The 71587-nt window shown below is 39.0% G+C and overlaps 4 protein-coding genes, 7 long non-coding RNA genes and 1 other non-coding gene across 13 annotated transcripts in view; 10 read left to right on the top strand and 2 right to left on the bottom strand.

The window, feature by feature from the left end:
* The first annotated feature begins 1473 nt into the window (after positions 1–1473).
* Positions 1474–1961, top strand: LOC112199330. Its single transcript, XR_005809788.1, has 3 exons — positions 1474–1574; positions 1662–1749; positions 1866–1961. It is a non-coding gene; the product is annotated as an uncharacterized LOC112199330 (transcript).
* Positions 1962–2533: 572 nt separating this feature from the next.
* LOC112197601 lies at positions 2534–3548 on the top strand. Its single transcript, XR_002935714.2, has 3 exons — positions 2534–2623; positions 2782–2843; positions 3338–3548. It is a non-coding gene; the product is annotated as an uncharacterized LOC112197601 (long non-coding RNA).
* A 2956-nt stretch (positions 3549–6504) lies between these two features.
* Positions 6505–9074, top strand: LOC112199331. The gene is made up of 4 exons (XM_024340362.1): positions 6505–7934; positions 8094–8163; positions 8317–8378; positions 8462–9074. The coding sequence occupies exons 1-4, from the start codon at positions 6505–6507 to the stop codon at positions 9072–9074; spliced, it is 2175 nt and encodes a 724-aa protein (XP_024196130.1).
* Positions 9075–11190: 2116 nt separating this feature from the next.
* On the top strand, positions 11191–12381 carry LOC112196183. Its single transcript, XR_002935021.2, has 3 exons — positions 11191–11306; positions 11437–11517; positions 11959–12381. It is a non-coding gene; the product is annotated as an uncharacterized LOC112196183 (long non-coding RNA).
* Positions 12382–12510: 129 nt separating this feature from the next.
* Positions 12511–14065, top strand: LOC121052678. Its single transcript, XR_005809782.1, has 2 exons — positions 12511–13074; positions 13616–14065. It is a non-coding gene; the product is annotated as an uncharacterized LOC121052678 (long non-coding RNA).
* Positions 14066–25071: 11006 nt separating this feature from the next.
* LOC112199333 (putative disease resistance protein RGA3) lies at positions 25072–28428 on the top strand. Its single transcript, XM_024340363.2, has 3 exons — positions 25072–26731; positions 26834–28292; positions 28397–28428. The coding sequence occupies exons 1-3, from the start codon at positions 25565–25567 to the stop codon at positions 28426–28428; spliced, it is 2658 nt and encodes an 885-aa protein (XP_024196131.1). The 5' UTR covers positions 25072–25564.
* A 305-nt stretch (positions 28429–28733) lies between these two features.
* Positions 28734–29402, top strand: LOC121052680. The gene is made up of 3 exons (XR_005809785.1): positions 28734–29024; positions 29113–29200; positions 29317–29402. It is a non-coding gene; the product is annotated as an uncharacterized LOC121052680 (long non-coding RNA).
* A 1431-nt stretch (positions 29403–30833) lies between these two features.
* On the bottom strand, positions 30834–31402 carry LOC121052679. The gene is made up of 3 exons (XR_005809783.1): positions 31332–31402; positions 31143–31241; positions 30834–31011 (listed from the first exon to the last, which is right to left on the bottom strand). It is a non-coding gene; the product is annotated as an uncharacterized LOC121052679 (long non-coding RNA).
* Positions 31403–36832: 5430 nt separating this feature from the next.
* On the bottom strand, positions 36833–38116 carry LOC112199334. The gene has a single exon (XM_024340364.1). It carries the CDS (start codon positions 38114–38116, stop codon positions 36833–36835), a length of 1284 nt encoding a protein of 427 aa, XP_024196132.1.
* A 4420-nt stretch (positions 38117–42536) lies between these two features.
* Positions 42537–43523, top strand: LOC121052681. 2 transcript variants are annotated; one of them, XR_005809786.1, is made up of 3 exons: positions 42537–42548; positions 42712–42773; positions 43269–43523. It is a non-coding gene; the product is annotated as an uncharacterized LOC121052681 (long non-coding RNA). The 2 variants fall into 2 exon arrangements; XR_005809787.1 differs by having other exon boundaries at positions 42538–42548; positions 42716–42773.
* Positions 43524–59077: 15554 nt separating this feature from the next.
* On the top strand, positions 59078–61788 carry LOC112199335 (putative disease resistance protein RGA3). The gene is made up of 3 exons (XM_040518758.1): positions 59078–60244; positions 60347–61649; positions 61757–61788. The coding sequence occupies exons 1-3, from the start codon at positions 59078–59080 to the stop codon at positions 61786–61788; spliced, it is 2502 nt and encodes an 833-aa protein (XP_040374692.1).
* Positions 61789–62691: 903 nt separating this feature from the next.
* The window catches only part of LOC112200283, a 9154-nt gene continuing 258 nt past the window's right edge, over positions 62692–71587 (top strand). Inside the window, exons 1-3 of the long non-coding RNA XR_005809784.1 lie at positions 62692–62803; positions 70673–70798; positions 71518–71587. The exon at positions 71518–71587 is cut by the window's right edge and continues 79 nt beyond it. This is a non-coding gene — a long non-coding RNA (uncharacterized LOC112200283). The remainder of the gene's footprint in view (positions 62804–70672; positions 70799–71517) is intronic.

Consider the following 71587-nt stretch of genomic DNA (forward strand, 5'->3'; position numbering starts at 1 on the left):
AAGTATATCAAGACTGCGCTCATTCTTTTCAAATATCGGGGAGGTCTCTAATACCATTTTTCCAAAATTTAGAGCTTTACGTGTCTTAAGTTTTTGTGAGACTGAGAATCAGGAGTTGCCATATTCACTTAGCAAGCTGAAGCACTTGAGATATCTAGATCTCTCTGATGCAAAAATCAAAGCACTCCCAGAGTCTATTGGCAAGCTCTATAACCTCCAAACATTGAGATTACCTTGGAATCTTAAAAAGTGTCCGAAGGTGATTCAAAATTTGATCAACTTGAGGCATTTTTACTTTGGTGAGGAAATGAAATTTGAGGCTGGGATTTTGGGGCGATTAACTAATCTCCGAAGATTGCCCTTCTTTAATGTGGGTGAGTAGAGAGGTCCTGCAATTAAGGAGTTGGGTGGGTTGAACCAATTGAGAGGCCACTTGATTATTATTGGGCTAGAACATGTGAGGGATGGAGAAGAAGCAAAGAAGGCTGGCTTGGTGCACAAGAGTCACTTAAGTCGGTTAACATTTGCATGGACAGACAATGAGGTACCTAATGAAAACCAGATGGAGGTACTAGATGGCTTGGAACCTCATGGTAACTTGCAAAGCTTGAACATTTACCATTTCATGGGTGCTAGATTTCCGTCATGGATATCAGCTGAAGGAGGAGAGGTCGTGAAGGTATTTCCTTGCCTCAAACAGTTGATGATAGATGGTTGTCCCAGCCTAGAGTCGATTCGGATCACACAGGGCATGCCGTCTCTCCGGAAATTGAATATTGAAAGTTGTGACAAATTGTCAAGCCTAGGAAGTGGGCTCAACTACTGCACCTCTCTTCAGGAATTGAAGATAAAGGATTGTTACAATCTAACATCAATTCCAATCACACAGGGCATCACATCTCTCCGAGAATTGAAGATTGATAGTTGTTGGAGTTTATTAAGCCTACCGAGTGGGCTCCAATTCTGCACCTCTCTTGAGGATCTGTATATAACTGATTGCTCTAGTCTACTATCCTTGTCAGTATCTATCCTTGAGGAGGAGGAAATTTCTCATGGTGTTGATGCGTATTTGTCTGTATCGGAGGAGCATTACCGTACTATAGAATCTATTCTTGGTCGGTCGTTGAAATTAAAATATGTGCGCACAATAGGATTTCACCACCTCACTCATTTGAAGACGCTCCGAATTGGTGCGTTTTGGGAGGAGCTGGACGCCTTCCCTCATTTTCATCTTCCTCCTAATTCACAACTTGTTGAGTTATGCTTGTTTGGGTGGCCTAAGCTCGAGTCTCTGCCCCAACAAATTCAGCACTTGACTTGTTTAAAAGAACTCTGGATAAGTGATTTTAAGGGACTAGAGGCTCTTCCTGAGTGGTTGGGAAATCTTACATCTCTTGAGTCTCTAAGAATCTGGTTCTGTGAGAATCTCAAGTATCTGCCTACACAAAATGCTATGAAAGGCCTAACCAAATTAAACAAGCTCCGCAGTGACGGATGTCCCCTGCTCAAAGAAAGATGCACCAAGGAGACTAGCCCAGAATGGCCCAAGATTTGTCACATCCCAGATCTTCAGTGTAATTTTTTTACCACATTCTCTTTATTTCCTTTTTTCTACAAATCTCTTTCTTATTATGTCTCATTTTTCATCCTTCTTAACTCAGTTGGCAATTGGTGATACGCAATGCCTGCCTTACCGAACTAGAATGTCTGTACACGTTACAAGGTTAATCAATTTCCACCTAAAGCAGGGTAAGCTTTTCAAAGCACCGTCTTTTCTTCTCTTTTCACATTTTTTTTTTCACTTTAACCAGTAATGCATTAACCAATCCTACTTTTTCCTTTTGGCATAAATCATATGGTGGCAGGCTCTATCGTACCTGACGGCAAGATCAAATTATGCTGAATAGCTGATGATCACCTCTCCCATGTACGGCTTGTCTGCTGTGTTTCATTGAAGATAATGATACTGGAAAAATATACTTTAATCATTTCAATCTAATTTTATCATATTTGCTTTCTCATGGAGGTAGACATACTATTAGAAATCATTTTAGTCTGTTATAAACTTAGAATTTCACATCTTTTACATGAAATGTTGTGCTGGTTTGGATGCCATGTTCCATTCCTTAAGGAAGACCTTCAATGATATATCTATACCCTGTTTGATTAATAGTCAATTCCACGATTGCCATTTGCATTTTAATTCCCTGATGATTTAATACTAAGGAACTTTCCTTTACAAATTTTCATGGATTGGATTTCTTTTAGCTGCATACAGAGTTATCTGAAACCAGTGGTGCACTGCTTGATAAAGAAATTTCCACAACATTGTTTTCTTCTGATGTTTATGACACATAATGAACTTGGAATTTATTGATGCAACCCTACTAGGATGATTGCTTAATTACTTTGCTTCAGTTTATTCATAAGTTGTATAGTCATTGTAACCTGACGTATCGTCTTTTTGAAATCAGGTCTGCATTGAAGCTATGAGAGGCCTCCTTAAACTAGATATTCATGGGGTTCAAGTTCCAGATGAAACATGTGCCTTGAGTGCTCGAAATTTCAGTTGTGCATGATTACTTCCATTGATGTTCTAAGTTAACTAGTTCCTAAAATCATTGTAAGCTTTTCAATCCCCTACTTCTTCTTCCTTCCTAGTGTTCCTCTTTAATTTGATTCACCAGTTTTCAAATGCATTGTACTCTGTTCTATAGGCTATTTACTTACTGCAGTTCTGGCTTTATAATTGTTTTGGCATCATTTGTAATTTCTCACCAGGCAGCTCTATCCTGCTCAAATGGAAGAACAGCTTCACTTGACATGGTGCAAACCAAGTTCAGGTACTTCAGTTCTCTATCTTATGCGTGTATTTGTTTCATTGAATGTTATGCTGCTCATGTTCTGTTTTATTCTTTTTATTTTCCCTCTTTTGATGGACTTTTCTTTTTCTTCTTTCTTAGTTGTCTAGTGTTTCATAAACTTTTAAGTATCAAGCATCTTGTATACTGAACTTAGCAAAATAGAATGTAACATCAATTACCTCTTATTAGTTTCAACTATTCTCTGTATTTCCAATCTCTAAAATCATCTGCTTCCAAGTAGCACTTTGTGGTACAATAATGATTCACCTTTACATAATGATACCATTCATTTATCTGAGGTCAAACTCTGGATAAGTTTTTCCTTTGCAAACTATTTCTTTTATGTTGATTTAATGTTTTCTTCTATGTGCATTTGGATACATTTTTGATCAATTTGTTTCAGTCAGTTTGGGGAATTACATGGTTTTTATTTTCTCTAATGTCCACTCTGACTCCTATCCTCTCTTACTCAGATTGTCCCAAGGATTAAGGAATTGGACCATCAAATTCTGATCTCAGGTGGTTGCTGTTTGTTTGGCTCTCGCAAAGGCTGGTAACTTTGCCCTATATTGAGAACAAACTCCATCTGCATCTTGGATAAGCCATTTAGTCAAGCATGCATGGTTTCTAGGAAACAAACCTTCTATTATCTGCGAGCTATATGAAGAACCTCCTGTCAGATATCACATTCTTGTGCTCTCTTGGTGTCTCCATGAAAGATTAACAAATAGGCTACAAACAAGTCCTGGAGGACCTGGAGAATTTGGTACCGTAGGCTTGTTTGTGAGTTACTCTAATATGGTTGTGGAGCTTATTGTGAGCTTTGAGCTTCTCGGCACTTCTTATACTTTTTAAGTATCAAGCCGTATTTCTGAGATTCGAGCAATTATCTTTGTCTAGGTAAAAATGGCATCAGTTGTGGTAGTCTAAAATATTCTTATGTTCTTTGGGCGTTAGTATGTTGGTTGATAATTTTCATGGAGAGAACTGAGAGATCAAGTGGTTGTGAGCTTTGGGTGTAATTGGGGTTCTCAGTTGAGAATGGTTGTGAGAAAGTACGAGATTACTTAACAATGAACATTTTATTTTGACATTAGTGGACTATTGCCGTGGACAAATAGGGTGAAACACGTTAAAACCTTGCCTCTTTGTTCTGGGCCGGTCTTGAGAATTCAGAGACCTAGTGCGAAAATTTAACCGAGTCCTTATGTTTGTTGCATAATAACTTAAAGAAAATGAATGGGTATAATAAAATAGGAAAGTAAAAAAGAAAGAAAGAAAAAAAGTAGAAAAAAGAAGAAAGAAAGATTAAAAAAGAAAAGGAGAAAAGAAAAAAGAAAAAAAAAAGGGAAACGAAAAGTAAAAAAAAAAAAGGGAAGGAAAAAGAATGAAACTGAGCCCACGACTCGAAGCTGTAATAAAGGGAATGATGGCGCGTGCGCATTTGCCATCCTACCAGCTGCACTACACTTGCTTTTGTTGTCATTTTGGAAACTAAATTCAATATATTGACTTATACCTACATATCCGTATTTGAAACTCGAAGTCGGAGGCCTCAAATTTTGGGAGGCCTTATGCGGTGGCACAGCTTGCACACCCTCAAGGCCGCCCCTGTCTTTGTTGATTGTGGTGTTCTTTATGATTCTAGTTTTTCTCTTAAAAAAATGGGTACGATCTTGGGCTAGGAATACAAATTGCTGAAATTCCGAGCATGTTATAAAGGGATACGAGTATATAACTAATCTTCCCTCTATGTGATTTCACATCTGCCTTTTCTTTTAACAGTTTCTGCTGTTAACCATATATAAGGGCAAGTGAAATAAATCAGAACTGATAAAGTGAAATCTTTTTTAATGTGGTTCTAGTTATCATCAAGTTTGCTTGCTCACTCATTTTGAATTTTGTACATTGTATCTAACAATCTGCATGGTTTGTTCTTTGAAGCCAATATATGCTTAAAATTGATATCCGAATTGCTCTAGCCTTTCACTCAGATACAATGTTGGTTTAAGCTGGGCAATAATTTATGATTCTATATATAAACAAAAACCCTAGCAGAGTCGTGACGGCGCTCTGAGTATCGCCACGACAGCGGCGCACAAGGCGGTACCTGATGGCTTACCGCGTTCTCGCCTGGAATTGCAGAGGCATTGCAGGCTGCTATCGACGCAGAGGGTTGATCGATTTAATCAGGCAAGAGAAACCTCGCATTCTCTTCCTCTCCGAGACTCTCTGTGATAAGAGGCAATTGGAAACTTTGAGAATCAAGGTCGGGTTTGACCAGTGTTTGGGGTATCCCAAAGGGAATGGTTCGAGGGGTGTGGCACTGTTATGGCAGAATGATGTTCCAGTCAACGTGAGAAACTATTCCATACGGCATGTCGACGTGACTGTGGGGGTAAGAGGCTCACCTGATGAATGGAGGCTTACGGGTATATATGGTTTCGCTCAAACCGGGGACAGAAGGGCGACTTGGGCTCTGATGCGGCAGTTGGCGGCGGAGATAAATCTACCGTGGCTGCTGTGCGGTGATTTCAACGAGATTATGGATAGCAATGAGAAGTCTGGCGGCGGGGTTCGGAGGCTTGGGCAGATGCAAGCTTTCCGGGAGGCCATTACAGATTGTTCTCTGATTGATATGGGGTTTTACGGCAGCCCGTATACATGGTCTGATCATCAGACGAAGGAACGGCTAGACCGCAGTCTGTGGAATGTGGAGTTGCGCGATTTGTTCAGGCATTCACGCACTACACACCTTCACCCGAGTTCCTCTGATCATAGTCCACTCTTGATTGATATTTGTAATGACTCTGCAACGCAGACAAGTCGGAAGAGGCATAGTTTTCGATTTGAACAGTTTTGGGCACGGCATAGTGATTGTGAGGCTGTGGTTCAGAATGGATGGCAGGGGGCTACTGAAGGGGACCCTATGCAAAAGGTTTGTCAGCAAATTAAGAAAACAGGGAAGCAGTTGGCTACATGGCAGCGTAATACTTTTCTCTTTCGACAGACGGAGATGCGAACTATTAGGGCGAGGCTGGATGAACTGTTACAAGCCCCCTTTGATGCTGCGATGAATGTTGAGAAGCAGGAATTAAATGGCAGGTTACAGGAGATGTTGACAGAGGAGGAAACTATTTGGAGTCAACGATCCAAGGCAATGTGGTTGAAAGAGGGAGATAGGAATACAACTTATTTTCATAGAAGAGCATCAAACAGGAGGCAACGGAATACGACCAAGAGGTTGAAGAATGCAGATGGAGCTTGGGTAACGGAACCAGATGATATTGAGAATGTAGTGACTCAGTATTATCGTCACTTGTTCTCTACGGAAGGCACAAATGAGGCAGCTTTGGAATTGATTTTGAATATTGTCCATCCCAAAGTTACATTTGAGATGAATCAGCAATTATTGGCAGCGTATACAGATGATGAAATTCGGGCAGCATTATTTCAGATGCATCCTTCCAAGGCCCCGGGTCCGGACGACATGTCTCCTTTCTTCTTTTAGAAGTATTGGGACATTGTAGGTAGTGATGTCTGTAGGGCAGTACGTTCTTTTCTGGTGTCTGGAAATCTTATCAGAGAGGTGAACTTTACTCATGTCACCCTTATTCCCAAGGTGAAGGACCCGAAAGATATGACTGAGTTAAGGCCTATTGCACTATGTAATGTGGTATACCGAATTTGCTCTAAAGTGTTGGCCAATAGATTGAAGAAGATTTTGGGAGAGGTTATATCTCCACTACAGAGTGCATTTGTACCAGGCCGATTGATCTCTGACAATACTTTAGTGGTCACTGAGGTGGCTCATTTTCTGCATAAGAAGAGAAGCGGGGAGGAGTATTTCTCTCTAAAACTTGACATTAGTAAAGCGTATGACAGGTTGGAGTGGAATTTTTTGAGACAGATCCTTTTAAAGTTAGGGTTTGCAGCAGAGTGGGTGGATCTAGTGATGACTAGTATTCAAACAGTCAGCTATTCCTTCTTAGTGAATGGAGAAGTCCGGGGTTATGTTCGACCATCTCGGGGTATTAGACAAGGTGATCCATTGTCACCTTATCTATTTATCTTATGTGCTGAAGGGTTGTCTTCTCTGATTGAGTTTTTTGCACAGCAGCAATGGATTCAAGGTATCAAGGTTACTCCTACTGCACCGCTTTTGCATCATTTATTGTTTGCAGATGATAGTTTTTTGTTTGGCGCTGCAACTGAAGAGGAATGTCAGCAATTCAGAAATATTTTATATGCCTACGAGATAGCTTCTGGGCAGAGAGTAAATCTACAGAAAAGCAATGTCGCTTTTAGTAAGAATGTTAGTATGGACAGGCAATTGTATCTGGCAGATATCCTTGGGGTGCAAAGGGTGGATAAACATGAGAAATATCTTGGCTTGCCTACCCATGTTGGAAGATCAAAAACAGCTGCATTTGCTTACTTGAAAGAGAAACTTACAAAGAAAGTCGTCAGCTGGAGAGCCAAATTATTAAGCGGTGCAGGTAAAGAAATTCTAATTAAAGCTGTTGCTCAAACTGTTCCAATGTATGTGATGAACTGCTATATGCTCCCTTTGGGTCTCTGTGATGATATGCATCAGTTATGTGCCGGTTTCTGGTGGGGGGATTCAGAGGAGAAAAATAAAATTCACTGGAGATCTTGGGAACGGTTATGTGTTCCTAAGAAGGAGGGTGGTATGGGCTTTAAGAACTTGCATTGGTTTAATAAGGCTATGTTGGCTAAACAAAGTTGGCGGTTGCTACATAATCCAAATTCCTTGATAGCTAGATTGTATAAAGCTATTTATTTTCCTAATGGTGAGTATCTCACAGCTGGTTTAGGGGATACACCCTCATTTTCATGGAGGAGCATTGTGGAAGCTAGGCAGGTGTTAGTACAGGGCCTCAGATGGCAGGTTGGGAATGGTGAGCGTATTGAGATATGGAATCATAATTGGATTCCAGATGTGTACCCCAGAGGGCCGTCTTCACCTCCTCCGTATGATGCACCCCGTTTTGTTGAGGAGCTTATTGACCCTATTACTCGAAGTTGGGATGTAAATCTACTTGCCAGGTACTTTACCCAAACTGATATTGATTTGATATTGAGCATTCCATTGACACGGCATGCACAGAGTGATAGACAAATTTGGCATTTTCACAAGAAGGGCTTCTTTACTACGTAATAGTGCATACTTTGTTGCTCGTGATTTGGCTTTGGGTTTAATTTTAGCCCCCCACCACCTGTTGATTCTTATAAGGCAGTGTGGAAGGCAATATGGGATGCTAAAATACCTAGCAAGGTAGCTCTACATGCATGGAAGACAGCAGTTAATATTCTTCCTACACGGTTGGGTTTGAGTACTAAAGGTTATAATGGAGAGATGGGGTGTTTATTGTGTCCTCATACTTTGGAAAACAGCTTGCATGTTTTTGTTGAGTGTCCATATGCACAGGAAGTTTGGCATAGAGCTGGTTTACAGCTGCCTACTGGGCCGGGCGACAATTTTATAGATTGGTTTTTGGGTGCAATATCAATAGTTTGACAAAGGAGCAGATAGCTAGGTGTTTGATGCTCTTATGGGGGATTTGGAAAAACAGGAACAGTCAATTATGGGAACATAAGAAACAGCATGCATCTGAGGCTGTGTTGCTCACTATGGGTTGGTATGAGGAGTTCAAAAAAGTAAATGTGCAGCCAACGGATATTAGGAGACAATTGGTGAAATGGACAAGACCACAAGAGAATTGGGTGAAGGTTAATTGTGATGGTGCATTTCAGCCGGCAACAAGAAAGGGGGGTGCTGGAGTTGTGATCCGAGATGCTAATGGTGCTTTTCAAGTTGGTGCTGCTAGACTTCTCCCTTTAGTAACGTCGCCTTTCCATGCAGAATTGATGGCGTTAAAGGAAGGGATCAATTTGGCAGTGGCATTACAGCATGAGCAGGTACTGTTTGAATCTGATTGCTCTTTATTGGTTCAAGCTGTGCATTCAACTGAACCGGATTTATCTACAATGAGTATGTTGCTTGATGAGATCAGACTAGTGCTGCAAAATCATGGTGGTTATAGAATTAATTATGTATCAAGGGAAGCAAATACAGTAGCTCATGGATTTGCTTCACATGCCTTAAGAAATAGTGATAGCCAAACTTGGTTTGGCATAGCTCCCGAATTTATAAGGGATGTCATTCGAAACGATTGTAATCGTTAATTGATTCAATGAAGCTTATTTTCAAAAAAAAAAAAAAATATACAATGTTGGTTTCTTGGATGACCAGTTGCTGCAGGTGGTAAAGATGCAGTAAAAGAAAAGGGTAGAACAACAATCAGGCTAGAAAGAGATTATAATTTTAGATCCTTAAATGCAACTAGCATGTATTTGAAGGTTTTACAGCAAGTTCGATTGACGATCTCACTCTATTCCCGGAAGCTTCTTCAAAACAAGCTTAGTATAAGAACTGCTTGAACTCGTGGTAGAGAGCTTTTGCCCATGGCTAGCAGAAGTAGATTAATTCTTATTCCAGATTCTAAGAACATGGTAAAACATTCAAGTAATTGTTCACGGACACCGCTGGAAAACTGAAAGTATCTCCTACGACTAATGCAAAACCAAATCAATCAACATAATAGAATTTTCTATTCGCAAAGTATTTCCTACTCAGACCAGAAAAAAAAAAAAAAAGTTTCTCCTATGAATCGGTACACCTACCATAAATGAGAAATAAAGGTTCTTTTGATAATTTTGAACGAGTTCATGTTGCAGCTGATAGGGCCAAGATCAGACCAGTGAGTACACAAAGAACCATAATGCGCAGAGGTTAAGTCGGCATTAGGCAGGACACCCGTTTACTATGCCATGACATGTTAGCTGAAAGTTGTTCACTGCTCTAAACCCATGTACAATGTCAGCAGCTACAGCGATGCTCAGGTATTAAATGAGTCAATTTAATCAACCTCGTCCAATTCATCTTCCGTTGGAATTTCGGCCTTTACTGTCGGAGGATGAATTTGATCTCTTCTTTCTAGTAATTTTGAAAACTCCTGCATGACTTTCGTGTTTCACTATATTTGGTCCTTCAGACTTGTGTCTCTTTGAAGGTGGGGTCAAACCATATGTCTCTTCACTTCCACTGACCACCGGCAGATTTTCATTCAAAGGTACAACACTGCTCTTAGAAGGAAAAAGATTTTTCCTCTTTCCTTTACCGGAAAACATCGATACATCTTCTCCACTTTCTACAGCTTTCATAAACTGTAAATCACTAAGGCCATCAGCATAAGAACGTACCTCCTTTCTTGGCCGCTTTCCCGAGACATTGCTATAATCAAATCATTTGGAAGGCTGGAAGCTGTAACCTTATCAGGTGCTGAATATGCCCACTCAGGAACCTCATGCTCTTCCATTAGGCGAGATCTATAATTCTCCTTTTGCCTTCTCTCGGCATCCATTTTCTCAAACATCCGGAACTCGTCATCTGATCTGGCAGCAAGGCGGTTGATTTCTCTCTCGCTCGGCACAGCTGTGCCAAGTGAACTTGTACCCTTGCTCATAATTTCCTTCAACATATCTCTTCTGTCCTGAGCTGCAAAACAAGAAACACGTCTTTAGATAGGATACAGCCCTGTCATGAGAAAACAAAGTTAATTTATTCATTCTAACATGCAAGACATCCCTTGCATTGAACCTACAATGCAGCACAGTGATATTTTATTGTGGCTGAAACAAGAAATGCTTTTGATCTTATGTAGCACCCTTCTAATTTTGCTTCTATCATCCATATTGTTAAAAATGATAAGGAAAGCATGGCAATCTATTAGAAAACCACATTTATACAAAATTATATGTACGGGGAAACCATGTGCAGACAAACTAAGGCTCCCACCACCACATGATTTACAACTTGAACGCTTAGAGTTGGTGGGGTGGCCTAAGCTAAAGTCTCTGCCCCGGCAAATTCAGCACTCTACTTTTTAAAAAACTCTCTGGATAGGAAAGTTTATAGGACTAGAGGCTCTTCCTGAATGGTTGGGAAATCTTACATCTCTTGAGACTACATATCTGGCTTTGAGAGAATCTCAAGTATCTACCTACACTGAATGCTATGAAAAGCCTCACCAAATTAAAGAAGCTCTACATTGAGGGATGTCCCCTGCTCAAGGAAAGATGCACCAAGGAGACTGGCCCAAGATTTCTCACATCCCAGAACATGACTGTAATTTTTTTGACCAAGTTCTTTTATTTATTTTTTTTCCTACAAATTTCTTCTTATTATGTCTCATTTTTCATCTTTCTTAACTCAGTGTGGTGAAGCTACGTAATGGCCTGCATACTAAACTAGAATGCCTGGTCACATTTCAAGAGGAAAATGTATTATCAATTGATTTCATTCAAGTTACGAGGTTAATCAATTCCCAATTGCCAGAGATTTATCCCTAAAGCGGGGTAAGCTTTTCAAACCACCATCTTTTCTTCTCTTCTCAGATTTCTTCTTTCACTAGACTTTAACCAGATTTCCATTGCACTAACTAATCGTAATTTTTCCTACCTAATGGCATAAATTATATCTTAGCAGGTTCTATCATACTTAATGGGAAGATCAGATGAAGCTGAGTGGTTGAAGATCCAGTCACAGTAGTTCAATCACCTCTCCCATGTATGGGTTATTTGCTGTGTTTCGTTGAAGATAAAGTGATCATGATAGTGGAGAAATATACTTCAGGCTTTAAGGAAGACCTGCAGTGCAATAAAAATATAAAATAAAAATATATCAATACCCTGTTTGATTGATAGTCAATTCCTCGATTGCCATTTGCATTATAATTCCTTACTGATTTAAATTTACGTAACTTTTCTTTCTACAATTTTACGAGGATAGGATTTGTTTTAGCTGCATCTAGAGTTATCTTAAACCAGTGGTGCAGTGACTTGATAAAGAAGTTTCCCCAACATTTTTTTCTTCATTCGTTTATGACACTTAATAAACTTGGCATTTATATACAAGCCTGCTATGATGATTTCTTGATTACTTTTTTTTTTTCAATTTATATTCATAAGTTGTGTGTCATTGTAACCTTTTATACTTTCTTTGTATCAGGTGTTTTTTTTTTAGGGTTTTCTCTTAGCAAGTCACTTCTCTCTAATGGAGTTGTCCAGTCCACTCTTGCCTCCCTAAATAATTTTTTCCATAAGAACCAGCTATGAGAATGAGAAGTATCAACCTAAATTGGCAGCTATGCAAACAAACATGCACTGAGGACAACCGACAACAGTGGATGACTTCTTATTTTCCAAAGGTGGAGTGTAATTTGTGTTTGTTCTTGTTCCCTTTATCACTTCCTTCTAGTTAATTAACTTATCGGTTATCCTCATGTCTTATGCCCTATTATTTCTTTTCCTTTGTAAGTACTAGTTTTGTGATGGGGAAGTTCATCCTCTAGTATAAACAAAGAAGGCATTGATAAGGATGAACATTTTTTTTCTTATTTTGGGTTGAGGGAGAGATGTTCAATGGCAATTATTGCAGGTAAAATATCTGCCAGAACACTTTAGACTCTAAATCATTTTCAGATTTTAGACAATCGTGAATCCTCCTATAGTGATCTGAAAAACTACCTAACTCTGCTCCGTATGCCATTTACTTTGTTAAAACAACTAATGCATATTGGAGTTCTCTAAATCTTTCTCTAACTATCTAGATTAGTCTAGAACTTGTTCAAGTACTTGGTCTAGATTAATCCATAATGATCATGTAATCAAATGTCTAGAGAGTTCTAGTGTTGCTCACTAATGTGTGGTTATTAATTAACCACATGAGGAAAGTCAGTGAGCCAAGTCGGTTGACTTGGCCTATATATATGTACTAAGCTTTGTGCAATTATGAATGAATCATCAATTATCAAAACTCCTCTGTTTTATGTTCATACACCTCCTCTGTTTCTAACTCTTTAGCACCTCCTCTACTTCTAGTCCTAGCTCACCTAGCTCCTAAACATCTTTTCCTAAACACATTGTCCTAGCCCACTATTACTAAAGCTTTCGCACCAAATTCCAACAGTGGTATCAAAGCCACAAATTTTAACATACTTACTAAAATTTTTCCCGGGGCTGGCTTTATAATTGTTTTGGCATCATTTGTAATTTCTCACCAGGCCTCTCTATCCTGCTCAAATGGAAGAACAGCTTAACTAGACCTGGTGCAAACTAAGTTCAGGTGCTTCAGTTCTCCATCTTATGCATGTATTCGTTTCATTGAATGTTATGTTGTCTCATGTTCTGTTTGATTCCTTTTATTTTCCCTCTTTTGATGGGTTTTTTTTTTCTTCTCTTTCTTCATAGTCAAGTGTTTCATAAACTTTCAAGTATCAAGCATCTTGTAACTGAACTTAGCAAAATAGAATGTAACATCAGTTACCTTTTATTAGTTTCAGTTTTTCAACTATTCTCTGTATTTCCAATCTCTGCAATCATCTGCTTCCAAGTAGCACTTTGTGGTACAATATTGATTCACCTTTACATAATGATACCTTTCATTCATCTAAGGTAAATCGTTGAATAAGTTTTTCCTGTGCGAACTATTTCTTTTATGTCGACTTACTGCTTTCTTCTATGTTCGTTTGCATAAAATTTTTGATCGATCAGTTGGTTCTAGTCGGTTTGGGGAATCACATGGTTTTCTTTTTCTTTATTTTTTTATTATTTATTTTTGTTTTTCCCCTAATGGTCCACTCTGACTCCTCTTCTTTCTTACTCAGATTGTCCCAAAGATCAAGAAATTGGAGCACCGAAAGCGATCTCAGGTGGCTGCTGTTTTGTTTGGCTCTTGCAAAGGCTGGTAACTTTGCCCTATATTGAGAACAAACTCCATCTGCATCTTGGATAAGCCCATTTAGTCAAGCATGCATGGTTTCTAGCTAGAACACTGCAAGTGAATGGTCAGAAAAAGTAAAAAAGTGAGATCTCGGAATTGCCAGGAGCATAGGATAGCAAAATGTCAGTTTTGAAGTTGAGTTGATGTAGAACGAGATTTTAGCAAATTTCAACAAAAAATCTCGAAAAGAAAGAGGCGTCTGCACATTAAGAAGAATGATTTGAATATTGAAAATTGGTATTCAAATAGGCTTCTTAATGATGGAATTAATCATAAATTACTCTTTTGGATATACCGGCATTCTCGAGCGAAATCTTGGTTGAGATTCCAAATATATGTTTGTGTTGAAGGAATATCGATTTAGTGTGCCTTATCAAACTAGGAGTAGCAATAGGAGAGAAGGTTCTAGATTTCCCAATCCTACACGGATTGGTATTCCTTGTAACATTAGAACTAGCACTTTGTAATCCCTATATATAGGGCTCCTATTCTCAATAATAAGAACACATCTCTCTCATCAATCTCTCTCAAATACATTATACTTAAACACGTTATCAGCACGACTCTAACCACAAAACAGAAAACCAAAACTCATTCACAAAGCAGCCCCTAGCCCGCACGCCCGTGCGCTTGCAACCTTGCACAGCAGCCCCTGCTGCCCCCCTTCCTGCAGCCCTGCGTTCCAGCCTGCTGCCATCGAAGCATCACTGCAGCTCAAACAAGCCAACGCACACCCACTGCATCTTTTTCCCGTTCCTGTGCGTGCACATCCGTCTTCTTGCAAGCCTCGAAACGTCTAGTTCGGAAGCTCAGATCGAAAAACTTTCTTCATCAAAGTTGTTCGTCTCTGTCTCTTCCATCTAACCTCCGAATTTCAGCCTTATCGGAGTTATATTGAGATCTATACACCAATCGAAGTACAAGCTGTTCAGAACAGAATCTGCTCCGAATTTTCAACAAGTAAGTATTCAAAAGAGTAAGTTTTGAAGTTCCTATAATTCGAAATTTAAATATTTCTTCTTTTCTCGGGGACTTGAAAACCTCCCTTCTTCTACATCCCACCTTTCTTATAACGTGGGTTCGATTCTTGAAAAGCGGAATCGTGGGGATTCACGCAATTAACGAACTAAGAGCGTTCGTAAGACTTCGGACTAAGAGCGTCCGTAAGCATCGATTTAACGAACTAAGAGCGTTCGTAAGCTACGGACTAAGGGCGTTCGTGAGCATAGATTTTGACCATTTAAACATCATTGTTTCGGTCTAATCCAAATATTCTTGGAAATCGATTTCTTGGTAGCATTAAGGCTCAGAAATCTTATATTAGTTTTCGTGGAAGCATTGACTCCGAAACTAATACGTTCTTGCTTTCCTTTCAGGATGTAAGACTTGAACGAGCTCGATTTTACTCCATTGGATTCAACGGGCACGGGATATTTATTTGCCTACAATCCAAGAGCCTTGTTCTAAAGGAACCGCTCAAGACTCACAAACTGAGATAGAAAATTCCAGGGCATTTACCCTGATGAAGCGCCACATGAAGATGGCCCTCCAGTTTGAGTACATGAATGAGGATAACGCTAACAACCTTTGGGTTGCGCCTAGTGAACGTTTTAGTAACATTCACAACTTTCCGAACATAGAAGCACGATGGAATAATATCTGCTTCACTATAACTTTGAAAGAGTTATGAAATATTGTTCGGAGGCTCTCTGCATCATATTATTTATGCATGCTTGTGGAAAAACACAAAATAACAAATTGATTGAGAAAACCCTAACATGACCATAGGAGTCATGACGTTGAGGGTATAGGGTTGGACACCATGGCGCCATTTTTGGCCATGATTGCACTATTCCAACGCCATTGGTTCTAGGGACCATATGTATTGTGTCAATACACCTCAATCAAGAGAGCATCCTCTTCATGATATTTTATGGAGTACCTGATCAATGGTAATACATCGAGCTATAAAAGACTTTAAATCTGGCGATGAAGATAGAATGCCGCAGATTTTTATTTAGAATAGTCTTTTAATTTCCAAGAATTATGTAATGGCAATTATGCCTTAATCAATAAAATGACTTATTGGATTATCTCTTTTCTTCTAGGCGTACTCAATTAAGTATGATGTCTAGGAAAGTAATTGAGATTAGTGGTACTTAAGAGAGCTTTGCTCCACCGACATCTCTCTCTACTTCCCTGGTCATATTTAATTGGAATTACCGAACGAATTGAGTGACTACAATTTGTCTAATGTTTGATTTTTCTTTGGATTAGATTATGGTCACGAAACTTTGATGTAATCATTGGCTATTATTAATAAAGTATCGATTTATTTTATCTCATGTCATGGACATATTTTTCGAACTTTATTACTTCAAATATATAAGAGCCAATGGTTTTCATGCGGAAACGCAGTGTGAGAATGGACAAGAGTTCCTTTGCATCACCTCTAATGACTACGGACGTAAAAGAGTCTTAGAGAAACTTATGTGTCGATCTAGTGGGTTGTATGCAACCACTATTCGAGTCATTGAATCCAACCATGTCATGAGAGATGATTTATGGGATTCCGACACGTATAGGCTTTGGCACGACCGTTTGGGACACCCAGGTCGTGACATGATGATCCGTATATTAAAGACTTCACACGGACATCCCTTTTTCAGAACGAAAGGAAGTAAAACTCGAAATTTGGATCAAGGAGGAGCACCTGTGCCTCACGGCGCCTTTCCCCCTCAAGTCCGGCCATCCCCGGTTGGCGCCGCCGTCCCCCTGCGGCCCAAGGGTGGCTTTGACGCCACCCCTGCTCCCTTGACTCCCATTTTTACTTCTACGGTCCATTGTGACTTCATGGCTCAACCAAAATCCTCATTGGTTGTTTCCAAAGCCCATCATTCGTTCTGCAAAGCCTGCTCTTTAGCAAAATTAGGATCGAGACCATCCTATGCAAAGGACACTAAAGAAAATATACCATTCTTGCAAAGAATCCACGGTGATATTTGTGGACCTATTCAACCACCATGCGGACCATTTAGATATTTTATGGTGTTGGTTGATGCATCGACACGCTGGTCACATGTCATGCTATTGTCCACAAGGAACGCTGCATTTGCTAAACTCCTAGCACAAATAATTAAGTTAAGGGCTCACCACCCTGATCATCCTATTAAGTCTATAAGGTTAGACAATGCTGGGGAGTTTACATCAAAGACTTTTGATGATTATTGCATGTCTATTGGGATAGAAGTTGAACATCCAGTTCCTCATGTTCACACCCAAAATGGTCTCACAGAAGCCGCCATTAAACGACTACAAATGGTCGCTAGGGCATTGGTAATGCGCACCAATCTCCCTATTTCTGCTTGGGGCTATGCAATATTGCATGCAGCTGTGCTTCTTCGTCTGAGGCCCACTACCACTCAACCCTTTTCTGCGTCCCAGATGGTGACTGGGTATGAGCCTGATGTCTCACACTTACGCATATTTGGGTGTGCAGTCTATGTGCCTATTGTGCCGCCACAGCGCACCAAAATGGGTCCTCAAAGACGATTAGGCCTTTATGTTGGATATGATTCTCCAACGATTATCCGCTACATAGAACCCTTGACAGGCGATCTCTTTACCGCTAGATTTGCGGATTGTCACTTCGATGAGACAGTCTTCCCGTCGTTAGGGGGAGATAGGAACATAAATGTTCAACAGGAACGACAGGAATTGTAGTGGTCTGTCCCCACTATGTCTCATCTTGATCCCCGAACCGCACAGTCAGAAATTGAAGTGCGGAGAATTCTCGATCTTCAGAACGTAGCAGAATCGATGCCTGATGCGTTTTCTGATATCGCTAAAGTGACGAGATCACACATACCTGCTGCAAATGTGCCTGCAAGGATTGATGTCCCTAAAATTAGAGGACATGACGCCACCTCAAGGGCACTTGAGCATGGCGCCAACGTCCACAGTGGTAGTGACGTTGTGGCTAGGCCCACGGCTCCTGCCAGGAAGCGCGGGAGGCCAATAGGTTCGATGGATTCTCGCCCAAGAAAGAAAGCGAGTTTGGCACAAAATAATCCATTAATCATCGATGTAAATAATCCATCTCATGAGAACATTCCGGATTATGGTTATGTCCAAGAGACATCATTGGGGGACGCTCCAATGTCAAAACCAACTCCAGAGAATAGAGAGATCTCCATAAATTACACTAGTGTACATGAGATGATGGATAGAAATTCTATGGCGATTGATGATGCATTTGCATATCATATTGCAAAAGGAATCATAGAATATGATGATATCGAACCTCGCTCTGTTGAAGAATGTCAACGAAGAGCGGATTGGCCTAAATGGAAAGATGCGATCCAGGTTGAATTGGATTCACTAACAAAGAGACAGGTATTTGGGCCTGTAACGCAGACACCCCCAAATGTAAAGCCTGTTGGCCATAAATGGGTCTTTGTTAGAAAGCGTAATGAGAAAAATGAGGTTGTTAGATACAAAGCCCGCCTTGTGGCGCAAGGTTTCTCACAACGCCCTGGAATTGACTACGAGGAGACATATTCTCCCGTAATGGACGTTATAACGTTCCGCTACCTTGTCAGTTTGGTAGTTTCCGAAAAACTTGACATACAGCTTATGGATGTGGTTACAGCATATCTCTATGGGGATCTAGATTCAGAGATATATATGAAGGTTCCAGATGAACTTCAATTACCCAAATCAAGTGGCTCTAAACCACGGAGCACGTTTTCAATAAGATTAAAACGCTCACTATATGGATTAAAACAATCCGGACGGATGTGGTATAACCGTCTAAGTGACTACTTGATTGGGAAGGGATATATTAACAATGAAATATGCCCATGCGTGTTCATTAAAAGAACAAGTTCCGGATTTGCAATCGTAGCAGTTTATGTCGATGACATGAACCTAATTGGAACTCTAGATGAGTTGAAGGAAACTGCTAAATACTTGAAATCCGAATTTGAGATGAAAGATCTTGGGAAAACACGGTTTTGTCTCGGTTTAGAACTTGAGCACCGTAGTGATGGAATCTTGATCCATCAATCTGCATATACTCAGAAAATCCTAAGGCGCTTTAATGAAGATAAAGTAAAGCCTACGAGTACTCCCATGATCGGCCGTAGTCTTGAGCCCGGAAAAGATCCGTTTCGTCCAAGGGATGAGGACGAAGAACCATTAGAGGCCGAGGTGCCCTATTTGAGTGCAATAGGCGCATTATTGTACTTAGCTCAATGCACAAGACCGGATATCTCATTCGCAGTGAACTTGTTAGCTCGACATAGCTCTGCGCCAACACGCCGCCATTGGATTGGTATAAAGACAATCTTTCGATACCTAAGAGGTACGATTGATATGGGCCTATTCTATCCCTACAGAGAGAAAAGGAATGACGGAAAATTGGGATTGGACCCCAAAAGGCAAAACGCCCCCGTCCATGGAATGGCCGCCGGCCATGTTGCCGCCGCCGGCGCCGCCACCGCTCATGGTGGCCGGCGTTCTCCTATCTCCCTCCATCAAAACGACAATGATGTCTTGATGGGTTTTGCTGATGCAGGGTACCTCTCTGACCCTCACAAAGGTCGCTCCCAAACTGGTTATGTCTTTACCATGGGAAGCACTGCGATATCTTGGAGGTCTACAAAACAGACCCTTGTTGCTACTTCCTCAAATCATGCAGAGATTATTGCTCTACATGAAGCTGTACGTGAATGTGTATGGCTAAGGTCTGTAATTCGACACATTCAAGGAAGTTGTGGTTTGAAGTCTACCACAAATGAACCTACATGCATTTATGAGGATAATGCAGCTTGTATTGAACAAATGAAGTTAGGTTTCATCAAGGGCGACAACACCAAGCATATATCGCCTAAGTTCTTTTATAATCAGCAACAACAATCACTTCTAAAGATTGAAGTGAATCAAATCCGATCAGAGGATAATGTAGCGGACTTATTCACTAAGTCGTTACCTAAATCCACCTTCGAGAAACATGTGAAGAGCATCGGATTGAGAAAGTTATCCGAACTCCCACGATTATAGCAATCAGGGGGAGATATCGACATCAGGGGGAGTTATGATGTCTACATGTTCGATCTCGAAGAGTGAAGGACGTGTTGTGCTCTTTTTGTCCTTCGACCAGGGTTATTTTTATCCCACAGGGTTTTTGTTACCTGACAAGGTTTTAACGAGGCAACGGATGAAGCGTCACCACCAAGTTTGAAGCGGCACAAGGGGGAGTGTTGAAGGAATATCGATTTAGTGTGCCTTATCAAACTAGGAGTAGCAATAGGAGAGAAGGTTCTAGATTTCCCAATCCTACACAGATTGGTATTCCTTGTAACATTAGAACTAGCACTTTGTAATCCCTATATATAGGGCTCCTATTCTCAATAATAAGAACACATCTCTCTCATCAATCTCTCTCAAATACATTATACTTAAACAGTTTGCATAATATTCTTTAATATCTAGGATTTTATTTCCGATTTTTATTTAATTAGGTTTTCTAGTTTTAGTCTATAATAAATTGTTTTTTTTGTTTTCTAGTTGTATTAGGTTTATTCTATGTGTCCTATATAAGGCACTTTTTCAATTGTAATTTTCATTCAAGTTATCACTAAAAACTCAAATATTAGAGAAGTTTCTCTATCTTTCTTACGGCTGTGCCGTAATTGCTAGTGGATTCTATCTCATCTCATATGGCTTTCGACGCTTGACGGAGCCCCTTACTATCGTGTTCACGCTTCCCGCATCATTTGGTATCAAAGTGGGTATCGCCCGCTCCTTAGCAGATGACGATCCAAGGGAGAAGTTCACTACCACCAACCTCAACGACGCTGGTCGTAGAGTATCTATCAAAGAAAGTTTCATTGAAGAGGAACATTCCAAGGGATTTGCCCTAGGACAACCTCATCAATCCAAAAAAAAAAAAACAGAGAGAAAAAAAAACATGGAACGTTGGATATTCACAACGCCGGATTACGACGACTTCCGAACTACATGTGTCATCAAAGACAAGGTATGCTCTGTAATAATTGACAGTGGTTTACGAGAGAACTTTGTAGCAAACAAAGTTGTGGATTATTTTCAATTACCGATAGTGAAGCTGAGTGATCCATACTGGATTCCATTTGGAGAGGATGAATATGCACAAGTAACAAAGGTTTGTAAAGTTCCTGTCTCTATGGGAAAATTTTATAAAGAAGAGATTACTTGTCATGTGATCGACATGGACGACACTGATGTGCTTTTTGGAATACCATGGCATGAAAGCATCAAAGGTGGTTATTGGAAAGACAGCACATATTTATTTCGGTGGGAGTCACACAAAATTAAAATCAAGCCTGAAAGGATGAACATCAAGAATGACCATCCTGAGGAGTGTGAAAAGGAACATGAAGAAGACACTTTGAAGATTGAAGAGAAACTCATTAAGGACACGGAAGCTGATTCATTCATCACACCGATATCCATGTCATGCATGTCTAATTGTGTTCAAGATCAACCCAAGGAGAAGTCAATGCCCATTCCTTTTCAAGTGGAGGAGTTCAAGTTTCAAGATGTTTATTCTAAACTTGTCTACGGTATTGGATTCATGGTGATACCTTTTAATTTTGAAAATATTGAAGTTGATGGCTTATCATGTTTTATTCCTACTAACGATCGAGCTGCATACAAGAGGAACTCGAGGTCGAGTTCTTTTCAGGTGAAGGAGACTGATGTAGAACGAGATTTTAGCAAATTTCAACAAAGAATCTCGAAAAGAAAGAAGCGTCTGCACATTAAGAAGAATGATTTGAATATTGAAAATTGGTATTCAAATAGGCTTCTTAACGATGGAATTAATCATAAATTACTCTTTTAGATATACCGGGATTCTCGAGCGAAATCTTGGTTGAGATTCCAAATATATGTTTGCATAATATTCTTTAATATCTAGGATTTTATTTCCGATTTTTATTTAATTAGGTTTTCTAGTTCTAGTCTATAATAAATTGTTCTTTTTGTTTTCTAGTTGTATTAGGTTTATTCTATGTGTCCTATATAAGGCACTTTTTCGATTGTAATTTTCATTCAAGTTATCACTAAAAACTCAAATATTAGAGAAGTTTCTCTATCTTTCTTACGGCTGTGCCCGTAATTGCTAGTGGATTCTAGCTCATTTCATATGGCTTTCGACGCTTGATGGAGCCCCTTACTATCGTGTTCACGCTTCCCGCATCATGAGTACTGAAAATTTGAAATCGCCATGTCTTTCATATTACTCGGTATTCATAAAAGTTAATAGACAAGGCTAACTGGATCCAACTCCCTGGATTAATTGGCAGAAATATTGCTTGACAAAAGTAATCAAGGGATGGAAGATACATGCAGTGGTTATTTTGATAGTGTATCGATCAGTATTAGAATACTCCTTTCTGCAGAAGTGTCTAAACGTGAGAGCTTGAGGCGGCATACAACTGAGCTTCAACATGTTTCAGGGATTCCTACTTCAACACTTGAAATCAAGCGAGAAACAAGTGTTGGGAGATTTTGCTCATTATTGTCGAATGACAATGTCCCAGAAGATAGCATTTTCAAGGTTTGCGTGGCTTACAGTTATATGTGGCTGATATTGATGAGTTGTTGATTTCTATTGGCTAGTTGATTGATCGAATTCTCAAGACAAAAATCACAGCTCTCCGCAAGTCTTTTGGCAAGCTCTGTAACCCGTAGTTATTGAGAATGTACGCACAGTACTGAAAATCTAAAGATGTTCCCATGGAAGGGCAAAGCTTAATCAACTTGAGACATCTTCAGTTTCGATGATAATATATAGTGGAAGTTCCAGCTGCAGTATTGGTGCAAATGACCCAACTCTAGAATTGACTTATTTGGCTTGCGTGTACCAATCGAAAGGAGATGCATAATCTGGTACATACATGTAATGGGGTCACTGTTTGACCACACCAAGTATATGACACCTCAATCAAAGCATTCGACCGTCTTTTCCCTACTGCTTGCATAGTTGCATGTAATCTTCTCCCTCTTACATATGCTATCGGCTAGATTACTTAAGAAAATTCTACCGTGCTTTAGAGTATTCGGAAGCCGTAAAGTTAGTCACTATTTACTGTGTGACCCACATATCTGACGGTTATCGACTCTAATATTTTAATACTTCAAAGTAATATAGCACATTCTAATTACTTACAGTTAAATTATTTAACCATTAAACACACGTAACCTCTAAATTTGGTTTATGCAATCACCAAAATTGCATGATATAAAATATTGATGGTACCTGAACTTATCCTCTATCTTATCAATGGTACCTGAGCTTCAATTTTGATCACAACCAATACCTAAACTTTTTTATTTCATTTCAAATGGTACCTATCACTAACTTTTGTTAATGTTCCGTTAAAAATTAACATGTGCAAAACACATAACCTATATTCCAGAGTAGTTTGACAAAAATACTCATTTAAATAATTTTGTTTACTAGATATTTTGATCAATTAATATGTTAATAAAAATAGAAGTTCGATTAAAAATAGAAGAGTTTTTCTATTAATACTTCCAAATTTACTCACTTGACCTCCTTGCTTTTTACACCTCCTATCAAATTTTCAAATACTAAATTTACTCACTAAACCTCACTTAAGTTTCTGAAATAACCTCACTCATATAATTTGCAAACAAACTATTAATTACATATTCATTCCTTAACCATATTACATAAATCTCTTATCTAATAAAAAAGAAACTCAAACACAAGGTATTGGGCTTTAAAAATTAATTTCTAATAAAAAAGAATTGTTGTTTTCTTTTTTTTTACCTTTTTTTTTCTCTTGTAGATGTGCAAAAAAACATGAAGAGTAATTTTCTTAATGTTTAATTATTTTCTCTATTTTCTGAACTTTATGATTAATTATTTAATAGTTTTTTTAGATTTTTTTTACTACTAGCTCTTTTTTTTTTCTTTTTTTTTTTGTAAATATAATGAATAGACTGGGATTTAGGTCACAAAATGATTTCTTTTGTTATCCCTCACCAATATGCATTCAACATATATGATGATAGGAATTTTTATGTCACATGATCTTGATTATAGTTTTAATTCTTATTAAATATATATAAATGCTTTAATGAGTATGTAGTGAAATTGAAAAATGAAAATAGATAAGGAAAATAATAAAGAATGCAATATAATATTATTGAATTGGAAAGTCTAGAGAAATTAAATATAATATTTTTTGGGGTATAATTATTGTCCTTAATAGTCATTTTATAATAAGTTATATATGTCATTTAATAATTCATAATAGAGTGAGGTCAACTGAGCAGATTTACAGGTCCCAATAAAAACACTCAAAATAGAATTAAAAAATATCTCTACCCTCTCATGAAAATAAAATTTAAAAACAAGATCTCAACAAAAATTCATTTGTTTTATAGATACAGACAAAACATTTCAAATAAAACTATAAAACTTTTTTTTTGGGACAAACTAGAAAACATTTAAAACCAAAAGCTTAACAAAACTTTCGTAATTCTTTTTTTTTTTCCGTCATTCATATTTTTAATTGAAGTTGAAAGTTTTTCCTTTTGATAGTCTCATTTTTTATAGCCACAATATAAGTGATATTAAAAATAAATAAAAAGTAATTTTACAAATTTATCTTTGAAAAATGAGTCACATGTTTGGCACATGTCAGTTTTTAACGGAACATTAATGGAAGTTAGTGATAGGTACCATTTGTAATCAAATCAAAATGTTCATATACTGGTTGTAATCAAAATTAAGTTCAGGTACAATCGATAAGATAGAGGATAAGTTCAGGTATCATTTGTGATAATTGATAAAGTAATATGGGGTTCACATCCAAAACCAATTGGCAATGGATAGAGTGGCCCAAACCCTTATAAACTCATAGGCGGTCCCATTTTTCCCATGTAGGATGTATATATTCTCAACACGCCCCCGCACGTGTGGCGAATTTTCAAGCCATACACGGGGACAATTTTTGGGTGACGTGGAGCCCGTGTGGCCGTTAGGCATGCACGCGTGGGTAACCCGCTTTGATATCATGATAAAGTAATCTGGGGTTCACATCCAAAACCAATTGGCAATGGATGGAGTGGCCCAAACCCTTATAACCCCATAGACGGTCCCATTTTTCCTATGTGGGATGTATATATTCTCAACAATAATTACCCAAAATATTGAAACCATTTTGAACACCTGAAGCCCCAAGATTGAGGATTATGGACATTGGAACTCTTCAAAATCTGAGAAAAAAATGGGGGCTTTATTCTTTTTCTTGGAGTCAAGTTAGTTTACAACTTGGTGTTCTGCATCTCTAGCATATTTGATTCTCCAAGTCAAGAATAACTGCTACTTGGTCCCTTTCTTACCTAGCCAAAAAGTTGATCATTGCTTAATGAAGAAGAGCAGTTGTTAACTTGGGAATACAATTGGAAATAGGTATCTAAGCTACCCAAGTCTTGTAAGGGTGGGTTCACTTGGTTCTTTGCCTGTGCTGCAAGTCTAATATGTTCTATACAGACAGACGTGAACAATTCTACATAGGTAGCGAGACACGACACTTAAATTTTTTATAGAGCTATCCTCAATAGAATAGTGTACTGTTCTTTCATAAAGCTATAGCTGGCATGGAGTGAAGGCAAAGCGATCCCAAGGCAACCATACGCAACATCTATTCTCAACAATCCAGCTATATCTTCTACAAGAACAACACTTGGGACACCCTACGCCTGCGTGATCAACCCTTGAGATTGAGAGTGATTTTAAAACCCCGGAAAGATGTTTGTACTCTCTCTCCTTGAATCCGCTGCCGGCGAAGTAGTGAGTAAGGTGATTTCACTCGCTACTGATCAATTGAGACTCGATATCGTCTGGGGGTTCCGCGAAGAGATAAATAAGCTCAAAGAATCCTCAACTCTGATTGGAAATATAATCAATGATGCTGCTCATGAACCTGAAGATCGGAAACTGCGGGCAAGGGCCGATTGGATGAAGAGGCTTATAAGCGTAGCTTATAATGCAGACGATATTCTGGATGAAATAGAATATGAAGTTCAGCGTATCGTTATAAAGGAGACCAGCCTGGATAAGAAGATACTCGGCTTCTTCTGCAACAATCCTGTTTTATTTCGTCTCAAGATGGCACGCAAGATTAACAACATCAACACATCCTTGGATGATCTCTACAAGCATGCAGCCAGTGTGGGACTCGGCATGACAAGGAGATCAAATGGAGGTGCAGCAGCAAGTAAAGATAAGTGGGAAACAACCTCATTCGTTGACAAAAATGAATTCACCTTGAAAGATGCAACCATTGTTGGAAGGGATCAGGTTGTGTCAGATATAATTGCAACCTTGACCAACTCCAACAATCAAGAAAATATTCTTTCGGTGATGGCCATTGTGGGATTGGGAGGCCTAGGTAAAACTACTTTGGCTCGCTCAGTTACCAAGCAACTGAAAGAAGGTGAAATGAAAAGGTACTTTGATGCAACATTATGGGTGTATGTATCTAATACTTTTGATGTCAATTCAATTTTACATCGAATGCTGGAATCATATGACGACGTGACTGGAGCAAATCTTTCAAGTCTAGAAGCATTGATTGGAAGCCTCCAGCAGCAGTTGAAAGAGAGAAGGTATTTTCTTGTACTTGATGACGTTTGGAATGAGGATGCTAATAATTGGGATGATTTGAAGCGTTGTCTATTGCAACTAAATTCTGCTAAAGGAAGCTCTGTGATTGTCACCACCCGTAGTGCCAAGGTTGCATCAATCATGGAAACACTTCCTAGGTGCGATCTAGAGACTCTATCGGATGATGAATGTTGGTCCATAATAAAGGATAGAGCATTTGCAGATCCTAATGCTCCGATTCCTTCAGATCTAGAGGGAATCGGACGGGACATTGCCAAAAAGTGTGCTGGTCTTCCATTGGCGGCAAAGGTACGGTATCTTCGATCACCTTATTGATTATTTAATGTGAGATGAACTATTTGATATGTATAGATGAAGTTATGCTAAAATTTGAATCTCAAATAACTGTAGGTTTTGGGAAGCTTGATGCGTTCTAAGAATGGTAGCAATGAATGGAAGTCAATTAAGGAAAGTAAAGTATGGCAGGTATCATCAGACAAAGAGGATAGCAGGATCATGTCGGTTCTGAGGTTGAGTTTTGACAATTTGGAATCACCATTGAAACAATGTTTTGCATATTGCTCCATGCTCGAGAGAGGTTCCTCAATTAAAAGATATAACTTGATCCAACTATGGATGGCTCAAGGTTTTCTCCATCCTTCTCATGGTCACCAAACCGAGCAAGAGATTGAAATGGAGGATATAGGCAATAAGTATTTTGAGACTCTACTAGAGAACTCCTTGTTTCAAGATGCTACAGAGAATGAGGATGACTATGGTGTTATAATCTCTCAATGCAAGATGCATGATCTTGTGCATGATCTTGCAAACGAAGTATCCAAGTGTGAGAGCTGGACATCAGACTTCAATCATGAGATGGATGATCATGAGATTCGACATGTTGCACGGGTTCCTACTGCAATACTAGAAAAGATGCCAAAATCAAGTATATCAAGACTGCGCTCATTCTTTTCAAATATCGGGGAGGTCTCTAATACCATTTTTCCAAAATTTAGAGCTTTACGTGTCTTAGGTTTTTGTGAGACTGAGAATCAGGAGTTGCCATATTCACTTAGCAAGCTGAAGCACTTGAGATATCTAGATCTTTCTGATGGAAAAATCAAAGCACCCCCAGAGTCTATTGGCAAGCTCTATAACCTCCAAACATTGAGATTACCTTGGAATCTTAAAAAGTGTCCGAAGGTGATTCAAAATTTGTTCAACTTGAGGCATTTTTACTTTGGTGAGGAGATGAAATTTGAGGCTGGGATTTTAGGGCGATTAACTAATCTCCGAAGATTGCCCTTCTTTAATGTGGGTGAGGAGAGAGGTCCTGCAATTAAGGAGTTGGGTGGGTTGAACCAATTGAGAGGCCACTTGATTATTATTGGGCTAGAACATGTAAGGGATGGAGAAGAAGCAAAGAAGGCTCGCTTGGTGCACAAGAGTCACTTAAGTCGGTTAACATTTGCATGGACAAACAATGAGGTACCTAATGAAAACCAGACGGAGGTACTAGATGGCTTGGAACCTCATGGTAACTTGCAAAGCTTGAACATTTACGGTTTCATGGGTGCTAGATTTCCGTCATGGATATCAGCTGAAGGAGGAGAGGTCGTGAAGGTATTTCCTTGCCTCGAACAGTTGAGGATATCTAGATGTCCCAACCTAGAGTTGATTCGGATCACACAGGGCATGCCGTCTCTCCGGAAATTGAATATTGAAAGTTGTGACAAATTGTCAAGCCTAGGAAGTGGGCTCAACTACTGCACCTCTCTTCAGGAATTGGAGATAAAGGATTGTTACAAACTAAGATCAATTCCAATCACACAGGGCATGCCATCTCTCCGGAGCTTGAAGATTTCTCATTGTAAGAGATTATCAAGCCTAGGAGGTGGGCTCAACTACTGCACCTCTCTTCAGGAATTGGAGATAAGGGATTGTGATGAATTGACATCAATTCCAATCACACAGGGCATCACATCTCTCCGAGAATTGAAGATTGATAGTTGTTGGAGATTATTTAGCCTACCGAGTGGGCTCCAATTCTGCACCTCTCTTGAGGATCTGTATATAACTGATTGCTCAAGTCTACTATCCTTGTCAGTATCTATCCTTGAGGAGGAGGAAATTTCTCAAGGTACTGTATTGTTGAAATTAAAATATGTGCGCACAGTAGGATTTCACCACCTCACTCGTTTGAAGACGCTCCGAATTGGTGCGTTCTGGGAGGAGCTGGACGCCTTCCCTCATTTTCAGCTTCCTCCTAATTCACAACTTGTTGAGTTATGCTTGTTTGGGTGGCCTAAGCTCGAGTCTCTGCCCCAACAAATTCAGCACTTAACTTGTTTAAAACAACTCTGGATAAGTGATTTTAAGGGACTAGAGGCTCTTCCTGAGTGGTTGGGAAATCTTACATCTCTTGAGTCTCTGAGAATCTGGTTCTGTGAGAATCTCAAGTATCTGCCTACACAAAATGCTATGACAAGCCTCACCAAATTAAAGAAGCTCCGCAGTGACGGATGTCCCCTGCTCAAAGAAAGATGCACCAAGGAGACTGGCCCAGAATGGCCCAAGATTTCTCACATCCCAGATCTTCAGTGTAATTTTTTTTACCACATTCTCTTTATTTCCTTTTTTCTACAAATCTCTTTCTTATTATGTCTCATTTTTCATCTTTCTTAACTCAGTTGGCAATTGGTGATATGCAATGCCTGCCTTACTGAACTAGAATGTCTGTACACGTTACAAGGTTAATCAATTTCCACCTAAAGCAGGGTAAGCTTTTCAAAGCACCGTCTTTTCTTCTCTTTTCACTTTTTTTTTTTCGCTTTAACCAGTAATGCATTAACCAATCCTACTTTTTCCTTTTGGCATAAATTATATGGTGGCAGGCTCTATCGTACCTGACGGCAAGAATAGGTGATGATCACCTCTCCCATGTATGGCTTGTCTGCTGTGTTTCATTGAAGATAAGGTGACCATGATACTGGAAAAATATACTTTAATCATTTCAATCTAATTTTATCATATTTGCTTTCTCATGGAGGATAGACATACTATTAGAAATCATTTGTCTGTTATAAACTTAGAATTTCACATCTTTTACATGAAATGGTTTGGATGCCATGTTCCATTCTTTAAGGAAGACTTTCAATGAAATAAAAATATATCTATACCCTGTTTATTAATAGTCAATTCCACGATTGCCATTTGCATTTTAATTCCCTGATGATTTAATATTAAGGAACTTTCCTTTACAAATTTTCAAGGATTGGATTTCTTTTAGCTGCATACAGAGTTATCTGAAACCAGTGGTGCATTGCTCACTACTAGAATTATGGCCTCAGACATCGGCCAAAAACCGATGAGAAAAAGAATTCCGACCGATGTCTTAGTGGGTGATGAGAAAGATCTGGAAAATGCAGACATCGGTTTTTAGCCGATGTCTGGTATAATTATATACATCGGTTCTTCATTATAAATCGATGTAAATACGTTTAAATTCTGACAAACTTATATGTTTATATATTGTTAAACCCTCATATTTTTGCCTTTAATGCTTATAGAAATATAGATCCTATAGCCCAACTATACATTTTAACATCGTTATTTACTTAAAAACGATGACTGATATTGTTTCACACATCAGTTACCATGAACGTTTCTTGTTGTTCATGATTTAGACGTGTAATTTGGCTCATATCCTACCATTCCTTATTCAATAAACACAGTTGAATATTATATGAACCGATTTATTTACTTACATTAACATCAGATTCTAGGGAAAAAACGATGTTAATCATCTTATACTACATCGGTTCCAGTAAAAGAACGATGTCTAATGCTATGTAATATATCGAATCACTAAAAAAAACGATGTCCATATATTTTCATAACATCGGTTTTCTTGTCCTCATCGATGGCAATACTTATATTGGACATCGATCTTTGTCTAAAAGACGATGTGCAGTAGCTTATGGCACATCGATTCCAACATAATAATTCGATTTCCTGTTGTTAATGGGACATCGATTTTGATTTTGGAACTGATGTATCTCTCTTACTGGACATCAGTTCTTATAGCTATAACTGATTTAAACTTTATACATAGACATCAGTTTGAAATAAGAGGATTGATGTACACAAAATATGTAGCTGCTGCTATATAATATTGCAATATCCACAATTGACCAAAGTGATTTCAATATATATTGGGGTATTTTGTCCAAAATCATCATCATTGACAGTTCACAAAATAGGCAAAACAAAACCCCAATTAACCTACTACAAGGCTAGCCTAACAATGCCTATATATAGCAATTTTGTTCATAATTGCTGCATTCACTTCATCTACTACAAAAAAAGTGAACCAAAAGCTATCTAGCAGCCTTACTCAAAATCCTCATCCTAGTCAGAATCTACAACAAGGTCTGTAAGTAGTCAAAGTGAACCAAAAGCTATCTAGCCTTACTCAAAATCCCCATCCTAGTCAGAATCTACAACAAGGTCTGCAAGTAGTCGGCCACCTCCATGCGCACCTCGTCAAGTTGTTGTTGGGTATATCCTTTCCGAGTCTTTACCGCCCACTACAAATATATATATATATATATATATATATATATATATATATATACACAACAAACATATATCAATGTAAGTCATAATGAAATGGGCTAATATTTAAACCAAAGTTTCTGTTAATTCCTAATACGTATACCTTGGTCGAAAAGGAAAGTGTGTCATCATTAATAATATCCTTCATGTACCGCATAACATAGTAGCCACACTCAATTCCACCCGGTTGTTTAGGTACGCCCTATTTATTCACGTTATTAATTAAATTTGAAAGACTTTATCACTCTAAATCAAATATTATAACTCAATCAACCACATATACAATGCTTACCGGGAGTAGTCTTAATTTAGGCATTTTGTTAGCCCTCCCCTTTTCAGCATTGTAACTTTTAACCGCACTGCATGCACCACCAAGTGTGTTCAGTTTCAGCAGAAATGTTACTTGGTGAAAAATAAATTAAAATAAAGAAGCATAACATTGCTTACTTCATCACTGCAGTTTCCCATGCCGTGTAATGGACCGGTTTTGGCAAAGGGTCTAAGATGTAGACTTCATCCTCCCAAATGATTGTCAAAATCCAATGTTCCCTACATTATTTCATAGCCCACATGATGCAACTAACCAAGCAGAATGCAGCTGACCACTAAAAGTATAAAAAGAATACTTACCCCGGATTGTAGGGCATAAAGAATATACGATCAGCCTTTCCCTCTTTCAACCGATCCACTAAGTAAGGACCAAATCCTGATCTCTCACAGTTATATGTGGCTGCAGGATCAATGAATGCAAAGGTGTCCAACTCATCTCTCTCAGTAAGAGTTTCATGTAGGTGCCTGTGTCAAAATAGACTAATTAAATTGCTGAAACTTGAGACATTTAAAATCAAAGTTTGGGTGTTGAGTAAGAAGGTTCTTACGCCATGTATGCTGCTATCACTCCTTGGCCAATCTTCTTCATTTCTAAAAGATCAGTGACATTCTCAGTCAATATGAAGAGCTCTTTGTGTAACCCGAAGACTTTATCGTCCAACACCGTGCTTATCGACTCACTAGTTTGGCTCATAATAGTTTTGGCATGTTTATACAATAATTTGCAGCGCTTTGGTACAAATGAGTTTAGCTTAGCTTGATCAAACAATTGTTTGACAAAATCCATCTTCCTTTTCTTTTTCTGTTAGCATATAAATTAAATCACATCATTATTTAATGAAATTGACTTTAATTAGCACATCCTACAGTGGCAAAATGAAGCTGATCCTACTAAATAAATTTCTTCAACAACTCACACTCACTTCAAACAACAATATGTAGATCAAATTTAGGTCCTTACCTTATTCACTCTTCGAATAACAAGCTCCTCAGGCCAAGCCACATGACTTCCAACAGCTTGGCCAACCAATCCCATCTCACCCTCCACTGGGAAAGGAAGTCGTGCTTCAGCTTGAATGGCCCCATCCACTGACACCCTAACACACCCCTCCTTCAACAAAACTCCATGTATCATCCTATTAACATCCTCATCCTCAAATACGGTACCAAAAGCAACTATGTTGCTGATGGTATCCACTGCTAACTCACATGTGCCACCCTAGACGAAGAACCAAATGCAAATAGTGCCCAATGTAAACATATTTCAGAAATAACATGAAAGTAAAAATCATGGAACTGGAATTAAAATAATATATAGTTACCATTTCATTAGGGGGAGGAACAACCTCGCAGTCCTGAACCTCTTCTTTCACCTTGGCTTCATCAAGATTATTTGAGGTAGTTAGTGTTCTATCATGGATACTTCCTTTATCCGATACAGGGGAAATTCTACAGTTTCCCACAACATGGACATTCAAAGGTGGAGTGTTGGGTGTCTTCCCTGTTATCATTGCTTCTAATGCAGCAATCCTTTTATGTAAGAGCTCTTTTGCCTTTGCTTGCTGTGCAGTGAGCATTTTCTTTGTCTCCTCCAACTCTCTATCACGCTCTCTATCACGTGCTAGTAAGTCTGCCTTGGTAATTCTAATCCTTTTCAGCTTCGGAAGTTTAAAGTATGTAGAGGGATTGATGAAGCCTCCAACACCCCTCACCCTACCCGAGTGTTCAGGAGTTTCTAATGCTTGAGAAAGAACATCGCTACTCCCTGAAATCTCAAGCTCACCTTTACTTTTCTTCTCCAACAAATCATCCTAATAAGATATAGACAGATTAGCTACATATGGGGAAAATAAGCCAAAAATTACACTACTTACAAAAATTCATCCTAATAATCAGCAGCTATATCAATGTTTTTCTAGTTAACGGGCACTTACTATCTTTGTCACCACAGCTCTAGCCTCTTCATCTATGTCCCCATCTTTACGTTGACGGGCTTTCTTCCACATAATTGCACGATCTATTACCTCTCCTTCAGGCAAAGTCTTTTTCTGTCCACAGATTAAAACTCTTTGTAAATACACTATACAATTCACTTGATAGATATCAATAAGCTCATAAAAATGGAAACCAAAAATACAAAGGACAAACAGATTACAACCAGCTCCTCTTCTAGTCCAATATATCCTTTTCTTGATAATCGATGATGATATTTTCTCTTCTGAACTCTTTCACTTTGTTTATTATGTAGTTCCTGCACAAAAAAAAAAAAAAAAAAAAAAAAAAAAACAAGACCATTAATTGTCTCAATCACATATAAATCACAAATTTTGCATAAGAGTTCACTTCATAAAGTATAATTACCAGCCATTTCTCGGTAGTCCTCTCTTTCACAAATTGCCTCCATGGCTGCCTCCCAACAAATGCATATTGACTTGGTGGCTTTCTCAACTTCTTCTTCTTTCCCAAGTATGGGAGCACATATTTTCTTGTTAACATGGTCTTGAATGCTCTCCATTTAGTGCCAGCAGATGTCAATACCAGTTTCTTACTTTCAGGGGCGACCTTGAATGTATCCTATGCATTAAAGATAAAACATTCAGTGACTACAGCTTAGTGTATCAAATTGATTTCAATATTAATATAGATTCAAATGCCCATCAGCACCATTTCAATGACAATGGCACATCAATATAAATGAGCAAAACATGATAATGACAATGAAAACTATAAATCATTACCTTAACATCGAGCCAAAGTTTATCCTTCAAGTCACCGTCCACGTCGGGCCAGCTTACAATGTTGATGGGCACCTTAGTCCGCGCCAACATTCCTATATAAGACTGTAGAGTGTGCCTTATTGATCCATTTAGATTGCTCGTGTCAGTGTATGTCACTTTAAACTTTTTTCCCAAAGCTTTCTTGACCAAGACCTTGTACATGGCAACCACATTTCGCTTCCCTCTAGCAGCAGCTGATTCAGTGCTCGTGACAGTGTTGGCTGATACAGAATCGTCTTTTTCTTCAAGCACTTCATCAGTCTCAGGTTGAGAAGTCTCCTCATCTTTCTTTTTCTTTGATTTTTTGCCTCTTGGAGATTTGCGAATTCCCTTCTTGGAACCCATTGCTACCTGCAATATGTTCACAATTGATAAAGAAAATGCTATATAAGGGAAACAAAAGAGTAAATTGCAGCAAGATACAACAGCAACATGATGTACATCAAAAGACCATCAGAAGGCAACAAAGTGTGGAGGTTTAATGCAGTTATATAAATCACAAAGTAATGCAGTTATATAAATCACAAACTAATGCAACAAGAGTATCACAAACTAATGCAGTTATATAAATCACAAATTTGTTTCAAAGTCTTATAAAACAGAAATAAAAAAGTAGAAGGCACCAAATACCATACAAAATGGAAACCTCTATTGTTCTCTTGCAGCGGTGAACTGCTGAACCCAAAACCCCTCAACATTCGCTCTTATGTAAGTGGAATCATCCTCATTCTCATCTTCCTCGCAATATGGAATTTCTACACATAATGGTTGTACTTCCATGATGGTGTCCCCTAGATCATCGTCATGGAAAGAATCATGATAATCTCTATTCGGGGTCATTAGCACAACGGACCAGTCAGCATCAAGGGGATCTTCAACGTAGAAAACTTGTTTCACTTGACCAGCAGAAGCAAATTTATCATTTATGTGGCCTTGCCGATTAAAGTTGACTAATGTGAAACCAAACTCATCTTGTTTAATTCCTTTTTCATTCTCTGCCCATTGACACAAAAACAAGGGAGCTTTGAAATCATGATAATCGAGCTCCCAAATCTCTTCAATAAACCCATAAAAAGTCATATCACTCTCCACCGGATTTTTATCCTTGGCACTCGATAACTGCATCGTCTTAGCCACTAAGGACACCCCACTATTTTGGACAGCTCTAGCATTGTCTCTCTGCTTTGTGAAGTATTTAGCTCCATTATATCGATAGGCTTCATAAGTAAAAACTGTAAAACTTGGTTTTCCAGCCAACCACCTCACTGTATGAGAGACATTGTTTGGTCTACACTTAAGTTCAGCTAACACCTTGGATTGAAACCAATCGGCAAAGGTGCGATTGTGCTCACTTTGTAGCCACTTTTTGCTCTTCTTTTTTCCTCCGTATTGCTGCTCCACAATCTTCTTATGTGTCCTACAGTAGATATAAAATTAGACATGCGATAATAATGATCATATTCAAAGAAGATGCGAGAGAAATCATACTTGCTGAAAATACTTACTTTCTATATGGATCCACCTCAGCATTATTGAACAACACATGGAGATGTGCCTGGTCTCTCACTTCTTCATCTATTGACTTCAGCTTCGTACCCGAAAGTGGGCCAGAGACCTTAGATGGACCCTTAGGAACACCAACTGAACTACATTGTTGTAAAAACTCGGAGCAAAACTCAACAGATTCTTCTCCAAGGTAGCTCTCAGCTATGCAACCCTCAGGATGAAAACGATTGCGGACATACCCCTTTAGTACTTTCATAAATCGTTCAAAAGGGTACATCCACCTATAAAAAACAGGGCCACATAATCGAACTTCTCTAACTAGGTGCATAGTGAGATGTACCATAATATCAAAAAATGAGGGAGGAAATATCTTCTCTAGCTCACACAAAGTCAGCACCAAATCAGATTGAAGCTTATCCAACTTTGACACATCAACCACTTTAGTGCACAAAGCATTAAAGAAGAAGCATAGCCTCATTATAGAAATTCTCACATGTTTGGGAAGCACCGAACGGATGGCCACCGGAAGCAATTGTTGCATCAACATGTGGCAATCATGAGATTTCAAACCATACAATTTCAAATCTTCCATGGAAACCAGATTTTTGATATTTGATGAATGACCATCAGGGACCTTCATAAACAAAAGAGATTTGCACATTTTTATCTTCTCCGCCCTTGACAAACTATATGGGGCAGCAGGTAAATATGTTCTTTTCTCCCCAATTTTCGGACCCAAATCAACTCTTACACCCATTTCAACCATATCTAAGCGGGCAGCAACACTGTCTTTTGTTTTGAAAGGCATGTTTAACAAAGTACCAATCACACTTTCGCAAACATTCTTCTCAATGTGCATCACATCAAGAGCATGGCGAACATGAAGAGATTTCCAATACTCTAAGTTAAAAAAATAGACTTTTTCTTCCAACAAGAAGGTGCAGCTGCATCTACAGCCGAGTTCTTCTTCTTCTTCTTTCCCTTCCCAAACTCATAGTCAACATGCTGAAGTCTCTTGAACACTTCCTCTCCGGATAGTGGTACTGGTGCAACTTCGAATTCTTGCTCATTATTAAATGCCTTCTTCTGCCTCCTATATGGATGATAGCGTGGCAAATACTTACGGTGGCAACCGTAAGACATTTTTCTACTATGGGGCAAATGCATAGCAGAAGTTTTGTCACCACAGATTGGACATGCTTTGTACCCTTTTGTACCCTTTTGTGGTGCACCCCGATAAGTTTCCATATGCGGGGAAATCATTGATGGTCCACAATAAAACAGCTCTAAGAGTGAAGTATTCTTTCCTATGTGCATCATAGACATCACTAACCCCATCCCACAAAGATCGTAGATCATCAATCAATGGCTCTAAGTAGATATCTATATCATTTCCTGGCTGTTTTGGACCAGAAATTAATAGAGATAACATCATAAACTTCCTCTTCATGCATAACCATGGAGGAAGATTATAAGTCACCAATATTACGGGCCAGCAACTATATCTACTACTCATAGAGCTATGTGGATTGATACCATCAGCTGACAATGCTAACCTAAGATTTCTTGATTCAGAAGCGAATTCGGGCCACTTATAATCAACCAACTTCCAAGCAGGAGAATCGGTTGGATGGCGCATGTGTCCATCCTTAGTTCGCTTATCTTCATGCCAAGTAAGCATTTTAGCAATTGAAGCAGATTTATACAAGCGTTTAAATCTGGGAATTATAGGAAAATACCACAACACCTTGGCTGGTTGTCCCATTTTAACAGATTTATCCTTCTTTAGCTTCCAACGAGACACACCACACTTAGGACAAGTAATTGCATCAGAAAACTCTTTCCTAAATAATATGCAGTCATTAGGACATGCATGTATTTTCTCATATTGCAACCCCAAATTGGAGAGAGTCTTCTTTGCCTCATATAGAGATTGAGGTAGTACATTATCTTTCGGAAGCAAAGACCCAACAGTGGCAAGTAACTCAGAAAAACAAGTATCACTCATACTAAACCTAGCTTTCAAATTGTGAAGTTGCGCTAATGCTTCTAACTTAGTGTGGTCACTATTATCAAATAATGGTCTTTCTGCTTCCTCGACAAACTTATTGAACTCATACGACTCCTCATCATAATCACCTTCATTAAAGGCAGCTTCACACATATTAACAGTTTCAGAACAAAACTGAGGGTTTGGAGGAGAGCCAATAGGTGCACTAGCACAGGAGGACAAAGTAGGTTCTCCATGCCAAATCCAATTTGTATAGCCCAAACTAAAGCCGTAATCAAACAAGTGTCCCCTAATGACTTTAATCGACTTCTTTTTGAAGTTTACACATCTTGAGCAAGGGCATGGAATTCTTTTAGGGTTGCTAGCATTTTCTTCAGCAAAAATCAAGAAAGTTTCAACACCCATTTCATACTTTAAAGTGTTCCTATCTTCATTAATCCAAGATTTATCCATGGCTGAAACATTTAAAAAAAAAACAGAAAAAAAAATAAAACACTCAATTAATGAAGTCATGACATCAAACAACAAAATGGAAATCAAGCTCCTCATATAAAGAATACCGAAGACCAAGACAAACAAATGGAAAACCAACGAAAAGATCAATGACAATCTAACCTGACTATGGAAGCGTCAACAAGGAATAGCCCTTCCCAAAACTAGTAACTATAATCTGCCCCAATGCCTCACTGTCCAATTAATCCTAGAATAAACAATTCAACAAAGTACTTCAATACAAATAATGATACTAAAGTGGAATAAAATATTTTTGTATGATTAAAATAAACCATTAACAAAGCTCAAAGACATTTATATATCTGTTATTTTGAGCCAGAACAAGAGAACTCAAATTTAACTTTGCCTTCTTATAGAGATGCTAGTATTACCTATGGTTTCCGAGGAGGAAGAGGTGAACTTGTTCTACTGCTGTTGCAATTACCTCTCCTTGCTATTTATATGACCTGTTAAGTCATAATAACACTTTAGACTATGATGTAGTGCAGCCCACCATCCTCCATAAATTCTGGATATAGCAAAGTTACAGGGCCTATTTGGCTGATTTAAGTATGAAATAATTTGATCTTGCAAAACCACATACTGACATGTATTTTAGACTGCAACTATGAAAAGAGAAGTTCAATGATATTAGGGTATGACATTACTTAGTATACCTTGTTGACGTACTTGATATCTATGCAATGAAAGCTTCTTTACTTTTCCCTTTTATCATATGCCTGCATAATTGTTCACACATATATAAATTTCCAAATGACTAGTAATTGTCTCAATCCACACATATATAAATCTAATCTGCCTTACGGAAAACAAGAATACAAATCGAAGTCAAATTGCTCAATTGCTGCTGATGTAGAAAAGAAAGAAGTCTGGGACATTCATAGTAATATTGTCAACATGTTGTTTCAGAACTAGTAACATAAAGCCATAAAGAGAATAGCTATATATGCAGCTCTTGCTTGCAAATATAGGTATAGGAATACTGGTCTTTTCCCATTTCAGAATCGAAAAGATCATCACAAAAACATGTAAAAAGGTTATCTTAGGGCATCAACATGTGGCAATCATGTTATCTTATTCTATCCTTCTTAATGAACATTTGAAAACTAATAGACATGTCAAAGAATCCAAATGGAGCTTGTGTAAGATTAACAACAGCATGTCCATGTCAGAAGGGAAATGAAATATTGGTTTGTACCTGGCAAACTCAGTACAGTTAGCAGAAGGCAATGATCAGTGGCATGTTCTGCCTTTCCCAAAGTATTTAGCTCAGCTCTGTATCTCTTTAAGGCCAGGTTACCCCAACAAACATTCTCACAACTCTACCTACTATAAAATCACCAAATAAAAGATTGCTTCAACAACCAAACAGTTTCTCCTGCAGAATTAAACCCACAAAATAGCAATGATCAGTAAGAAATTGAAAGATAAACAAGAAACAAAGCAAACATCATTCCATTGCTCTATGTGATCAAAGAAAGTTGTGGGGAAAAAAGATACTTAACAGGTTATTTATTTAAAAGGAACCATTTCACTTAAGATAAGTTTTTGTTTGATTCGTAACAAAAGAAACTTTTCATAAACACCAAAAGAAAAAAAATATAGTTACAGTGCTGTTAACAATATTGCAGAGCATATAAATGGAAAATGAGATGCAGGAGCTAAATGGGTATCCCAGTTTCAATATTTACATCAATTTCTACACCTTATAATCTGAATTGACAAAGGCATGGCCAACTCATTAAACATACTATACAACAGAGAAGGTGTAGTCTCACCGAGTGAATACAATTACGGTATGGCGCGGAGCAACACCACCAAACAACACAGTTCCTGTTTCACGGCATTTTGATTTTACTTTTTTGATTCCAAATTAATAGGTCCTAGCCTTCAAACTCCCCACTAACAACAAAAACAAAGGACGAAAACAAAGTTAATCAAACCTTATAAACCATTTACATCTCAAGTCAGCTAGCAGAATATATAACACAGATAAGGACAGTAGCTTGGATAATGAAACAAATACAAAGAAACCGCAAAACTTGAACAATCAAAGACATTTCATGATGTCGATCTGGCAAAAGCAAAGCCCTTTATTAAACTGATTAACTGAGATTAATCTAAGCACCATAGTTCCAACATAACCCAAATTCATGAGACCAAATTAACGAATCTAAGCACCATAGTTTCAACAGAAATCCCAAATTCATGAGACCAAACCAAGCAATCTAAGCACCATAGTTTCAACAGCAAAACTCTTCAATTCATGAGACCAAACTAAGAACTAAAAGTTTCAAAAATAAAATATAATCGACATGAACAACTCAAAAGATCAAAAACAAAAACATTCAAAGCATTTAGAGCTTTAAGCCATTCAAAAACAAACCCAATTGAAATACATAAGAATTAAACAAAAAAAACCCAAACTTTAGATCAAAACCGACCAGAAAACCAGCAAAGACCCAAACTTTAGATCAAAACCGGCCAGAAAACCAGCACTGGTGGTGAAGAGAAGAGAGAGAGAGCGGACCAACGATGGTGGCGATCGGAGAACTACCTCGAGCCGGCTCAAGTCGGACAATGACGAGCTCAGGTGGGAGAATGAGTTCGTGGTCAGGTCATTGAAGGAGCTCGCTGAAGGAGTTCGTGGTCGTGGTCGATCGAGGCTGTTCTGGGTCGATGAAGGAGCTGAAGGTGGCTCGGATCGTTGAAGGATGAGGTCGGGTCGGAGAACGAGCTCAGGTCGTAGAAAGAGGTCGGAGGAGCTCGCTGAAGGAGATCGTGGTCGTGGTCGATCGAGGCAGTTTTGGGTCGGTGAAGGAGCTGAAGGTGGCTCGGGTCGTTGAAGGATGAGGTCGAGTCGGAGAACGAGCTCAGGTCGTAGAACGAGGTCGGCCAAGGTGAAGGAACTGCGCGAAGTGAAAGTGGGAGTCGCTTTAGCTAGGGTTGGAGAGTTTTTTGTCTGAAAATACTAAGTGTTGGGGGGAATGAAAATTTAGTCCCCGCGCCTCTCAAATGTTTTAAGTTAGTCCCTCCGCGTTTTTTCAAAATTTTTGAACAAGACTTTACACATCAGTTAATTTAACGACCGATGTTTATAATCACAATAGAAATCGATTTTTCACAAACTGATGTTAGGATGTATTTTTTACATCGCGTGCAATTCCGACCGATTTAATAGTGGTGATGTCTGATGGCATAATTCTAGTAGTGGCTTGATAAAGAAATTTCCACAACATTGTTTTCTTCTGATGTTTATGACACATAATGAACTTGGAATTTATTGATGCAACCCTACTAGGATGATTGCTTAATTACTTTGCTTCAGTTTATTCATAAGTTGTATAGTCATTGTAACCTGTTATAATTTCTTTGTCTCAGGTATTAATCAGCGTCCGCTATAAGGATGAGAAATTGAGATGTATCCACCTAAAGTGGAAGCTATGCAAACAAAAGATGAGGACAGCTGACATGAGTGGCTGGCTTCTTACATTCCAAAGGTAGATTGTAAGTATCTTTCTCAAATGAGTAATTTGTGCATGTTCTTTTTCCTTGTATCACCTTCAGCTAGTTATTTAACTTATCAGTTTTTTTCATTTCCAGTGTCCCATTATTTCTTTTCCTTTGTAAGTACTAGTTTTTGTGATGGGGAAGTTCATCCTCTAGTATAACCAAAAAGACATCGATAAGGATGTAACATTATTGTTCTTATTTTGGGTTGAGGTAGAGATGTTCAATGGCAATTCTTGTTAGTAAAGTACCTGCCAGACAATTTAAACCCTCATCGATTCATTTGTGGTTGTCAGACAATTGTGATCCCTGCAACAATGATGTGAAGAATTACTTACCGCTGAATCTAGCAGCAACCTCACCATATTACTGCATCTGGAAATTATTGGTTTTCACCATCTATGTGAAGTTATGCTGAGGGGTCCCAATTGTGAGATTACTTGTATTCCAATAATCTGGATGGATGCCAAAGTTAACTTTGATATCCTAGATGCTCAGATCTTTGTTTAAAATCAACTGTAAACTTTCTTGATCCCTTTCACCTCCACAACTGTAAACTATCCGCAGATTCTTTCCTTCACAACTATTCAGTGTAGCAAGTGTGTAATTGGTCTTTTGTGGAAAAGCTGTTTGAAGCAATTAATAAAAGAAGTACACTTGTTATCATTCTCTCTTTCTTTTCCTCAGCACTGACGTATCATCTTTTGAAATCAGGTCTGCATTGAAGCTATGAGAGGCCTCCTTAAACTAGATATTCATGGGGTTCAAGTTCCAGAGGAAACATGTGCCTTGAGTGCTCGAAATTTCAGTTGTGCATGATTACTTCCATTGATGTTCTAAGTTAACCAGTCCTAAAATCATTGTAAGCTTTTCAATCCCCTACTTCTTCGGTTCTTCCCTCCTTGTGTTCCTCTTTAATTTGATTCACCAGTTTTCAAATGCATTGTACTCTGCTCTATAGGCTATTTACTTACTGCAGTTCTGGCTTTATAATTGTTTTGGCATCATTTGTAATTTCTCACCAGGCAGCTCTATCCTGCTCAAATGGAAGAACAGCTTCACTTGACATGGTGCAAACCAAGTTCAGGTACTTCAGTTCTCTATCTTATGTGTGTATTTGTTTCATTGAATGTTATGCTGCTCATGTTCTGTTTTATTCTTTTTATTTTCCCTCTTTTGATGGACTTTTCTTTTCTTCTTTCTTAGTTGTCTAGTGTTTCATAAACTTTTAAGTATCAAGCATCTTGTATACTGAACTTAGCAAAATAGAATGTAACATCAATTACCTCTTATTAGTTTCAACAATTCTCTGTATTTCCAATCTCTGCAATCATCTGCTTCCAAGTAGCACTTTGTGGTACAATAATGATTCACCTTTACATAATGATACCATTCATTTATCTGAGGTCAAACTCTGGATAAGTTTTTCCTTTGCAAACTATTTCTTTTATGTTGATTTAATGTTTTCTTCTATGTGCATTTGGATACATTTTTGATCAATTTGTTTCAGTCAGTTTGGGGAATTACATGGTTTTTTTTTTTTCTCTAATGTCCACTCTGACTCCTATCCTCTCTTACTCAGATTGTCCCAAAGATTAAGGAATTGGAGCATCAAATTCTGATCTCAGGTGGCTGCTGTTTGTTTGGCTCTCGCAAAGACTGGTAACTTTGCCCTATATTGAGAACAAACTCCATCTGCATCTTGGATAAGCCATTTAGTCAAGCATGCATGGTTTCTAGGAAACAAACCTTCTATTATCTGCGAGCTATATGAAGAACCTCCTGTCAGATATCACATTCTTGTGCTCTCTTGGTGTTTCCATGAAAGCTTAACAAATGGGCTACAAACAAGTCCCGGAGGACCTGGAGAATTTGGTTCCATAGGCTTGTTTATGAGTTAATCTAATATGGTTGTGGAGCTTATTGTGAGCTTTGAGCTTCTCGGCACTTTTCAAGCCGTATTTCTGAGATTCGAGCAATTATCTTTGTCTAGGTAAAAATGGCATCAGTTGTGGTAGTCTAAAATATTCTTATGTTCTTTCAGCGTTAGTCTGTTGGTTGATAATTTTCATGGAGAGAACTGAGAGATCAAGTGGTTGTGAGCTTTGGGTGTAATGGGGTTCTCTGTTGAGAATGGTTGTGAGAAAGTACGAGATTACTTAACAAAGAACAAGGTGTTAAAGGAAAATCAAGTTTAGTGTGCCTTATCAAACTAGGAATAGGAATAGGAGAGAAGGTTTTAGATTTCCCAATCCTACACGGATTGGTATTCCTTGTAACATTAGATTATGCACTTTGTAATCCCTATATATAGGGCTCCTATTCTCTATAATGAAATACACTTCTCTCATCAATCTCTCTCAATACCAATATACTTAAACACGTTATCAGCACGAGCCCTAAACCACAAAAGCTAAAACCCAAAAACCCGAAAAGAATTTCTTCTCCTCAAAAATCTGCGCAAGCTCCTAGCCCTCGATAGCCTCGCTGCGCACCTGCCCCTGCAGCGCACCTCCGCAGCCCCTGCTGCCCCGCAGCCCCCGCTGCGCACCTGCCCCTGCAGCGCATCTGCTCCTACCGCGCACACCTGCGCACGCTGCTGCCCCTGCAGCGCTACTGCCTCTGCAGCTCCTCTTTTCTTCTGCTGCAACTCGCTGCCACTGCAGCATCTCTGCAGCCCCTGCTACCCCACGTCGCTGCAAACTTCTACACAACTTGCTTCGCTCCATCACGCCTGCATCGACACGCGCGTGATCCAAATACAAGTAGGTATTCAAAAGAGTAAGTTTTAAAGTTCCTATAATTCGAAGTTAAATATTTCTTCTTTTTCTCGGGGACTTAAAAACCTCCCTTCTTCTTCATCCCACCTTTCATAGAACGTGGGTTCGATTCAATGCGGAATCGTGGGGATTCACGCAATTAACGAACTAAGAGCGTTCGTAAGACTTCGGACTAAGAGCGTCCGCAAGCATCGATTTATGACCTTATAAACATCATTGTTTCGGTCTAATCCAATTTTCTTGGAAATCGATTTCTTGGTAGCATAGCTCGGAAATCTTAAATATTTAGTTGTCGTGGAAGTTTTAACTCCGAAACTAATATATTTCTTCTTCTTATTTCAGGATGTCGAAACTTGACTTCCCTGCACTTACCTCAACTGGCTCGGAATATCATAGTTGGGCCACGGATGTTGAGCACCATCTCACTTCAAAAGGGATCCTACCCTTAATTCAAGCTCCTAATCCTACTCTCATATTTGAGCGTACGGCTACGAACAATGCCACCGCCCTCATCTTGATGAGGCGCCACATGGATAAATCACTCCGACTGGAGTACATGGCAATCAAGGATGCTAGAGAATTATGGGTCGCGCTAGAAGAGCGATTTGGTAATATCAAGGATACCCTCCTCCCTGACTTGAAAGTTCAATGGGGCAATCTACGATTCGCCGACTTCAAGTCTGTAGCTGAATATAATTCAGAAGTTCTACGCCTCAAAACCATGTTGGGGTTCTGTGGACAACCAGTCACAGAGCAAGAACTAATTGAGAAAACTCTCTCCACCTTCCCCGTCTCAGCAATTTTGCTCTCAAAGCAATATCGAACGGAATTCGATACTAGACGGATCACGAGATTTCATCAGCTCATTACTATTATGTCTGTAGCTGAAAAGCATGATAATATCCTCGTGAAGAATTATAATTCAAGGCCTATCGGAACTAAGAGCGTTCAGGAGGCGAATTATAATCATGCACCCAAAGGAGGGCGCAAGGAGCGGAACCCTAACAATAAGGGACATAACGGACGTTTTGGTCCATATAACCGCCCTACAAAGGAAGGAAACCGCCACAATGGAGCGGGAACACGTGGCAACAAAAGCCAACGTGGGAGAGGGGGACACAAGGCCGCCGGCCATAGGGGTGGCGCCAATGTCCAACACGGACGCCAATCTCGTCCTCATGCACAAGATGCATCTCAATTCAAGGGAGGAAATCGTAATGATGCATGCCATAGATGTGGATCTATTGAACATTGGTTCAAGCAATGCAATGCAAGCAAACAATTAGCTGCACATTACAAGGCATATAGGGAATTTCGAGAACATGAGACCTATCTTGCCGAAGATGTAGAAGAAGAAGGTGATGATGCACACGCCAATCTCACCATAGCGGACTTTAAATCTGACAAAGAATTGCACAAGGATGCTGCAGATTTTGATTAGTATAGTCCTTTATTTTTTCCAAGAATCATGTAATGGCAATTATGCCTTAAATCAATAACATGACTTATTGTATTAACTTTTTCCCTCTAGGTGTACTCAAGAGTACTTGTGATGTCTAGGCAAGGTTTGATCTGAGAGAACGGTTTTAAAAGTGAGCAACGCTCCACCAAAATCTCACCTTACCTTACCTGGTCACAACAAAATTGAAATTACCGAACGGATTAAGTGACTACGATTTGTCTACTATTTGATTTTATATTGGATTAGATTTTAGTCAAGAAACTTTGATGTAATCATTGGCTATCATTAATAAAGTATCGACTTATTTTATTCAAATGTCTTGGACATATTCTAAATTCGAACTTTATTATTTTTCAGTATGTTTCCCGGAGAGCTCGAATGCCTCGTGGATAGTGCCACTACACATACCATCCTTCGAAACAGGCAGCTATTCCTATGGATGGCGCCTACTCGATCTTCTGTGACTACGATGGCTGGACCATCTCAATTGATTCATGGTCGAGGACCAGCTCAATTTATGTTGCCTAATGGCACTACTTTGAATGTCACCGAAGCTCTTTATGCTCCTAGGGCAGGAAGAACCCTATTGAGCTTCAAAGATATAAGAGCCAATGGTTTTCATGTGGAAACACATTGTGAGAATGGACAAGAGTTCCTTTGCATCACCTCTAATGACTACGGACATAAACGAGTCTTAGAGAAACTTATGTGTCGCTCTAGTGGGTTGTATGCAACCACTATTCGAGTCATTGAATCCAACCATGTCATGAGAGATGATTTATGGGATTCCGACACATATAGGCTTTGGCACGACCGTTTGGGACACCCAGGTCGTGACATGATGATCCGTATATTAAAGACTTCACACGGACATCCCTTTTTCAGAACGAAAGGAAGTAAAACTCGAAATTTGGATCAAGGAGGAGCACCTACGCCTCACGGCGCCTTCCCCCTTCAAGTCCGGCCACCACTAGCCGGCGCCGCCATCCCCCTGCGGCTCCAGGGTGGCTTTGACGCCACCCCTGCTCCCCTGACTCCAATTTCTGCTTCTAAAGTCAAAAGTGACTTCATGGCTCAACCAAAATCCTCATTGGTTATTTCTAACGCCCATTATTCGTTCTGCAAAGCCTGCTCTTTAGCAAAGTTAGGATCGAGACCATCCTATGCAAAGGACACCAAAGAAAATATACCATTCTTGCAAAGAATCCAAGGTGATATTTGTGGACCTATTCAACCACCATGCGGACCATTTAGATATTTTATGGTGTTGGTTGATGCATCGACACGCTGGTCACATGTCATGCTATTGTCCACAAGGAACGCTGCATTTGCTAAACTCCTAGCACAAATAATTAAGTTACGGGCTCACCACCCTGATCATCCCATTAAGTCTATAAGATTAGACAATGCTGGGGAGTTTACATCAAAGACTTTTGATGATTATTGCATGTCCATTGGGATTGATGTTGAACATCCTGTTCCTCATGTTCATACCCAAAATGGTCTCGCAGAAGCCACCATTAAACGACTACAAATGGTTGCTCGAGCATTGGTGATGCGCACCAATCTCCCTATTTCTGCTTGGGGCTATGCAATATTGCATGCAGCTGTGCTTATTCGTCTGAGGCCCACTGCCACCCAACCCTTCTCTGCGTCCCAGATGGTTACTGGGTATGAGCCTGATGTCTCACACTTACGCATATTTGGGTGTGCAGTCTATGTGCCTATTGCGCCGCCACAGCGCACCAAAATGGGTCCTCAAAGACGATTAGGCCTTTATGTTGGATATGATTCTCCAACGATTATCCGCTACATAGAACCCTTGACAGGCGATCTCTTTACCGCTAGATTTGCGGATTGTCACTTCGATGAGACAGTCTTCCCATCGTTAGGGGGAGATAAGAACATCAATGTTCAACAGGAACGACCGGAATTGTCGTGGTCTGTCCCCACTCTGTCTCATCTTGATCCCCGAACCGCACAGTCTGAAATTGAAGTGCGGAGAATTCTCGATCTTCAGAACGTAGCAGAATCGATGCCTGATGCGTTTTCTGATATCGCTAAAGTGACGAGATCACACATACCTGCTGCAAACGTGCCTGCAAGGATTGATGTCCCTAAAACTAGAGGACATGACGCTAACTCAAGAGGATTTGAGCATGGCGCCAACGTCCCCTCTCACAGTGATGGTGACGTTGTGGCTAGGCCCATGGCTCCTGCCAGGAAGCGCGGGAGGCCTATAGGTTCGATGGATTCTCGCCCAAGAAAGAAAGCGAGTTTGGCACAGAATAATCCATTAATCATCGATATAAATAATCCATCTCATGAGAATATTCCGGATTATGGTTATGTCCAAGAGACATCATTGGGGGACGCTCCAATGTCAGAACCAACTCCAGAGAATAGAGAGATCTCCATAAATTACACTAGTGTACATGAGATGATGGATAGAAATTCTATGGCGATTGATGATACATTTGCATATCATATTGCAAAAGGAATTATAGAATATGATGATATCGAACCTCGCTCTGTTGAAGAATGTCAACGAAGAGCAGATTGGCCTAAATGGAAAGATGCGATCCAGGTTGAATTGGATTCACTAACAAAGAGACAGGTATTTGGGCCTGTAACGCAGACACCCCCAAGTGTAAAGCCTGTTGGCCATAAATGGGTCTTTGTTAGAAAGCGTAATGAGAAAAATGAGGTGGTAAGATATAAAGCCCGCCTTGTGGCGCAAGGTTTCTCACAACGCCCTGGAATCGACTACGAGGAGACATATTCTCCCGTAATGGACGTTATAACGTTCCGCTACCTTGTCAGTTTGGTAGTTTCCGAAAAACTTGACATGCAGCTTATGGATGTGGTTACAGCATATTTCTATGGGGATCTAGATTCAGAGATATATATGAAGGTTCCAGATGGACTTCAATTACCCAAATCAAGTGGCTCTAAACCACGGAGCGCGTTTTCAATAAGATTAAAACGCTCACTATATGGATTAAAACAATCCGGACGGATGTGGTATAATCGTCTAAGTGACTACTTGATTGGGAAGGGATATATTAACAATGAAATATGCCCATGCGTGTTCATTAAAAGGACAAGTTCCGGATTTGCAATCGTAGCAGTTTATGTCGATGACATGAACCTAATTGGAACTCTAGATGAGTTGAAGGAAACTGCTAAATACTTGAAATCCGAATTTGAGATGAAAGATCTTGGGAAAACACGGTTTTGTCTCGGTTTAGAACTCGAGCACCGTAGTGATGGAATCTTGATCCATCAGTCTGCATATACTCAGAAAATCCTAAGGCGCTTTAATGAAGATAAAGCAAAGCCTGCAAGTACTCCCATGATCGGCCGTAGTCTTGAGCCCGGAAAAGATCCGTTTCGTCCAAGGGATGAGGACGAAGAACCCCTAGAGGCCGAAGTGCCCTATTTAAGTGCAATAGGCGCATTATTGTACTTAGCTCAATGCACAAGACCGGATATCTCATTCGCAGTGAACTTGTTAGCTCGACACAGCTCTGCGCCAACACGCCACCATTGGATTGGTGTAAAGACCATCTTTCGATACCTAAGAGGTACGATTGATATGGGCCTATTCTATCCCTACAGAGAGAAAAGGAATGACGGAAAATTGGGATCGGACCCAAAAAGGCAAAACGCCCCCGTCCATGGAATGGCCGCCGGCCATGTTGCCGGCGCCGGCGCCGCCGCCGCTCATGGTGGCCGGCGTCCTCCTATCTCCCTCCATCAAAACGACAATGATGTCTTGATGGGCTTTGCTGATGCAGGGTACCTCTCTGACCCTCACAAAGGTCGCTCCCAAACAGGTTATGTCTTTACCATGGGAAGCACTGCGATATCTTGGAGGTCTACGAAACAGACCCTTGTTGCTACTTCCTCAAATCATGCAGAGATTATTGCTCTACATGAAGCTGTACGTGAATGTGTATGGTTAAGGTCTGTAATTCGACACATTCAAGGAAGTTGTGGTTTGAAGTCTACCACAGATGACCCTACATGCATTTATGAGGATAATGCAGCTTGTATTGAACAAATGAAGTTAGGTTTCATCAAGGGCGACAACACCAAGCATATATCGCCTAAGTTCTTTTATAATCAGCAACAACAATCACTTCTAAAGATTGAAGTGAATCAAATCCGATCAGAGGATAATGTAGCGGACTTATTCACTAAGTCGTTACCTAAATCCACCTTCGAGAAACATGTGAAGAGCATCGGATTGAGAAAGTTATCCGAACTCCCACGATTGTAGCAATCAGGGGGAGATATCGACATCAGGGGGAGTTATGATGTCTACATGTTCGATCTCGAAGAGTGAAGGACGTGTTGTGCTCTTTTTGTCCTTCGACCAGGATTATTTTTGTCCCACAGGGTTTTTGTTACCTGGCAAGGTTTTTAACGAGGCAACGGATGAAGCGTCACTACCAAGTTTGAGCGGCACAAGGGGAGTGTTGAAGGAAAATCAAGTTTAGTGTGCCTTATCAAACTAGGAATAGGAATAGGAGAGAAGGTTCTAGATTTCCCAATCCTACACGGATTGGTATTCCTTGTAACATTAGATTATGCACTTTGTAATCCCTATATATAGGGCTCCTATTCTCTATAATGAAATACACTTCTCTCATCAATCTCTCTCAATACCAATATACTTAAACACAAGGATGTGAGGGATTATCAAGCCTAGGAAGTGGGCTCAACTACTACACCTCTCTTCAGGAATTGCAGCTACGCTATTATCATAATCTAACATCAATTCCAATCACATAGGGCATCACATCTCTCCAGAGGTTGAGGATTATTCGTTGCAGAGATTATTAAGCCTACCCGGTGGGATCCAATTCTGCACCTCTCTTCGGCATCTGCATATAACTGGTTGCTCTAGTCTAGTATCCATGTCAGTATCATATGTGTGCGACCACCCAGAGACTCAACGAATCAACCGAAGGAAGTCTCTATAGGTGTTGTTGAGAGTTGAGTATTTGTCTACACAGGAGGAGGATTGGCGTAGTCTCGAATCTATTCCACCTAATCTCCGTCATTTGTTGATGTGTCATTGTGGGAAATTCACATATATGCCCACAGGATTACACCGCCACACTCATTTGAAGATGCTGCAAGTTGGTTGGTTCTGGGAGCAGCTGGATGCCTTGCCTGATTTTCAGCTTCCACCACCACCACATGATTTACAACTTGAACGCTTAGAGTTGGTGGGGTGGCCTAAGCTAAAGTCTCTGCCCCAGCAAATTCAGCACTCTACTTTTTTAAAAACTCTCTGGATAGGAAAGTTTATAGGACTAGAGGCTCTTCCTGAATGGTTGGGAAATCTTACATCTCTTGAGACTACATATCTGGCTTTGAGAGAATCTCAAGTATCTACCTACACTTAATGCTATGAAAAGCCTCACCAAATTAAAGAAGCTCTACATTGACGGATGTCCCCTGCTCAAGGAAAGATGCACCAAGGAGACTGGCCCAAGATTTCTCACATCCCAGAACATGACTGTAATTTTTTTGACCTAGTTCTTTTTATTTATTTATTTTCCTACAAATTTCTTTCTTATTATGTCTCATTTTTCATCTTTCTTAACTCAGTGTGGTGAAGCTACGTAATGGCCTGCCATACTAAACTAGAATGCCTGGTCGCATTTCAAGAGGAAAATGTATTATCAATTGATTTCATTCAAGTTACGAGGTTAATCAATTCCCAATTGCCAGAGATTTATCCCTAAAGCGGGGTAAGCTTTTCAAACCACCATCTTTTCTTCTCTTCTCAGATTTCTTCTTTCACTAGAGTTTAACCAGATTTCCATTGCATTAACTAATCGTAATTTTTCCTACCTAATAGCATAAATTATATCTTGGCAGGTTCTATCATACTTAATGGGAAGATCAGATGAAGCTGAGTGGTTGAAGATCCAGTCACAGTAGTTCAATCACCTCTCCCATGTATGGGTTACTTGCTGTGTTTCATTGAAGATAAAGTGATCATGATAGTGGAGAAATATACTTCAGGCTTTAAGGAAGAAGACCTGCAGTGCAATAAAAATATAAAATAAAAATATATCAATACCCTGTTTGATTGATAGTCAATTCCTCGATTGCCATTTGCATTATAATTCCTTACTGATTTAAATTTAAGTAACTTTTCTTTCTACAATTTTACGAGGATAGGATTTGTTTTAGCTGCATCTAGAGTTATCTTAAACCAGTGGTGCAGTGACTTGATAAAGAAGTTTCCCCAACATTTTTTTCTTCATTCGTTTATGACACTTAATAAACTTGGCATTTATCTATACAAGCCTGCTTTGATGATTTCTTGATTACTTTTTTTTTCAATTTATATTCATAAGTTGTGTGTCATTGTAACCTTTTATACTTTCTTTGTATCAGGTATTTTTTTTTTAGGGTTTTCTCTTAGCAAGTCACTTCTCTCTAATGGAGTTGTCCAGTCCACTCTTGCCTCCCTAAATAATTTTTTCCATAAGAACCAGCTATGAGAATGAGAAGTATCAACCTAAATTGGCAGCTATGCAAACAAACATGCACTGAGGACAACCGACAACAGTGGCTGACTTCTTATTTTCCAAAGGTAGAGTGTAATTTGTGTTTGTTCTTGTTCCCTTTATCACTTCCTTCTAGTTAATTAACTTATCGGTTATCCTCATGTCTTATGCCCTATTATTTCTTTTCCTTTGTAAGTACGAGTTTTGTGATGGGGAAGTTCATCCTCTAGTATAAACAAAGAAGGCATTGATAAGGATGAACATTTTTTTTTCTTATTTTGGGTTGAGGGAGAGATGTTCAATGGCAATTATTGCAGGTAAAGTATCTGCCAGAACACTTTAGACTCTAAATCATTTTCAGATTTTAGACAATCATGAATCCTCCTATAGTGATGTGAAAAACTACCTAACGCTGCTCCGTATGCCATTTACTTACTAAAATTTTTCCCGGGGCTGGCTTTATAATTGTTTTGGCATCATTTGTAATTTCTCACCAGGCCTCTCTATCCTGCTCAAATGGAAGAACAACTTAACTAGACCTGGTGCAAACTAAGTTCAGGTGCTTCAGTTCTCCATCTTATGCATGTATTCGTTTCATTGAATGTTATGTTGTCTCATGTTCTGTTTGATTCCTTTTATTTTCCCTCTTTTGATGGGTTTTTCTTTTTCTTCTCTTTCTTCATAGTCAAGTGTTTCATATACTTTCAAGTATCAAGCATCTTGTAACTGAACTTAGCAAAATAGAATGTAACATCAGTTACCTTTTATTAGTTTCAGTTTTTCAACTATTCTCTGTATTTCCAATCTCTGCAATCATCTGCTTCCAAGTAGCACTTTGTGGTACAATATTGATTCACCTTTACATAATGATACCTTTCATTCATCTAAGGTAAATCCTTGAATAAGTTTTTCCTGTGCGAACTATTTCTTTTATGTCGACTTACTGCTTTCTTCTATGTTCGTTTGCATAAAATTTTTGATCGATCAGTTGGTTCTAGTCGGTTTGGGGAATCACATGGTTTTCTTTCTCTTTATTTTTTTATTATTTATTTTTGTTTTTCCCCTAATGTCCACTCTGACTCCTCTCCTTTCTTACTCAGATTGTCCCAGAGATCAAGAAATTGGAGCACCGAAAGCGATCTCAGGTGGCTGCTGTTTTGTTTGGCTCTTGCAAAGGCTGGTAACTTTCCCCTATATTGAGAACAAACTCCATCTGCATCTTGGATAAGCCATTTAGTCAAGCATGCATGGTTTCTAGAACACTGCAAGTGAATGGTCAGAAAAAGAAAAAAAGTGAGATCTCGGAATTGCCAGGAGCACAGGATAGCAAAATGTCAGTTTTGAAGTTGAGTATTGAAAATTTGAAATCGCCATGTTTTTCATATTACTCGGTATTCATAAAAGTTAATAGACAAGGCTAACTGGATCCAACTCTCTGGATTAATTGGCAGAAATATTGCTTGACAAAACTAATCAAGGGATGGAAGATACATGCAGTGGTTATTTTGATAGTGTATCGATCAGTATTAGAATACTCCTTTCTGCAGAAGTGTCTAAACGTGAGAGCTTGAGGCGGCATACAACTGAGCTTCAACATGTTTCAGGGATTCCTACTTCAACACTTGAAATCAAGCGAGAAACAATTGTTGGGAGATTTTGCTCATTATTCTCGAATGACAATGTCCCAGAAGATAGCATTTTCAAGGTTTGCGTGGCTTACAGTTATATGGGGCTGATATTGATGAGTTGTTGATTTCTGTTGGCTAGTTGATTGATCGAATTTTCAAGACAAAAATCACAGCTCTCCGCAAGTCTTTTGGCAAGCTCTGTAACCCGTAGTTATTGAGAATGTACGCACAGTACTGAAAATCTAAAGAAGTTCCCAGTGGAAGGGCAAAGCTTAATCAACTTGAAACATCTTCAGTTTTGATGATGATATATAGTGGAAGTTCCAGCTGCAGTATTGGTGCAAATGACCCGACTCTAGAATTGACTTATTTGGCTTGCGTGTACCAATCGAAAGGAGATGCATAATGTGGTACATACGTGTAATGGGTCACTGTTTGACCACACCAAGTATGTGACACCTCAATCAAAGCATTCGACCATCTTTTCCCTACTGCTTGCATAGTTGCATGTAATCTTCTCCTTACATATGCTATCGGCTAGATTACTTAAGAAAATTCTACCGTGCTTTAGAGTATTCGGAAGCCGTAAAGTTAGTCACTATTTACTGTGTGACCCACATATCTAACGGTTATCGACTCCAATATTTTAATACTTCAAAGCAATATAGCACATTCCAATTACTGTTAAATTATTTAACTATCAAACACACGTAACCTCTAAATTTGGTTTATGCAATCACCAAAATTGCCTGATATAAAATATTGATGGTACCTGAACTTATCCTCTATCTTATCAATGGTACCTGAGCTTCAATTTTGATCACAACCAATACCGAAACTTTTTGATTTCATTTCAAATGGTACCTATCACTAACTTCCGTTAAAAACTAACATGGCAAAACACATAACCTATATTCCAGAGTAGTTTGACAAAAATACTCATTTAAATAATTTTGTTTACTAGATATTTTGATATATTAATATGTTAATAAAAATAGAAGTTCGATTAAAAATAGAAGAGTTTTTCTATTAGAACCTCTAAAGTTACTCACTTGACCTCCTTGCTTTTTACACCTCCTATCAAATTTTCAAATACTAAATTTACTCACTAAACCTCACTTAAGTTTCTGAAATAACTTCACTCATATAATTTGCAAACAAACTATTAATTACATATTCATTCCTTAACCATATTACATAAATCTCTTATCTAATAAAAAAGAAACTCAAACACAAGGTATTGGGATTTAAAAATTAGGGTTTTTGTCCATTTACACCATTTTTAGAGATTTTTTTCCCACTTACCCCACTAAGTTTTTTTAATTCCCTCATACCCAAAACACTCTAAGAGGTCTTCCCTAATACCCCATTAAGATTTGTTTTTTTGTTTTTATTATTTTTTTAATACCATTTTACCCTCACCTTTGTTACTTAGAGAGAGAGAGAGAGAGAGAGAGAGAGAGAGTGGAAGAGAGAGAAACCATAGGGGACTTCGCCAGAGTCCGATCACCGGCTACCACCCACCGGAAAGTTTTTTGCCCCCAATAGACATCTATTGCTCCCCAGTAGACGTCTATCAGCCATGTATTGCCCCTCAATAGACGTGATGTCTATTGTCCCCCAATACACCTGTATTGCCCCCCCAATAGACGTCTATTGCCCCCCAATACAACTTTCGGTCGCCGGAATGAGAACTAATTTTTCTAAATTAAACAAATAAAACTTCCATTAAAGAAAAAAAATGAAGAGATTACATCAATTTAAAACGTCTGTTGCCCTCCAATAGACGTTTACTGCCCCCCAATAGACCTTTTACGAGCCTCTATTGCCCCAATAGAGCTTTTTTTTTCTTTTCATTTTGGGCTTTTGACCCATTTTACTGCAAAAAAAGTGCTATGGCTCCATCTTCCATAGTATTCCCAGAAAGCCTGCATCGAGACATAGATTCACATATGTAGACAATATCCAACAAAATTTATAAAATAAGTTTCGTAAATAACTAAAGGAGGATAATTCATGCAATTATGCAGTTCTGATGCAGAACCATCTGCAATTTTCTAAATACGAAGCAAAATTTCATTCTTCACTACATCAATAGTACGCAACGGAAGCAATTTTAGTGTGCAATCACAAACAAACTTCTCTGACCACAAAACACGGAGCAATATTGCTTCATTTGCCCATAATCGCAATGAATCCCAATTTTGGTCGAGCTCGAGCGCCAAATCTTGTCGGAGATGAGCCAAACTTGTTGCTCAGCTAGCTAGTTGGACTATCAGATATAGCAAACAATGTTCGAAGCATCGAATTCGAAATCAAATCAGAACCCTACAACCCCAAAATCAAAGTCGCCGGAGACCAGAACGGAACGGGCCGTTACCTGAGACTGCTCGACACACTGCTGGAACAGATCCATGACGAAATTGACTTGGTTCTCGTGGTCCGACGACAAGTCGTCAGTGTTGGAAATGGAATTGGGCTCCGAAACGACGTCGTCGCGGTTCTGCTCGGCGTGGATTGTGGACTGGTACTGGGAAAAGATGTCGTCTTCGCTGTCAAAGTCTTCGTCGTCTTCTTCGTGGACGGTGACGAACTGGGCAGGCGGAAATCAGGATCGGAGGAGATGTAAAGGTCGAAGTCGTTGGAGGACCAGTAGGGGAGGGATTCGAAGGCTTGTTTATATGGTTGTCCTCGGTTGTCCTCGTCGGCGAGGGTGAGGAGAGGGAGAGGGAGGGGGAGGGGGAGGGAGAGGGAGAGGGAGAGGGAGAGAGAGAGAGAGAGAGGAGAGATAGAGGAGCATGGCATCGATGTCTTTTTCCAATTAGGCTGAGGGCAAAAATGACATTTTACTTCAAATAGGGTAAGTGGGAATAAAAATCTCTTGCTGGGGTAAGTGGGATAACTTTGGCTCATTTTGGGGCTTTTGGTCAAGGACCCTAAAAATTAATTTCTAATAAAAAAGAATTGTTGTTTTTTTTTTTTTTACTTTTTTTTTCTCTTGTAGATTTGCAAAAAAAACATGAAGAGTAATTTTCTTAATGTTTAATTATTTTCTCTATTTTCTGTACTTTATGATTAATTATTTAATATTTTTTTTAGATTTTTTTACTACTAGCTCTTTTCTTTTCTTTTCTTTTCTTTTTGTAAATATAATGAATAGACTAGGATTTAGGTCATAAAATGATTTCTTTTGTTATCCCTCACCAATATGCATTCAACATATATGATGATAGGAATTTTTATGTCACGTGATCTTGATTATAGTTTTAATTCTTATTAAATATATATAAATGCTTTAATGAGTATGTAGTGAAATTGAAAAATGAAAATAGATAAGGAAAATAATAAAGAATGCAATATAATATTATTGAATTGGAAAGTCTAGAGAAATTAAATATAATATTTTTTGGGGTATAATTATTGTCCTTAATAGTCATTTTATAATAAGTTATATATGTCATTTAATAATTCATAATAGAGTGAGGTCAACTGAGCAGATTTACAGGTCCCAATAAAAACACTCAAAATAGAATTAAAAAATATCTCTACCCTCTCATGAAAATAAAATTTAAAAACAAGATCTCAACAAAAATTCATTTGTTTTATAGACATAGACAAAACATTTCAAATAAAACTATAAAACTTTTTTTTGGGACAAACTAGAAAACATTTAAAACCAAAAGCTTAACAAAACTTTCGTAATTCTTTTTTTTTTTTTCCGTCATTCATATTTTTAATTGAAGTTGAAAGTTTTTCCTTTTGATAGTCTCATTTTTTATAGCCACAATATAAGTGATATTAAAAATAAATAAAAAGTAATTTTACAAATTTATCTTTGAAAAATGAGTCACATGTTTGGCACATGTCAGTTTTTAACGGAACATTAATGGAAGTTAGTGATAGGTACCATTTGTAATCAAATCAAAATGTTCATATACTGGTTGTAATCAAAATTAAGTTCAGGTACAATCGATAAGATAGAGGATAAGTTCAGGTATCATTTGTGATAATTGATAAAGTAATATGGGGTTCACATCCAAAACCAATTGGCAATGGATAGAGTGGCCCAAACCCTTATAAACTCATAGGCGGTCCCATTTTTCCCATGTAGGATGTATATATTCTCAACACGCCCCCGCACGTGTGGCGAATTTTCAAGCCATACACGTGGACAATTTTTGGGTGACGTGGAGCCCGTGTGGCCGTTAGGCATGCACGCGTGGGTAACCCGCTTTGATATCATGATAAAGTAATCTGGGGTTCACATCCAAAACCAATTGGCAATGGATGGAGTGGCCCAAACCCTTATAAACCCATAGACGGTCTCATTTTTCCCATGTGGGATGTATATATTCTCAACAATAATTACCCAAAATATTGAAACCATTTTGAACACCTGAAGCCCCAAGATTGAGGATTATGGACATTGGAACTCTTCAAAATCTGAGAAAAAAAATGGGGGCTTTATTCTTTTTCTTGGAGTCAAGTTAGTTTACAACTTGGTGTTCTGCATCTCTAGCATATTTGATTCTCCAAGTCAAGAATAACTGCTACTTGGTCCCTTTTCTTACCTAGCCAAAAAGTTAATCATTGCTTAATGAAGAAGAGCAGCTGTTAACTTGGGAATACAATTGGAAATAGGTATCTAAGATACCCAAGTCTTGTAAGGGTGGCTTCACTTGGTTCTTTGCCTGTGCTGCAAGTCTAATATGTTCTATACGGACAGACGTGAACAATTCTACATAGGTAGCGAGACACGACACTTAAATTTTTTATAGAGCTATCCTCAATAGAATAGTGTACTGTTCTTTCATAAAGCTATAGCCGGCATGGAGTGAAGACAAAGCGATCCCAAGGCAACCATACACAGCATCTATTCTCAACAATCCAGCTATATCTTCTACAAGAACAACACTTGGGACACCCGGCCCTACGCCTGCGTGATCAACCCTTGAGATTGAGAGTGATTTTAAAACCCCGGAAAGATGTTTGTACTCTCTCTCCTTGAATCCGCTGCCGGCGAAGTAGTGAGTAAGGTGACTTCACTCGCTACTGATCAATTGAGACTCGATATCGTCTGGGGGTTCCGCGAAGAGATAAATAAGCTCAAAGAATCCTCAACTCTGATTGGAAATATAATCCATGATGCTGCTCATGAACCTGAAGATCGGAAACTACGGGCAAGGGCCGATTGGATGAAGAGGCTTATAAGCGTAGCTTATAATGCAGACGATATTCTGGATGAAATAGAATATGAAGTTCAGCGTATCGTTATAAAGGAGACCAGCCTGGATAAGAAGATACTCGGCTTCTTCTGCAACAATCCTGTTTTATTTCGTCTCAAGATGGCACGCAAGATTAACAACATCAACACATCCTTGGATGATCTCTACAAGCATGCAGCCAGTGTGGGACTCGGCATGACAAGGAGATCAAATGGAGGTGCAGCAGCAAGTAAAGATAAGTGGGAAACAACCTCATTCGTTGACAAAAATGAATTCACCTTGAAAGATGCAACCATTGTTGGAAGGGATCAGGTTGTGTCAGATATAATTACAACCTTGACCAACTCCAACAATCAAGAAAATATTCTTTCGGTGATGGCCATTGTGGGATTGGGAGGCCTAGGTAAAACTACTTTGGCTCGCTCAGTTACCAAGCAACTGAAAGAAGGTGAAATGAAAAGGTACTTTGATGCAACATTATGGTTGTATGTATCTAATACTTTTGATGTCAATTCAATTTTACATCGAATGCTAGAATCATATGACGACGTGACTGGAGCAAATCTTTCAAGTCTGGAAGCATTGATTGGAAGCCTCCAGCAGAAGTTGAAAGAGAGATGGTATTTTCTTGTACTTGATGACGTTTGGAATGAGGATGCTAATAATTGGGTTGATTTGAAGCGTTGTCTATTGCAACTAAATTCTGCTAAAGGAAGCTCTGTGATTGTCACCACCCGTAGTGCCAAGGTTGCATCAATCATGGAAACACTTCCTAGGTGCGATCTAGAGACTCTATCGGATGATGAATGTTGGTCCATAATAAAGGATAGAGCATTTACAGATCCTAATGCTCCGATTCCTTCGGATCTAGAGGGAATCGGAAGGGACATTGCCAAAAAGTGTGCTGGTCATCCATTGGCGGCAAAGGTACGGTATCTTCGATCACCTTATTGATTATTTAATATGAGATGAACTATTTGATATGTATAGATGAAGTTATGCTAAAATTTGAATCTCAAATAACTGTAGGTTTTGGGAAGCTTGATGCATTCTAAGAACGGTAGCAATGAATGGTTGTCAATTCTGCAAAGTAAAATATGGCAGGTATCATCAGACAAAGAGGATAGGAGGATCATGTCGGTTCTGGGGTTGAGTTTTGACAATTTGGAATCACCATTGAAACAATGTTTTGCATATTGCTCCATGCTCGAGAGAGGTTCCTCAATTGAAAGAGATAACTTGATCCAACTATGGATGGCTCAAGGTTTTCTCCATCCTTCTCATGGTCACCAAACCGAGCAAGAGATTGAAATGGAGGATATAGGCAATAAGTATTTTGAGACTCTACTAGAGAACTCCTTGTTTCAAGATGCTACAGAGGATGAGGATGACTATGGTGTTATCATCACCCGATGCAAGATGCATGATCTTGCAAACGAAGTATCCAAGTGTGAGAGCTGGACATCAGACTTCAATCATGAGATGGAAGATCATGAGATTCGACATGTTGCACGGGTTCCTACTGCAATACTAGAAAAGATGCCAAACTCAAGTATATCAAGACTGCGCTCATTCTTTTCAAATATCGGGGAGGTCTCTAATACCATTTTTCCAAAATTTAGAGCTTTACGTGTCTTAAGTTTTTGTGAGACTGAGAATCAGGAGTTGCCATATTCATTTAGCAAGCTGAAGCACTTGAGATATCTAGATCTTTCTGATGCAAAAATCAAAGCACTCCCAGAGTCTATTGGCAAGCTCTATAACCTCCAAACATTGAGATTACCTTGGAATCTTAAAAAGTGTCCGAAGGTGATTCAAAATTTGATCAACTTGAGGCATTTTTACTTTGGTGAGGAAATGAAATTTGAGGCTGGGATTTTGGGGCGATTAACTAATCTCCGAAGATTGCCTTTCTTTAATGTGGGTGAGGAGAGAGGTCCTGCAATTAAGGAGTTGGGTGGGTTGAACCAATTGAGAGGCCACTTGATTATTATTGGGCTAGAACATGTAAGGGATGGAGAAGAAGCAAAGAAGGCTCGCTTGGTACACAAGAGTCACTTAAGTCGGTTAACATTTGCATGGACAGACAATGAGGTACCTAATGAAAACCAGACGGAGGTACTAGATGGCTTGGAACCTCATGGTAACTTGCAAAGCTTGAACATTTACGGTTTCATGGGTGCTAGATTTCCGTCATGGATATCAGCTGAAGGAGGAGAGGTCGTGAAGCTATTCCCTTGCCTCGAAGAGTTGAGCATAGACAATTGTCACAACCTAGAGTCGATTCGGATCACACAGGGCATCGCATCTCTCCGGAAATTGAATATTGAAAGTTGTGACAAATTGTCAAGCCTAGGAAGTGGGCTCAACTACTGCACCTCTCTTCAGGAATTGGAGATAAAGGATTGTTACAATCTAACATCAATTCCAATCACACAGGGCATCACATCTCTCCGAGAATTGAAGATTGATAGTTGTTGGAGTTTATTAAGCCTACCGAGTGGGCTCCAATTCTGCACCTCTCTTGAGGATCTGTATATAACTGATTGCTCTAGTCTACTATCCTTGTCAGTATCTATCCTTGAGGAGGAGGAAATTTCTCAAGGGTTTGATGCGTATTTGTCTGTACCGGAGGAGCATTGCCGTACTATAGAATCTATTCTTGGTCGGTCGTTGAAATTAAAATATGTGTGCACAGTAGGATTTCACCACCTCACTCGTTTGAAGACGCTCCGAATTGGTGCGTTCTGGGAGGAGCTGGACGCCTTCCCTCATTTTCATCTTCCTCCTAATTCACAACTTGTTGAGTTATGCTTGTTTGGGTGGCCTAAGCTCGAGTCTCTGCCCCAACAAATTCAGCACTTGACTTGTTTAAAACAACTCTGGATAAGTGATTTTAAGGGACTAGAGGCTCTTCCTGAGTGGTTGGGAAATCTTACATCTCTTGAGTCTCTGAGAATCTGGTTCTGTGAGAATCTCAAGTATCTGCCTACACAAAATGCTATGATCGAAAAGCCTCACCAAATTAAACAAGCTCCACAGTGACGGATGTCCCCTGCTCAAAGAAAGATGCACCAAGGAGACTGGCCTAGAATGGCCCAAGATTTCTCACATCCCAGATCTTCAGTGTAATTTTTTTACCACATTCTCTTTATTTCCTTTTTTTCTACAAATCTCTTTCTTATTATGTCTCATTTTTCATCCTTCTTAACTCAGTTGGCAATTGGTGATACGCAATGCCTGCCTTACTGAACTAGAATGTCTGTACATGTTACAAGCTTTTCAAAGCACCGTCTTTTCTTCTCTTTTCACATTTTTTTTTTCACTTTAACCAGTAATGCATTAACCAATCCTACTTTTTCCTTTTGGCATAAATCATATGGTGGCAGGCTCTATCGTACCTGACGGCAAGATGAAATTATGCTGAATAGGTGTTGATCACCTCTCCCATGTACGGCTTGTCTGCTGTGTTTCATTGAAGATAAGGTGACCATGATACTGGAAAAATATACTTTTGTTGTAAATATTAATGTGGCTATTCATGTAATAGCAATTAGTGTTGCGTGATATACGCCAATTAAGATTGATTGGTGATTAACAGAATATAATTAGCGATTGATTGATTGTAATCAGACGAGTGATTGATGTAATCGTTAAATAGTTACCTTTTGTAAACCTAAGGTACTCCTATATAAACCTTATTGTGAGATGAATAGAATCACTCCATTTCTCATACTTCATTCTTGGTGTCTAAACTCTCCCTCTCTCAAATTCTTTTACTATCGTTTTACAACACGTTATCAGCACGAAGCTCTAACCCAAGCCCTAGCCAGAGAAAAAAAAAAAACCCCCCTGCTACAGCCTGTTTTCACGCCCCGAAATCTCTTGATCGGGACCTCAGATCAAAATCTTTCCTTCATCAAAGTTGTTCGTCTCTGCCTCTTCTATCTGCCCTCCAAATTTCAGCCTTATTGGAGTCGTTTTGAGACCTGTACACCATTCGAAGTGGGAGCTGTCCAGAAGAGGCGAATAGCTCTTGGATTGGTTGAGAAGACAACCTTCTCAGTTCTGCACATATAAACTAAAGATTCATCCGCTCTTCATCAAGTAATGTTTTCCAAATTCTAATTTTAATTCATGTTTTCAAACTTGATTATATGAACAATCACCATGATGCATGAACCCCCAAATTTACTTTATTAATTTATTTGGTTGATACATATGTATCTGTCATATATATTTGTTCATGTTTTTGGATTTGATTGACATATACCATGACACATTGACATGTAGGATTCCTATTTAATATTACTATAATGCCAGAAGCGTTTATTCAAATCATTGCCATAATAATGTGCATCATTTCCTATTAATGCCGTATATTACGCTCATCACCATAATGATTTCATTATTGACTTTATGAAATTTATTTACTTCATTACAATTTCTTAATGCTGTACATTAAGTTTATTGCCATAATGATTATGTAATATTTATGGGGTTAATGAGGCGTTAATGCCAGAAGCATTTAAGAAAAAAAAAAAAAGACAGGTTAATGGTGAATATTAAATGAGGCTGAGTCAGAAGCTCAAATCAAGCCCAAAGTCACAACAACAAATCCGAGCCAGAAGCTCAAGCCCAAGTTGCAAGACCAGAACAGAAGCTCATCACATGTTGCCATGACAAAAGTTATGAATCTTCTCAAACTAGGCTCATCCAGTTGGATGCGATGTCTAGGAAAGGTTCAGATGAGGCCGTGTACTTAAGCGAGCCTCGCTCCACCTAAACCTCATCTTTCCTTACCTGGTCTTATTCAATTGGAGTTACCGAAAGGGTTGAGTAATAACTTTTCATTCCTTGGCAGACTAGCCTGAGCCCAGCAGGTCCACTCTCCCTCAGCAAGACCTAGCAGCCCAGCAGGTCTCACACACCATTTGACTTACGCATGAAAGCCCGGGTCACAAGCCCGCAGACTAAGCCCGATAGGCTTCACTATCAAGCCCACTCCTTCTTTGGTCCAGTAAAATCAAAAATAAAAGGAAAAATGATTTCATATTGTAAATAGATTCACCATATTTAATGTGTAATTAATTTCCAGAAGCATTTATTCACATAATTGTGTGATAATTAATCTGTTAAATTAGTAGCATGCAATTAATATCTCAATTGATTTGTGATTTTTATTTATCCAAATTTGTGAGATTATTTCAATTTGCTCAATTCAATATTATTGTGTTACTTGTCTAAATTTTCGCACTAGAATATATGTGTACAAAATACAGGTAACTAATGAACTAGAAGTTCTAAATGAACCAGTAGTTCATACATAAATCGAACTTGTAGTTTCGATAATGCTATTTAAGAAACTTGAAGTTTCCTTTCATAAATTCACCACACATGATAAAACCAGTAGATTTTACATGTCTAATCCGATTTTTCATACCATGTTATAGAACCTGAAGTTCTCATTACTTACTTATGGATGATATTACCCAAAGCACTAATATTATTTGTTCCTTTCTTGTAAGAAATGTCAAAATCTCAACATGTTTGACTTTGTTGCTTTGAAGGTCTCCAGAAGAAACTATCTAAAGTGAACTCAAGATGTGAAAATTCATCTGACTACAAAGAAGATGAGATCAACAATCGATACTCATGTCAATGTCGTCACTAAGGCTTTTAAGGCGAGTGTCATAATGTTCATAAAGAAACATATGAAGAAAGCAATCCAAGTTGAGTATCCGATGAAGAGGATCCACAGACTCTTTGGGTCGCTCTGGAAGAGTACTTTAACCACCAAATGACCATTTTCTTGCCTGAAGCAAGACATGATTAGCAAGATATTGAACAAACCCATCTACCCAAAAGAATACAAGGAGAGTCACTTTATTAATTCTCAGAATTGATCACTATCTTGTTGCTCACTGAAATGAACAACAACCTCCTGTTGAGGAATGATCAAGCCAAGCCCATCGGTACCTGAGCAGCACTTTTGCTTGAAGGAATTGATGTTGCTCATCGCAAACCTAATCTCGAAAAGAGAGATTGTGACCGTGGAAGGGACAAAGAGTCTGATCTTTTTAGATAAGTAAAGAGAGGTGGGCTCATAAATGGCCCATATAACCGGCCCAAAACATGACCCCATGTTATAGTGCCCCTGCCTAACAAGCCAAAGTGGAAAGGAACACTGGTTCGGCCCGCTGCCACTAAAATCAGCATGATCTTTGTTATCGATGTGGAGGAATTAACTGCTGGTCCAGCACCTGCTGTGCGATAGCCGAAGCAGTAAATGAGTATTACGCCAGTCGCGGAACTCGAAATACCAACTTTATTAAAGGGTCATTTTCTATTGATTCCACACTAGAGATCACGGATTTTCAGGCAGTTACTGAACATATCGAGGATTAGAACTCGAAGACATGCGTATAATTGGCCCCTTGTGCCATATCTATTTCATCTTAATGAATGAAACATCTTCGGATTTTGGTGATTTATGTTTTCAATTATTTTGGATTATAGAAATGTGGTTATGTTCGAATATATTTAATTCAATAAACTTATTCATACATGTGATCCATTGAATTAAATTTATGAATAGGCATGTCTTGTGGGGAAGTTTGTTGTCTGGTTAAAAGTACTATTACGCACACCATACTCCCAGATCGGAGATATTTTTCAAACTTATTGTCTATTCATACCTCTGTGACAACCGTATCAGGGCAATCCAACCTGATAGAGGGCTATGGCAAAACCCACAGTATGTTGTCCAATGGTACTGAACCTACCATTAATGAGGCCTAATAATCTCCACGTTCCAGAAGAACGTTATTGAGTGTTAAGGATATTTGAACCAACAGTTACCACGTTGAAACCACTGAGAAAAATGAGTGGAATATCTTTGCATAACCTCTGAGTGTGCGGCCAGAAGCGTACATTGGAGAAATTGAAATATGTTAGCTAGAAGCTAACTAATTCAAGCAACTACTTGCTATGGCATGACCTTTTGGGACACCCAGGTCAAAGTATGATGCACTGTATCCTCAACTCATCGCAGGTGCATCCCCTTCTGAATAAGGGTCCTGTATATAATGACACACTATGCCATACTCGTTAAGAATATTTAATACTAGACCATCATATACAAAGACTAGTACATACACCACCATTTTTCTGCACAGAATGCAAGGGAAATTTGTGGACATATCCAACCACCATGTGGACCAGTTAAATATTAATGGTTTTGGTTGATGTATCGACAAAGTGATCACATGTTACACTATTGTCCACAAGAAAACGCTGCTTTTGCTAAACTCTCGCCCAGATCATGAAATTGAGGGCTCACCATTAGGATTATCCCATAAAGTCCATAAGACTTGATAATACCGGAGAGTTTACATCGAAATCTTTCGATGATTATTGCATATCCCTTAGTATTGATGCTGAACATATAGTTCCCTATGTTCACACCCAAGATGGTCTCGCAAATAGAATCTTGGTAATGCGCACCAAGCTCCTAGTTTTTGCGTGGGGCTATGCAATCTTGCATGCAGCTATGTTGGTCCCGTTGAGGCCCACTGCTACCAACCTTACTCCGCGTTACAGCTGGTGACTGGGTACAAACCTGATGTTTCGCACTTACACGCATTTGGGTATGCAGTCCGCGTGCCAATTGTGCCGTCACAATGTACAAAATTGGGTCCTCAATAAAGGATGGGCGTGTATGTCGATTATGAATCTCATCCATTATGTGCTCTTTTGAGCCCTTGACAGGCGATCTCTTTACCGCTAGATTTGCGGATTGTCACTTTGATGAGACAGTCTTTCCTCCGTTAGGGGGAGATAAGAACGTTACCGTTCCTGATGAACGACGTGAATTGACTTGGAATGTCCCCACTATGTCTCATCTCGATCCCCGAACCGCACAATGTGATAATGAAGTGCGGAGAATTCTAGATCTACAGATTGTAGACCAAAATATGCCAGACACTTTCTCTGATCTAGCTAAAGTGACGAGATCATATATACCTGCTGCAAATGTGCCTGCAAGGATAGACGTCCCTGTAGGATGTGTCATCCCAGATGGACGAGGTACGACCATGGCGGCTAACCAGTCATATGTCCCTGCCCTGAAGTGAGGTGAACTATTAGGTTCGAAGGATTCTTTTCCCTAGAAGAGAGTAAACTTGGCACAAACGAATCCTCTTGACATCGCAATCTCAAAACCGATCCATCTCATGAGATTAATCCGGATTATGGGTCTGTCCTAGAAGAGACGATGTTGGGGGACGCTCCAACATTTGAACCCACTCCCGAGAATAGAGAAATCTCGGTAAATTTAGTGAGATTTGGAATCGGATTGAGATTATCATCGATGATATATTAGTATTTGCGGTGGCCACCGAAACTATAATATGCGATGACCTCGAACCTTGCTTTGTTGATCAATATCAATGAAGAGACGACTGGCTAAAAAGGGAAATAAGCAATCCAGGTCGAATTAGATTCCTTGATAAAGAGAAAGGTGTTTGGACCTGTTGTTCCTACACATCCTCATGTTAAACCCGTAGAATTTAAATGGGTATTTGTAAGGAAGCGTAATGAGAAAAAATGAGATTGTGATACACAAGGCTCGTCTAGTGGCGCAAGAATTTTCTCAACGCCCTGTGATTGATTACGAGGAGGCGTATTCTCCTGTAATGGACGTCATAACGTTCCGCTACCTTATCAGTTTGTTAGTTTCCAAAAAACTGAATATGCAGCTTATGAATGTGGTCGTAACTTATCTCTATGGGGATCACGATACAGAGATATACATAAAAGTTCTTGAAGGACTTAATATACCCGATGCAAATAGTTCTAGACCACGGAACACGCTCTCCATTAGTTTTGAGGCGTTCACTTTATGGATTGAAACAATCTAGACGGATGTGGTATAACCGTCTAAGTAAATATTTGATCGGGATGGGATATGTGAATAATAAACTATGCCCATGCGTGTTTATTAAGGAAACAAGTTCCTAGTTTGGAATTGTGGCGGTCTATGTCAATGACATGAATTTGATTGATACTCCTGAAGAGATCAAGGAAACCGCAAAGCACCTAAAGTTGGAATTTGAGATGAAAGGCCTTGGGAGAACAAATTATTGTCTCGACCTGGAGCCCGAGCACAATGCAGATGAAATTTTGGTCCATCAACCAAATTACATCCAGAAGATGTTAAGATGCTTTAATGAGGATAAAAGCAAGCACACCCATGGTCATCTGAAGTCTAGAGAGAATCGTATCATCCTGCAGATGATAACGAAAAGATATTGGTGCCAAAAGTCTCATATCTAAGTGCAATAGGCGCATTATTGCACTTGGCTTAATGCCCTAGACAGGACATCTTAGTTAATGTGAACTTGTTAGCTAGATATAGCTCTGCGCCAACACGCTGCCACTGGAATGGCATAAAAGACATTTTTCGCTACCTTAGAGGTACGGCGGATATGGGCTTATTCTATCCCTATGCATCAAGGAATGGATCAAACCCCCTTGATCCTCAGAATGATGCTTGCCTTGTTGGATATGCTGATATAGACTATCTATCAGACCCGCACAAGGCACGTTCCCAAACTGGTTATGTCTTTACCATTGGGAATATTGCAATTTCTTGGAGGTCTACAAAATAGACACTTGTTGCTACCTCTTGGAATCATGCTGAGATACTAGCTCTTCACGAAACAGTATGTGAATGTACATGGCTAAAAGCCGTTACAAAGCATGTTCGAAGCACATGTGGACTGCATTCCACCACTGATGAACCAACCATTATCTACGAGGATAATGCTGCTTACATAGAGCAGATAAAGACAAGTTTCATCAAAGGAGACAACACCAAACATATTGTACAGAAGGTTCTCCTTCAATTAGCAACAACAGGAGCTTCAGAAGATTGAAGTTAAGCAGATTTGATTTGCAGACAATCGTGTAGACCTCTTCACCAAGTCACTACCAAAGTCTACATTCCAGAAGCATGTCCAAGGTATTGGTCTATGTAAACTATCTGAATTACCTAACATGTAATTTTCAGGGGGAGTCGAAATCAAGGGGAGTATCCTGAAGCATACTCGTTTGACCACGTGTACTCTTTTTGTCCTTCGTCCAGGGTTATTTTGTCCCACTGGGTTTTGTTACCTGGCAAGGTTTTAACGAGGCACATCTTTAGCATGGTCACCCCAATTATAGTACATCATGAAGATGCTTTGATTCGACACATATATGCATTTGCTCATCTTTTCCCTTCGACCACGGGTTTCTCCCACTGGGTTTACCGGGCAAGGTTTTGGTGTAGCAACTCTAATGCATCCCTCTCGTAGACATACTACCTACTTATGGTGCTGATAAGAAGACTCCACCTATCTCTGAAGATGTGATACTGCTACTCCACACTCAAGCGCGTTGTGCTCTTTTTCTCCTTCGACCAAGGTTGTTTTTTCCCACAGGGTTTTTATTACTTGGCAAGGTTTTTGACGAGGCAACTTAGAAGCGCATAGCAGGGGCAACACTATTGACATGGAATATCTAAGGGGGAGTGTTGTAAATATGAATGTGGCTATTCATGTAATAGCAATTAGTGTTGCGTGATATACGCCAATTAAGATTGATTGGTGATTAACAGAATATAATTAGCGATTGATTGATTGTAATCAGACGAGTGATTGATGTAATCGTTAAATAGTTACCTTTTGTAAACCTAAGGTACTCCTATATAAACCTTATTATGAGATGAATAGAATCACTCCATTTCTCATACTTCATTCTTGGTGTCTAAACTCTCCCTCTCTCAAATTCTATTACTATCGTTTTACAACAACTTTAATCATTTCAATCTAATTTTATCATATTTGCTTTCTCATGGAGGTAGACATACTATTAGAAATCATTTTAGTCTGTTATAAACTTAGAATTTCACATCTTTTACATGAAATGTTGTGCTGGTTTGGATGCCATGTTCCATTCCTTAAGGAAGACTTTCAATGAAATAAAAATATATCTATACCCTGTTTGATTAATAGTCAATTCCACGATTTCCATTTGCATTTCAATTCCCTGATGATTTAATACTAAGGAACTTTCCTTTACAAATTTTCATGCATTGGATTTCTTTTAGCTACATACAGAGTTATCTGAAACCAGTGGTGCACTGCTTGATAAAGAAATTTCCACAACATTGTTTTCTTCTGATGTTTATGACACATAATGAACTTGGAATTTATTGATTCAACCCTACTAGGATGATTGCTTAATTACTTTGCTTCAGTTTATTCATAAGTTGTATAGTCATTGTAACCTGTTATACTTTCTTTGTCTTAGGTATTAATCAGCATCCGCTATAAGGATGAGAAATTGAGATGTATCCACCTAAAGTGGAAGCTATGCAAACAAAAGATGAGGACAGCTGACATGAGTGGCTGGCTTCTTACATTCCAAAGGTAGATTGTAAGTATCTTTCTCAAATGAGTAATTTGTGCATGTTCTTTTTCCTTGTATCACCTTCAGCTAGTTATTTAACGTATCAGTTTTTATCATTTCTAGTGTCCCATTATTTCTTTCCCTTTGTAAGTACTAGTTTCTGTGATGGGGAAGTTCATCCTCTAGTATAACCAAAAAGACATCGATAAGGATGTAACATTATTGTTCTTATTTTGGGTTGAGGTAGAGATGTTCAATGGCAATTCTTGTTAGTAAAGTACCTGCCAGACAATTTCAAACCCTCGTCGATTCATTTGTGGTTGTCAGACAATTGTGATCCCTCCAACAATGATGTGAAGAATTACTTACCGCTGAATCTAGCAGCAACCTCACCATATTACTGCATCTGGAAATTATTGGTTTTCACCATCTATGTGAAGTTATGCTGAGGGGTCCCAATTGTGAGATTACTTGTATTCCAATAATCTGGATGGATGCCAAAGTTAACATTGATATCCTAGATGCTCAGATCTTTGTTTAAAATCAACTGTAAACTTTCTTGATCCCTTTCACCTCCACAACTGTAAACTATCCACAGATTCTTTCCTTCACAACTATTCAGTGTAGCAAGTGTGTAATTGGTCTTTTGTGGAAAAGTTGTTTGAAGCAATTAATAAAAGAAGTAAACTTGTTATCCTTCTCTCTTTCTTTTCCTCAGCACTGACGTATCGTCTTTTTGAAATCAGGTCTGCATTGAAGCTATGAGAGGCCTCCTTAAACTAGATATTCATGGGGTTCAAGTTCCACAGGAAACAT

The sequence above is a fragment of the Rosa chinensis genome, chromosome 4 (assembly GCF_002994745.2).
Source record: "Rosa chinensis cultivar Old Blush chromosome 4, RchiOBHm-V2, whole genome shotgun sequence".
In the NCBI taxonomy this organism is placed as follows: Eukaryota; Viridiplantae; Streptophyta; class Magnoliopsida; order Rosales; family Rosaceae; genus Rosa; species Rosa chinensis.

Bases quoted from the DNA above. Each gene is read 5' to 3' on its own strand.
- LOC112199335 (XM_040518758.1), top strand. From the start codon at position 59,078: ATGTTTGTACTCTCTCTCCTTGAATCCGCTGCCGGCGAAGTAGTGAGT. The intron at 60,245-60,346 runs GTACGGTATCTT...AAATAACTGTAG, and splicing joins GTCATCCATTGGCGGCAAAG to GTTTTGGGAAGCTTGATGCA. The intron at 61,650-61,756 runs GTTGTGACAAAT...CCAATCACACAG, and splicing joins CCGGAAATTGAATATTGAAA to GGCATCACATCTCTCCGAGA.
- LOC112199331 (XM_024340362.1), top strand. From the start codon at position 6,505: ATGACTGAGTTAAGGCCTATTGCACTATGTAATGTGGTATACCGAATT. The intron at 8,164-8,316 runs GTAGCTCTACAT...CCATATGCACAG, and splicing joins ATGCTAAAATACCTAGCAAG to GAAGTTTGGCATAGAGCTGG. The intron at 8,379-8,461 runs GTTTTTGGGTGC...TTGGAAAAACAG, and splicing joins GGCGACAATTTTATAGATTG to GAACAGTCAATTATGGGAAC.
- LOC112199333 (XM_024340363.2), top strand. From the start codon at position 25,565: ATGTTTGTACTCTCTCTCCTTGAATCCGCTGCCGGCGAAGTAGTGAGT. The intron at 26,732-26,833 runs GTACGGTATCTT...AAATAACTGTAG, and splicing joins GTCTTCCATTGGCGGCAAAG to GTTTTGGGAAGCTTGATGCG. The intron at 28,293-28,396 runs GTAAGAGATTAT...CCAATCACACAG, and splicing joins GAGCTTGAAGATTTCTCATT to GGCATCACATCTCTCCGAGA.
- LOC112199334 (XM_024340364.1), bottom strand. From the start codon at position 38,116: ATGGATAAATCTTGGATTAATGAAGATAGGAACACTTTAAAGTATGAA.